At 37.7% G+C, this 72,089-nt stretch overlaps 1 pseudogene across 1 annotated transcript; it reads left to right on the top strand.

Annotated features, from left to right (window-relative positions):
- The first annotated feature begins 25,653 nt into the window (after positions 1-25,653).
- Positions 25,654-46,068, top strand: LOC114288941 (GDSL esterase/lipase At4g10955-like; annotated as a pseudogene). Its single transcript, XR_014338775.1, has 3 exons — positions 25,654-25,799; positions 44,426-44,538; positions 45,151-46,068. The product of XR_014338775.1 is annotated as a GDSL esterase/lipase At4g10955-like (transcript).
- Positions 46,069-72,089: the final 26,021 nt, after the last annotated feature.

Raw genomic sequence — 72,089 nt, forward strand, 5'->3', positions numbered from 1 at the left:
CATGTCTTTCATCTCGAATGTAGAGAACAACCACATTTTAGTGGTGACAATCATCTCCTTGTCATTTCTAGCCAATAATATGTCATCTACATATAATGACAATATCAAAAAAATATCCTTGGACCATTTAACGTACACACAGTGATCTTCATCAATCATCGTAAACCCATTAGAAACAATGGCTCGATGAAATCTCAGATTCCACTGTCTGGATGATTGCTTTAAGCCATAAATAGATCGTTGAAGCTTGCAAACTTTGCGCTCCTGACCTACTGCCACAAAGCCTTCTGGTTGATTCATATAGATCTTTTCATCCAATTCTCCATTGAGAAATGCAATCTTAACGTCCATCTGATATAGCTCTAAGTCCAACTGAGCTATTATGGCCAAGATTAGGCGAATAGAGGCAAACCTTACAACTGGTGAAAAAGTTTCCTCATAGTCTACACCCTCTCGTTGGGTGTAACCTTTCGCCACTAGGCGAGCCTTATACCTTTCTATGGAACCATCCGCTTTGCGCTTGGTTTTGAGAACCCATTTGTTCCCAATAGTCTTGTGCCTTGGCGGCAAATCAACTAAGTCCCAAACATGATTTTTCTTCATAGACTCTATTTCTTCATCCATTGCAGTACTCCATTCTTTACAAGCAGGGGATGAGAGAGCCTCTTTGAGATTCTTAGGCTCCATCTCATCACTCGAAGCAGTCATGAATGCCTCTCCTTCAATCTCAAAATGACGACGGGGTATAGCTCCACGTTTGCTTCTACACAGTTGAAAATCCTGAGAATCCTCATCCATTGGATCTAATCCATGGGTAGGTAGATCTCTCCCACTGTCCCTAAAAGCTTGAGGAATTATCTCCTCATTGTCTACTAGGCTACTAGGTGCGCCTTCAAGTAGATCCTCCATCTCATAGAGTTTTACTTCTCTAGTTACCTCACCTCTGCTAGGGAAATCCTCCTCTAGGAAATCCACATCTCGTGACTCAATTTCAGTCACACTTCCATCCGGATGCTCCCCAACAAACACATAGCCCTTAGAATGCTCACTATAGTGAATGAAGATACACTTCTTTCCTCTAAGGCCCAACTTCCCAAACTTATGAGAAGCGTTGTGTATGTAACCTGCCAAACCCCAAGGCCGCAAATTGCCCAAATCAGTCTTTTTGCCAGTCCACATCTCATATGGGGTGGAAGGAACTGATTTGGAGGGCACATGGTTAAGGACGTAGGCAGCAGTCAACAAAGCATCTCCCCAATAAGAAATGGGAAGATTAGCTTGCGCCATCATTGATCTAACCATGTCAAGCAATGTGCAATTCCTTCTCTCCGCTACATCATTTTGCTGCGGAGTCCTAGGAATTGTCAATTGCTTGATGACTCCTTTTTTCTCACAGAGCACTTTAAATTGCTCAGATAGATACTCACGTCCTCGGTCAGTCCTTAGAGCCTTAATGCTCTTGTCTAATTGATTCTCAACCGTATTAACATACCGTCTAAAGCAATCCAATGCTTCTGACTTGTGAGAAATCAAATAGACATGACCAAAACGTGTGCAATCATCTATAAATGTGATGAAATAAGGGGCTCCATGCCTTACCCTCACATTCATTGGTCCACATATATCAGAATGAATAAGTTGTAATAGGATAGATGCCCTTATGGCTTTCCCAAATGGTTTCCTTGTTGCCTTTCCAGCAAGACAGTGCTCACAAGTAGGCAAAGTGACTCTAGCGAGTGGGCCTAAAAGACCTTCTCTAGCCAATCTAGTCATCCTGTCTTGCCCTATGTGGCCTAATCTAGTATGCCATCTCATCGAATCATTATCACAAAAAAGATGCAATATTAGAAACAGAGCCATTGGTATTTTTATTAAGACTAGAATCATCCACATCCAAAACTAAAAAACCATCTGAAAGATAACGAAAACCATAAAAAATTGTTCCCAAATAAATACTAACACCATTATTCTCAACACAAAAGCTAAAACCAAGGCTCATCATGCTAATAACTGAAACTAAGTTTCGCCGAATATCCGGAGCATAAAGAACATCATGAAGATACAAGGTGCGCCCTCGTCACATTTCCAGCTTGTATGTGCCAATGACAAGAACCTCCACACTGGACTCGTTCCATATGTAAACTTTTCTTCTCCCAGCAGGTACTCGGCGATACTCAACGAACCCTACTCTGTCCCTCGCGATGTGGTCTGTTGCTCCGGAGTCTATAATCCAAAAATGAGGAGGATGAGCAATTAATGCTTGACTAGACACAAAGCATTGAATGCGAGAAATTAAGTAAGAGAGTACATTCTTCTGCTTAGGGCAATCCCGAGCGAAGTGTCCTTCTTTGTTACAGTTAAAGCATGTCAATTTAGCCTTTACCTTCTTATCACCTCTCTTGCCCCTACGCTTGAAATTTCTAGTGCCATTGGGCTTTAGCGCAGCTGTTGCTTGCTTCTTAGGGGCACATTTTGCTTTTTCACGTTTGAACTGAGAAGTTCTACGTGAGCTCGACTCAACCACCATAGCAGAACCATCAGACTTAGCCGCCTCAAGGCGCTCAGCCTCTAATTCCAAATGACGCGATATGTCTTCGACTGTTTTCTCACTCTCATTATGCATCATGTTCTGCTTCATCTGCTCACAAGAATTTGGCAGAGAGCGAATCACAGCTTGTACTTGCTGCTCTTCAGTCAAATTGTGCCCAGCAGCCGCAAGCTCACGTATCATGGCTGACATGACCCTCAAATGCTGTTTCATCGAGTAATGCGCCCTTTTCTGATATGAGTCAAACTTTATAGTCAGCCCACGTAGCTTTGCCAAAGAGGTAATACTAAATTTTTGCTTGAGAGCTTCCCATATCTCAAATGCAGTCGGGCAATGCTCAAACTCACTAATCAAGTCATTGTGTATGCTGCTCAACATAGTAAAGCGCGCACACCGATCTTTGTTACGCCAAGTCTGAAAGGCTTCAAGATCACGACGATGTTGAGCTGTATTGCCCTGCTCTGGCTCAACCATCACTTGTTCAAATGTGGTCAACACTTCTTGCTCATTGAGGAGGTATTGGATCTTACGGCACCATATATCATAATTGTCGCCATCCAATTTCTCTCCCTTAGTTAAGTCTGCCGCCACTGTCTTAGCAGCCATTTCTGCATACAAAGTAAACAAATGCGCAGGGGATATTAATGATAGCAACACAAAAAATCATTTTGCAGCAAAAAAAAAAAAAAACTAAATTAAATAATGATAATATTACACATGTCTCAAGATCAAAAATTTGCTATGCTCGTAATCATCTCTTGCGCCTCTAGTGATAATTATCAAAATTTAATTTAATTCCATGCGCAAAAAAAAAAAAAAAAAATCAATCTCCCACTACTTATGGCATATACAAAGCATGATAAATTCCGTACAATAGCATCTTAATGTAAATTTACAAATAACTCATGCTATATTCATTTAATAATAGAATTCAAATAAATAAATAAATAACTAATCATGCTTCTTTAATTGCAACATATTACAAACCCTAAAAAAAATATATTGTATTCAATATTCCGATTATGCCATAATAAAAGTACATCATTCTGAAATTTTCTGAAATTTTCTGGAATTCTAAATAACTAATAAACGCACATAAAATTAGAAATAGAAAATTTCAGAATCTAATAAACTGAAAAATTATAACAGTAAATAGTAAAACATTTCAGAAGTCTACAATAAAAATTTCAACCCCAGAAAATTATTTATGCAATACCAGAAGCATTTTAAAGCGTAAATAATGAATTATTATCACAGAAAAAATACTTTTTATTTTCATAAAATTTTCAAAATTTTACAGAATATGAAAAATTTAATTATGAGTCTAACGGTACCAACCACGCATAAAAAAAATCTATAACGAAATAATTATGACCATTTAATGCGATTCATAATTAAAAACAAAACAAACAGTGTCTTATCCATTAGCAGCCAAGCCCGCCAAGCCGGCAGAGGAAAACGGCGCGGCTCAGTGTGCGGCTCAGAATGCGGCTTAGTGTGCGGCTCAGCACGTGGCTCAGCACGCGGCTCAGCACACGGCGCGGACGGCGCGCGCATGGACAACGCCGCTGATGCGCACGTGATGGCACGTCGGAAGCGCGTCTGGCTCGTGGCAGCCCGTGGAAGCCGCTCACGGTGTCAGGTGGCGCGTGAGGCTCACGCGCCGCCTTCCAGGGTGTTTTTTGGTCCAATTTCGATACTGCCAGACTCCATTTTTCAAAATAAAAACATTTATGGTATTAAAAATCACATTAATGAACATAAAAATAGGTATTTTATGCTCTTAATCTAATGAGAGTAGGCATCTTCCTTCTTTATTAATATTCATGTATATAATGTGTATATGCTTATATAAAAATTACACACGTGAATAAAGAAAACACGAAAATACCCATATATCAATGTAAATCAAAGCATAACGCAGCGGATGAAAAGTTTTCATAGTCATACTTTTTCAGAAAGTCTGAATTGAAGAATCTCGTGGGTAAATCACGTGTTTCCAGAATGTGAACAACCAACCCAGCAGTGGAGTGATACTACAAAATGAGTATCACCCACACAAGTCACAGTGCAAAATGGCTTGATCGTTATTTTTTGGGAGAGAGTCAGTATATGGGAAAAATATAAAATATACGTTGTTTTTTCTGATTACCCATATCACATATCATATTAGATATATAGGATAATATATCATCTATTCATATCAGTTGATATGATAAATATAGATATCCTGAATGATTATCCAAATAAGTTTTAAATTCAAATTCAAACTTAAATGAATAAAATTCAAAATATTCAAAAAATAATATTACATGTGCGCTCAATTTCTAACAGACTCCATGCCCTTTAAAGATATTTTGATAACCATTGTTTTAAGGACTCGTTTGGGGGATTCAAACCCTCTATGGAGAAATTCTCTCCAGATCATGTGAAACTTTCCACCAAAACACGCCACTTCACTGGAAAGGAATTGAATGGATCAAACCACCACAACCAAGGATTTAAAACAATAAATCTAATGTTGTCTTTTCCGAAGTCAACTCAGTTTTTATCGTAACGACGACATTATTTTTATATATAACGGCAACTTTGTTTCTTGTCCCTCTGTTTTTTGGTCTTACTGTAAAGAAGAATGAGTGTTGTTAGGGATTTTAAATAATTTATTAAATCTTTGATATGGGCATAGGAGTTATAGACATGTGAATTTGTATGGGTTGTACACTTATATGAAAGATTTGATAAAATATTTGATAAATTATTTAGAATTCATACGAAAAGTGGTCTCCAAATTAATCGTTGGGCTCGCCTGGCGCACATGAATCCTCCGACGTTAAAAGTCTCTAGAGTTTCGTGCATAATTTGAAACGGCACTGTTTTTACTTAAACAACATTGCGTTGCCGAAAATATAAATATAAATATATATAATAATTACAAAGATGGTTCCTTCTATCACTGACTCTTACCATTTTTAACCGCACTTCGGTGGATTGCCATATCTCCTAGCTACTGTCGACTACTCTCTTCAAACCCTAAGATCACCTCCCGATGCTAGAAACGCTTTTTCTACCCTCCATAGTCGCTGATACCTCTATTCCACAGCTTAATCAGTAGGTGGCCACCCCTTCTAATTGTTACCTCCGACCACTCTCTTCAAACTCTAAGATCACCTCCCGTCATCACAAACCCTTTTTCCACCCTCCATAGCCACTGACACCTCTATTCCACACCCTAATCAGTAGGCGGTCACCCCCACTAGTTACTGCCACCACCATCTTCAAACCTTAAGACTACCTCTTACTACTCTAAACCCTTTCCGTAACCTCCATAGTCGCCAGTGTCTTTGTCCCTTACACCCATCCGCAATCTCTGCAAACCCATCGTCGAACTCACCGACACGCCATCTCATCTGATCACTACAGGCATGAGAGAGAGAGAGAGAGAGAGAGAGAGAGACAGAACTAATTAGATCTCGTAGCCCAAATCATCCTAGATCGTCGCCACTAACGCCATCTGTCACCACGCTTATCTCTCTTTTTCCCTTTGCAAAATGAGATCAGGTTTTGTAGTGGCTCAGGTAAAAACCCAACCCTTTTTTCCTCTCTAGTTGCAGCACGTGGCTGTTTTGGTTGGTTTGGACCTTACCTTGTTGAGTTTGTCTTTGGAACACCTTGGCCTAGCCTTCATACGTCGAATCTGGAATCTGTTCTAGGTGGGGTCGCGCCCGTGACTATTGTGGTTGTGTTCACGATGGTGGAGGGTCGGGCCGACGACAGGCTGCGACTAGGCCACAACCAAAAACCACCTTCAGGTATTTTGCCTTGGAGGAGTTGTGTTGCCCGTGATGGCCCGCAATGGATGGTTGCGACCAACATGGTCGCGCTCACAAAGGTCTAGACTTTGGTCACGATTGTGTCATTTGCGCCCTCGAGCGGAAAGACTGTGCCCATGATGGTGAGATTATATAAGACTGTTATGCATATGAAAAGTCACTTTTTCAGCTTTTCTTCTCTCTCTTTCTACCATGGCCAAACCCCTAAAGCTTTAAGCCTTAGGTTTCATCTAATTTTGGTCACTTTTGATTCCTAGTTTCATATACCGAAACGTAGAGCGAGACAAGAGTTTTCTTTTAATCTGAAGGGATCGTATTTTTGTTATTGTTGGATTTTCATCTTTTCTCCTTTGCTTTGAGTTGTAGGGGATTTCTTTGTTCTTTTTTAATACCTCATTATAGATAGACATGTAATTTTTATCGCATTAAAAGCATGATTTTGATATGTGATTTTCTAAAGCATGAAATGGGGTTAGGGTTTTGAGTTTTGAGTTTTGAGAGTTTAAATCTCATGTTATTGATAATTTGGGGGAAATATGAGTTAGTTAACCATGTGTAGGAGGGTTGTGATGAAAAGCCCTAATTTATGATTGGTGTTTGGATAAAATAGAAAGAGTTAATGTTGAGTAATTGTTGAGCTAAGTGTTTACCTTGATGAATTAGAGTTATGATTGTTAAAAATGAGATTGGTTTTGGGATTAAAACGGTGTTGTAACCCTTTTGTAAAATGTGAAATGGAAAATGGCAAGTGAGAAGAGATTATAGTTTTCAAATTAGTGTGTAATTTTACTCAGTGTTAATTGATAATGTTGATGGTTTGAAATCACAGAATCAGTTATGGGATTAAACTATGAGAATCCTAGTATATCTTTACGGGGGTTGTGTTTTTTATCATTTAGAAGTTTTGTCATTAGCCATTGGTAGAGGATGGCATTAATTGTTGTTGAATAGCATACACGTGTTATGTTTATAGATTATGGCGTGATCTAGACTGATGTATTATGTGTTGAGGGTCCGTTTCCTTCCAGTTGAGATTCGGTAAGGCATGGCGCCTGGACATAGGTTTCGTTCCTTTTTGACTTGCACCTGGTAAAGTGTGTTGAGGTTCCGTTTCCTTCCGGCTTGAGGTCTCGTAAAGCATGGCATTTTGAGATAGGTTCCACTCCCTTCAGGCTCACGCTTGATAAAGCTTGTTGTGGTAGTTAGGGCTTGATGAAGCCAAGTTATAGTATGTGATAGCATTGATTAATTATTTTTGCATGTGCGTTGTAATAGGAGAGGTGCACCATTTGCCTTCCATGCCTTAGGTCGGTAAAACATGGGAGTATGTATTGTTTTTAGTTATTCTCGTTCAGATTTATATATATATATATAGATTGTGGTGGGTGTTCCATTTGCCCTTGTGCTTTAGGCCATAAAACATGGTAGATATCTTTGGGGAATATAATTGAGGTTGTGTTGAGGTGTGAATTAGGTTGGAACCTCTTTGACTTGAAAATGGTGGTTTGCAAAAGTAAGAAACAAAGGAGTTTTTTGAGTTGATAAATAAGGATTTTCGGGAAAAGATATACAATTGTATGAATACTTTGAATATGAAAAGTCACATTATTTATATTCTATTCATAAGCATAGCTATATGTATATTATTATTGTTTAGGATCATTTGAGATCTCTGCTAGACCTTTGTGTCTTTCTCACGTTGTTGATAACTTTTTTAGCTATGAAGACGAAGAATAATATAATATCAAAGGATCTCCTTTATTTGTTGGCCAAGGGGTCTATTCGTTGTAGGTGGAATGCCTTGATGTACTAAGGGTTAAACCCTTTTCTTTATGTATTATTGTAAGCCCAAGGGCATTTTATATACTTGTCATTCATTTTGCATCAAGGTATGAATGAGAGGGAAACATTATTTATCTAATGTTACTAATTATTATTTCTTCCACATGTTTATGTATGGAATTGGTTAAAAATAACGGATACGGTCATGTTATTTGGGTAATAAAAGTCGAGGCGATACAGGTTTGTCCAAATCTCCCCAATCTGCATATGGTAAGAATAAGAAGAGGATGGTCATGAGAAAAGAATAGGTGGCAGATAGGAGATGGTGGGAGAGGAGTGGTCGACAGCAACTAGGAAGGGTGGGGTAGAGGCAGTCGGAGATGGCTCGAGAGAGTGAGGCCAATTGTCTATTTCTTCTCTCTTTTTTTATTTTTTTTATTATTTGTCTTAACATTAATCAACGACATTGTTTTAATTTACTCCAAAAAAATCTAGAGAGATTCACTCTAGGGGAGCTGCATCAAATGTAATAAATAAAATAAAAAATGAAACAATGATTTTTTAAAAGGGGAAAAATTCATTTTAACCATTTATGATTTAAGGCTAGAATAGTTTATCCTCTTATGGTTTAAATATAATTAGAAAGTTCTCATGTGCTTTTGGACCAAAATAAAACCGTTAACACCGCTAATTATATATGTGAAATAGCTTTTGCTTGGTTCCCATTTTTAAAAACAGTTTTCAGAAAATTTTACACTCTTATTTTCCGTGTTTTTTTATTTTTACTGAATTTTTAAAATATTTTATGCAAATTTTTTACTTTTTAGACACACCTAACATAAATACACCTACAAAGTAAAAAAAATATAAAAAAAATCTTTTAAAAATTCACTAAATACCAAAAATACAAAAAAAATACAAGAATTTAGTACATTTTTTGTATTTTTATATATTTCTTAATTTTTTAAAATATTTTTTCACAATTTTTTTACTTTTTAGACACATCTAAATAAGGTGCATCTAAAAAAGTAAAAAAAATATTTAAAATTTTAAAAATTTTCATTAAAAACAAAAAAACACGAAAATCAAAAACTCAATTTTCAAAAAACTTAATCCAGAAAACTCAAACCAAACACAGTGTATAATACCCTCAAACCTTATATGTTTTTTGTTATTTTTCTTTTTCTCTCATCTCTCATACACATAATTTATAATATCTGGCATTTATTGAATTAAATCACAATTAATTATTAATTATAAATTATAAATTTTTTACTTTAATTCTTAAGTTTGTATTCTAATTTTAATTTAGTTATATTTTAGATTGTAATTAATCCCAAATATTTAATTATTTATCATAATTCTTAACTTTTTAATCTAATTTTAATTATTTAGCAACAAAAGCTAAAGCCTCGATCAGTGGGAAAATCAAAGGTAAATCCATGGATAGAGTTAGCTTTTTATGCACCAAATGGTTTTGTGGTTGTACATCATTTTACGCGGGAGGACGTGGTATTTATGAGATAAAGAAATGAAAATTAAAAACAAAAAAATCATTTATTATTTTTTTAAAAAACTCAGCAAATCGATGACCCACGTAGACCAGTCGTGTTAATATGATATCAAAGTCCAAACACGTGAAATGGTGGAGTGCCTTGCATTCTAGAACACCAACTTTGACAACTTAGACAAGTTACTGATATACAAACCTAAAAATTAGAAAAAATTACACATCAATAGTGATTTAAAAAAAAAAAAACACATTTATAAAAAAGCTTATCATTTTATATTTAATGTTTTTAATGTTTATTATTAATATGTAATTATTTTTAAAAATTTACATTAAATTGATATTTTTTAAAAAAATTATAAGAATTTTGATTCTCTCATGTTCACCATTCAACTTGCACGGAATTAATATTTTTCCTAAAAAATCATTTGTGTTTTTTTTCAAAAATTTAGAACACTGACACTAAAGCGTGTAGACCAATCAGGTTAATATGATGTCAAAGTCCGAACATGTGAAATGGTGCAGTGCCTTGTATTTTCGAGCACCGACATAGACAAGTTAGTGTTTTGCAAATATAAAAATTATAAAGGTTTCTTACATTTTATATTATTAAATTATTTATTTAATTTTTAAATTATTGATTGTATCTATTTGATCCATAAAATATATAAATCAAAATCTATTTAATTTTTAAATTATCGATTAAATCCATTAAGTCCCTAAAATAATTTATTCAAAATTTTTTAGTCCCCGAAAAGATTACAAAAATAAAATATATGTCCATAAATATTATAAATTTGTAAAAAAACCCATAAATTACTAAAAGACTCTATCTAATTAAAATTTTATTTCAAAAAAAAAATGTTAAATTTTTATTATGTCTTTGAAAAATGGGTGTCATTCATATATTGATATTTTTTTTTTATAAAGATAAGACTAATTATCTATTGTATTTTATTACTTATCTTCTACAATAAATACGTGTTTGCTTTTATTTAATATTATATGTCAGATTTTGTTTATAATTTTTAATTGATTGTTTTTAAATTTTTCTCTAAGTTCTTTTTATTACTCAATTAATGTATTATTTTGTTTTATTACTGTTTGTAGAAAACACAACAAAACAAAATACCTTTTAATGACAAAATAAAAATTTAAAAGATTTTTCTATAATAAAATCTTAATTGGGGAGGGTCTTTTACTAATTTATAATAGGAAAATTTTTTTAAGGTCCCTAATAATAATAATTTAGAGGATAAAGGACACAAAAAAAAAATAGTGATGCATCAGGTCCCTGAACAACATGGCGCGCGTTTTTAATTATTTTGTGGACCAAAATCCCAAAATCAACACAGAAACAAAACTCATTCCGACATCAGAGTTTCATTCCAAGCATCCAGTATCTTCACGAACAAGAGAACATCGTAATTAGGGTTTCAATATCATCTTCACCATTGACATTAGAGCTTCGTTATTTTCTGCAAAAATATTCTCATTCCTTCCTCACAAATTTCTCTGACCCCGTTTTCACTGTTCATCGTCATCTCTGTTCATCTTCGTCACGTCGCATCTTCATTTCAAACCATATCAGCTCGTCATTCAAGTTTCATCCTAACTCTGGTAAGTTTTTCTATAATACAACTAGATTTTCTCTGGAAAGACAGTTAATTGCATTTTATATTAACCTTTCATAAATTAGGGTTTCAATTTCGTAATAAAAAGCTTCCTGAATTTGAAAAAAGTTATTTCTATGTGTTTTGAACTTATTCTTGAACATGTTTGTGTGATTTTATCTGTAAATTTCTCTGGCATTTGAATTTCTCTGGTTTTTGCTTGATGTATGTTTCTTCTTTCAATTTTTTCTGGCATGTTTATTTTGAAAAAAACAATTTTCTTTGTTTTCATCTTATTCTTGAACATGTTTATGTGATTTTGTCTATAAATTTTCCTGCTCTGTAAATTTCTCTGTAATATGTATTTTTAATTGGAATGTCTATCTTTCTCTGAAATGTCTATTACCCTCTTGTCTCTGTCTAAGTTTCTCTGGTATTTATAATTTTCTCTAACCACATCAAATCACTTTCCTCCCTTATGTGTCTCTATCATGTTTAATTTTCTCTAACATTTTAATATTATGGACTGGAATGAATATTTCTTCTTTGAATTTTCTCTGGCATGTGTATTTTGAAAAAAAGTTATTTCTCTGTGTTTTGATCTTATTCTTGAACATATTTCTGTGATTTGTCTATGAATTTCTCTGCTTTGTAAATTTCTTTGGAATATGTATTTTTCTCTCGAATGTCTATTACTCTCTTGCCTCTGTGTAAGTTTCTCTGGTATTTATAATTTTCTCTGACCACATCACATCACTTTTCTCCCTTGTGTGTCTCTATAATGGTTAATTTTCTCTGGTTGTGTATGTAAATTTCTCTGGCATTTTAATATTATGAATTGAAATTTTCTCTAGAATAGAAATTTCCTCAAGAATGTGTAATTTTCTCCGGAATGTGTATTTTTCTTTGGTATGTTTATTTTGTTCAATTCTTGGATTCAATGTGGTGTAATTTTCAGTGGCATGTTTACATTACTTTGTTTATTTTATCTTGCTAATTGTGGAATGAAATTTTTCTTTGACTTGCCATGTTTACTTTTCTCTGTCATTAATTTTCTCAAGTATGTTTACTTCTATATGTAATTTTAATAATTATTAAAAATTTCTCTCCCATGTTTATGATGCTTTGTTGATTTTCTCTGACATTTAATTTTTAATGTCTAATTTTCTCTGGCATGTCCAATTTTCTGTAATTTTCTCTAACATCTCCAATTTTCTGTAATTTTCTCTAACATCTCCAATTTTCTCTTATCTATAATTTTCTCCCTTATCTGTAATTTTCTTTGACATGCCCAATTTTCTCTGGCATGTTCAATTTTCTCTGGGATTTAATGTTGACATCTTTATGTTTTAATCATTGTCTAGAAATGGTAAAACGTAAAAGCAACAAAACACCGGAAACACCAAGCAAGAAACAGAAACTCTCTTAGTCTTTTATGAGCTAAGATAAAAAAAAAACCAACAGCAAAACACTGGAAACACCAAGCAAGAAAGAACAACTCTCTCAGTCTTTTTATGATCTAAGATCAAAAACCAGCAGCAAAACACCACAAACTCCTCGCCAAAACATACAAGTCCAAAGTGATGAAGCAACTAGCATCCATATGAGTACCCCAACTTCAAAAGACTCAAGCTCAAGGGGGAAAAAACCTGTTAAACTCCAAAAAAAGAGAGCTCACTACAGCATTCAATACCGATCCAACCTCTCATCTGTTGTCTCCTTTTTTCAAACACTTAAATTCAATTCAAACTAACTTGTAGAGCTTCAAAAGACCCTATTCTGGTATTTGATCCAAGCTCTAACCACTAGAAGGATGAATCTAAGGAAATTTAGGAAATCTGATGATAATGTAGTTGCAATAATCCAATGTTACAATGAAAAAACAAAAGCATTTATAGTTGGTAAAAAGAACTTGACCTTTACAACAAATGACATGACCTTGATGTTTGGTTTGCAAGGAGGTAAAGGAGCCATGTCATTAAGATACTCTAAAAAGCCAAAATTTGCATTCCCAAGGAGAAGATTCCAAAAGGACACAAGGCTTACTGGTCCTGTTCTTAAAAATGCCTTGGTCAAAGTAATGAAAGGCAAGCAACCAATTGACTTCAAAGATGTAGCAATCATTGTTACATTGTACTTGTGTCTCACCCTATTTTTTGCAACAAGTGGGAATTCAATAGGGTGGGTTTTTATAAAGTATGTGAAACCTCTTGAGTCAATGAAACAGTATGATTGGCCAGAAGCAATTACATCAACATTGATTGATTCTATCATAGCATTGCACAAAACTCTAGAAAAAGTTACAGGGTGTGTCAATTCATTGTTGGTAAGTATAGTATCCATTCAAATTTGCAGTTATCATACTTACAAATTTGTGTGTTTAGAAAAATTTAATTACTTTAATTTTCATCACGGTATTGGCTATGTGAACATGCAAATATCATTGACTCGAAAGGCAGTAATACAATTGACTTCCCAAGATGTGCCAAGTGGAACCTATAAACCTTGACGAAATAGTTGCAGAAGACACCAGTCCACTCTCTTGCACCTCGACAAGTTAGATTTCTATCACTACTGAAATCTCAGTGAAATTTCAAAATTTCTCTGACCACTGCTTTGTTTCCCTCTTTGTGCATTGATTGATTAAGATCAATTTTCTCTGAACTATTAATTTATGTTTTCTTCTTTGGTTACCACTAGTTTATTTCTGCCATTGTAATCAATTTTCTCTGCAATCCAAATTTCTCTGACCACAATTATAACACATTAACTTATACGCCTTGATTGATTTTTTCTAATATCTGAATTATGTTGGTTGTTTCATAATTTTCTCTGGCCCATAAAATTGTTTCTCCTTGTGTGTAATTTTCTCTGGCCCATAACTTATGTGCCTTGCATCTTTGATAAACACTGTTTATTTCTACCCTTCTAATAAATTTTCTCTGGAATCCAAATTTCTCTGACACAATTATAGTCAAACATTAACTTATATGCCTTGATTGATTTTCTCTGATATCTAAATTATGTTGCTTGTTTCATAATTTTCCCTGCCTCATAAAATTAACTCCTTGTCTATAATTTTCTCTAGCCCATACAATTTTCTCTGAAGTTTGTTTCCTATTAGTATCATTTAGATGAATTTTATTTTTCTTATTTCAATTTTTTCTCTCAGTGAATTTTGTAACATTTCTCTAATAAAAGAACCTCCTGTTATAGATAGATAACAAGGAACTAGTCAAAAACCCATCAAAGGAGTTCTGTCTTGGTAAAAAGACGAAGAAAGAATCAAAAAAGGCAATTGTCAAATTTAAGGAGACATTACAAGATTCATCCGAAGAAGGAGGGAATGAAGAAGCAGAAGGCAACATAAAAGAATATGAAGCCAGCAATGGACAAGAAGATCAAGCAAGTAGTGGCGAAGCAGAAGCCAGAGAAGAAAGTGAAGAAATAGAAGCAGAAGACAAAGAACAAATGAACAGAAAGAAGAAGACAGTGAAGAAGAAGATGAAGAAGAAGATGAACAGCAAGAAGAAAACAAGGAGGAAAGTGATGAAGAAGAACGTAATGAGTCGATGGACCAAAAACGTGATAACATTTGTAGCTCAACAATGCATCAGCCTCAATAATCTGAGAAATCAAAGGATGCCTAAATTGCTGATCTACGTCAAAAACTAAAGGCGCTTTCTCAATCTAAAAAAGAATAAGAGAGAAATTGGATTGAATTACTTGCTGAAAAGGATATTGCAATAAGAACCTTCATATCACTTAACTCAGAACTTCAAGAAAGAGACAACACAATCCAAATAAAACTAAAGATGTTGGAGGTTCAAAAAGAAGACAATACAAAAACAATTCAACAATTGAGGTATTCAATTTCGGAGCTTGAAACTGAAAATGCTAAATTGCATGAACAAGTTCAAGAACTATCCGTCCAACTAGCAACACAACCATACCGAACACCAACACAACTTCAACCACAAGGTCAATGAAAATCTTGAGCCACAAAAAGTTATGTCCTTGTGTCAACATAACTCAGAGAAATTTCTATTTATTATAATTTTCTATGTCATTGGTAATTTTCTCTGGAATTTATATTTCTCTGAACACATTAGTTTCTGCCGCTTATTTCTATTGATTTCTACTGCTTATTTGATTTTCTCTGTCTATTTTCTTATTCGATTTTTGGGTCTTGTTTGATTTTCACTGTGTATAGTTGAAATGCAAGTGGAACAACAACCAACAACCCAACAAGAACAAATGGCACACAAAGAACAACCGAAACAAAAGACAAAAGTCTATGATAACTGAAAATTATTGAATCAAATAAATTTACATATTGAAATATCATCTGTTATTTCAAAGAAATTTCACTTTTACTGATATTTTCACTGTCTTCAGTCAAAAAAGATCCGACATCAATGATAGAAAATTTAAAGGCAAAAGAAAGGAAGGAAAAGCAGTACGATCCAGAATTTCAATATCCCAAAGTTGCGAAAGTGACTAGAGGTTCAAAACAAGTTGCAAAGCAAACTAAGCAAACCACGAAGGACAAAGAAGTACTTGATGCTGATGCGTACGTCTTGCCTCAACCTACAAGCATCAGAAAATCTTGGGTCTTTCCACAAACTCTACCGATTTCAAGATTGATAAAAGATCATGTAAAAGACATCTTGCAGCACATATCAAATGTGTCTGGACTTGAGTAAGTACAACAAACAAAATAGAAGATAACAAACTACAAATTACAAACTTATATTGCATTAACAATAATTAAATCCCTTCTTTGTCATCTTGTAGGGTTTTAATTTGGACAAGTGAGTTGAAATGACCTTCGAAGATATTGGAAACCTAATAAAGCAAAAAGAAATTTCCAACAATATAAGTCTTTCATCAAAATTTCTCTGCAATGTTCCATTAGCCTTTATAACCCAATATTACAATTATAAATCATATTTTTCAGGTCATTGATGCCTATGGAGAGATCCTTTTTGCTGACCAAATGAGAGAAAGACAACAACCAACTTCATTTTTTTTACATCCATGAGTTTAGTATGTTACTACTATTTTATTTGATTTTCTCTGGAATTTACTTACTACTTTCTCTTCTTAAGATTCTTCTTGAAGCCAACTGTGTCACTAGTCTAATTTTCTCTAGCTAGTTGTGTGCATCTAAAATTTCTGTGTGTATATTTCTTAAATTCCTGTCATTTCAACTTTCTCATAACATAACCATTTTTTCATTTTTCCTGACCATAGAATTTCATCAAGATGACGGAAAATCGAACTTTCCGAGTCTCATTATTTGACAAGCATATTGAAACAACATTGAGGAACTACAGGTTCCTCCATTTTCCAATAAATATTGGGGGTAATGAGAAGTCAACAGATGGAAATCACTGGATCTTGATTGTCCTAGACAAAAAAGACAATTTGTGGAGCTTCTACAACTCTCTAAGGCCAAGGAGGGATGATATAGAAGACAAATATGTCAAAGATGTAAAACAATTGGTAACGAGTGCAAATTTCTCTGATCCATCATAATGTTTATGTAATGATAATTTTCATAGAATCCCATTGATTTGTCTGTAAATTTCTCTGTTATTTAAAAAATATTTTTTTTGCAGCAAGATTATGTGGAGAATTTTTTGAAAGCTTGCATTGAAAGAGAGGCTTAATCACAACCATCTTTCAAATTGATAAACTCACAAAACACAAGTTACGACTTTGAGTATGTCAACAATGCTCCACAACAAGGTAGTGATTCGTAAGTTTCATACAACATCTATAAATAAGATAATCTAATTTGCATGTTTCTTAAAACTAACCATACCTATAATTTGTATGCAGTCTGGATTGTGGCCTCTTTGTCTGCTATATAATGAAACAAAATAGCAAGCATGAACCTATCAGCTCCAAATTGTCCACACAAGAAATAAGATTGATGAGGGAAGAACTCATAGAGAGATTTGTGATTGAAGTTGGCCGGTCATGGACTGAACCAATTGAAATACCTCCAGAAGAAGAACCAAAAATGTAATAGTGAAACTAGTGAAAGGAAGACAATGTACATATCCACACAGAGAAAATTGTCTCACATATATATATATATATATATATCTACACAGTATTAACCATTCAATTTTTTGTTTATACATTGAAGGAATAATGATGCTTGACATATATGTATATATCCTTTTTTGACTAATGTAAATTTCATTTTTTTTTATATTTTGACTAATATAAATTTCATACCTATCAATTGTTAAATATATATATATATATATTGTGATTGTCAACACAATCCACACAGTGAAAATTGTCTGCAGAAATTTCTCTAGTATGATATTACAAGAAATTCACAGACAAATTTAACTCGTATCGTCCCAAAGGGATGCCTATATGATCATGTAATCTGTAATGCTTTGTGTTGGTATAAAACAATTATCAAACTCAACAAAACACAAAGCGCACAGTAATTTCCTCTGCTACTGGAAAAGTTCACTGGATGAATTTGAAGTCTCAAAACACTATGCCCAGATAATTTTCTCTCTAGTGGAAAATTTCTCTAGATGAAATTGACGGATTCGAATGGTGATAGAAAATGGAATTTTCTGAGTTGTGAATTTCTCTGGGTTGAGTGATTTGGAGAGGGGGAATTTCTCTCGGTTGGTGAGGAACATTTCTCTGGCTTTGAGAAAATTTTTTGAGTTGAAGTGATTCTAGATAAATTCTTCCCTGGTCCAGAGAAATTCTCAACTTAGAGAAATTTCAAAAGAGCTTAGTTTTGTTTCTTGGTTGTACTTAGTGCAATAATTTTGTGTATGCTCTGTCTGGTGTGCACATTTCTTGAAGTGAGTTCAGAAAAATTCTTCCATGATAAGAATTTCTCTATGAAGTCCAGAGAAATTCTTTGGATTTCTCTAGTTTAAACTTAGAGAAATTTCAGCAAACACAATGCCCACTGTAATTTTCAATGCTATTGGCAAATTTCTCTAGATGAATTGGACCTCACAAAACGCAATGCACATTTCAACAAACACAATGCCCATAGTAAATTTCTCTTTTACTGGCAAACTTCTATGGATAAATTTGACTGATATGAGGTTACCAGAAATTCATAGAGAAATTTAACTCGTATCGTGCCAAAGAAGGTGCCTATATGATCATGCAATTTGTAATGCACTGTGTTAGTACAAAACAATTATCAAATTCAAAAAACACAATCCACACAGTACTTTTCTCTGCCATTGTCAAATTTATGTGGATGAATTTGAAGCTTCAAAACACAATACACAGAATTTTCTCCGCCATAGGAAAATTTCTCTGGATGAATTTGACAGGTATTACAAACCCACAGCCTATAGTATATTTCAACAAACACAATGCACACTTTAACTGATATTGAAAAATTTCTTTGGATGAATTTGATTGATATTATTATATACACTGTCTAAAAAATACATTTCACAAAACAAAATACATAAAGTAATCATCAAATGTATTATTCAATCGATAAAATGTATTATCCTCAACTATTTAACAAAGGTTCCTTGCATGTCCTCTTATTATGGCGACCAATACTCTCACAACGACTACACTTAATCACCCTTTTAAACTCTCCAGTAGAAGCAATTCTATTCTTCTTCGGCCTCCCAGCTGGTCTCTTGCTCAATGGAGGTAAAATCATAGCATTTTCAATGCTACACACAGGTTTTTCAACAGTTGAAACAGGGCCAATCGAAAACGAGTATGCTTGATGATACATATCAGCATGAAAAAATGGTTTAACAAATGAATTCAAATTCTTTCCACTCCTAAAAATTACAGCAACAACATGTTGACATGGATACCCATCTATTTCTCATTTTCGACATGAACAAGTTCTCAACCCAAGATCAATTATAACCGAAGGAAAACAATGCACTTCAAAGATAATATCAGATGATAAACTCACATTCCATGTCCTCCCATCCAAAAAAGACTTCTCCAATACACTATCCATACGAGGACACAGAACTTTATTCCATTTACTAGAGAGCAGCCTCCTATCAGACCTCATATTCATGATTTGCAACCGTATCATGTCCACCAAATTTGTTATTGGCAAGTGCCGAGCTTCTCGTATCCATGAATTGAATGACTCAGCAACATTTGAACACATCTCACCACAACGTTTCCCTGCAAAATATGCATCACACCAATTTTCATATGGTAAACTTCTCAAGAAAACACTTACAATGTCTCCTCCCTCACTTTTTAATTTATTTAACTTGAAATGAAATGATGCCTTTTTTGGCACATATGCACATTCTGAAAACTTGGACACAATCGTCTCCCTAACCAAATTTGTGTTTCCACATGACAACTTATCCCTCAAATTTCTCTTTAGATGTTCAAAATAAAATTCATGAAAGCAGTTAGGGAAAAACTTAACAATTCCTTCCACAATACCACAATGTCGATCTGAAATGAAACTTATCACCCTTTCTGATCGTAATACTCCACATAAATGTTCAAGGAACCAACACCAATTGTCTTTATTCTCAGCATCAACAACAGCAAAAGCTATAGGAAAAAAACTTACAAAGCAAATAGGAACAAGCATATTAGATATACACATGCAGAGAAAATTAGAACAATAAACAACCAGATAAATTTGACACTGCCAACATCCAGAGAAAATTCACACATTGGCAACATCCATAGAAAATTGACTTAGTGACCAACTACAGAGAAAATTCACACAATCAGAATATCAAGAGAAAATTCACTTAGTGACCAACTACAGATAAAATTCAAACATTGGCAACATCCAGACAAAATGCACTTAGTGACCAACTACAGATACAATTCACATAATGACAACATCCAGAGAAAATTCACACACTGACCAAAATCCAGTGAAAATTCTCACAGTGGCCATAACCATAGAAAATCCACATAGTGGCCAAAACCAGAGAAAATTCAAAGTGTCAGAGAAAAATCACATTCACTCAATTCCTACATGTATAGAAAATTCACATACTTAGATAAAATTAAATATATTGACAATTACCTTCATTCCCATCTTTCCCCGTTGCAGCAAGCATAACTCCTTTGTATCGTTCTTTCAAAAATGTTCCATCAAGAAAAAGCAATGACCGACAATATTTGAAACCAGCAATGCATGCATGAAAAGCCACAAACACTCTTTGGAAACGCTTGTTATCTTCAAAATCTAACTCAAAACAACTACCTGGATTGTTCTTTAATGCCTCATCAAAATACCACCATAATTGATCGAATGACAAACAAGAATCCCCATATGTACTACGTTTTGCTTTTCCAACCCCCAACCAACCACAGTTATAACTGATTGAGACCCCATACTTGTCTTTCATTTCTTTGACAACATCCACTGGATGAGTTAAAGGTTTTTCACTTACCTCTTTAAGTATCAGTCCAGAAACTAAGTTGGATGTCATCCTACCATGTTTACTAGTACGAACCGCCACACCACACGTATGTTCATTGTTTAAAGTTCTTATGTAAAAGAACCCATTTGTTTTTTCAACTGAAGCCTGTACACGCCACATACATCCACTTGATTCCTTATATGCACGTTCTACCGTAACCTTCAGCTTGTCATTTTTAACATACGTAAACTGAAAGCCAACCTCAATAGCATACTTGCATAAAACAGTAAGGAACTCAACCACACCACCCTCAAACTTTTGTCCAACACTCGTAATATTATTGCGCCAACCAGCTGACAATAACACCTTTTCTTGGTGAGAACAAAACTTAGAGAGTGAATTCCTTTCAATATCCACCAGTCTATCACATTCACCATCCACAATATCTACCCAATTGGACCACACTTCGTCCTCTTGATCAGAAGTACTACATCAAGTAACTGAAACATCAACTATATCAACACCACGTGCACAAACAACCCTCAGCATATTCAGAAAATCAATATCATTTCGAACCATACAATTCAGATGGCTCACAATAGAATATGAAATACACATCGTCTCAGGTTGCAAATTCTCTCATGTTTTACACAAAATGCCAACCAATTCCTCAAAATTCAATTCGCATGAAACATTAATGACAATAGTATCATTCCCATATTTGCACAGCAACAACACTGCACTGTCCATCAAAACTGAAACAAAAAAACAAGAGAGATAATTTGTTCAACATAAAAACACTTCATAAGAACAACATAAAAGTCCATAGAAATTTCTAATAATTATAATTTTCTCTGGATTATAGTAAGAAGCTTATAATTTTCTCTAGATTCAAATAAAAGTGCAGAGACATTTACAAACTTATATTCACCTTCAAGATAACAAAAACAAAATCACAGAAAAATTAATGAATCTAGATAGAATCACAGAGAAATTTACTGCTAACTATTAAACACAATCATAGACAAAAAACACACAGAAAATATGTTATAAAATTATAAGCTTCTCTGTGATTTTCACTGAAGTACAAGCTTACAATTTTCTTTGCGTCATTCTGCAATGTTACACTCATATCAAAATCCAGAGAAATTTACAAACTCATATACACCTTCAATATTCCCTAAAAACAGTGCACTGCCCATCTAAACTGAAAGAAAAAACACAAAAAATAACTTTTGCTCAGAGAAACAAAAACTTATATTCATTTTCTACAAACTTATAATTTTCTCTGAACTACAAATTGAAAGTGAATAACGAACTTATAATTTTCTCTCAACTACAAATAAAAGTCCAGAAAAATTTAAGAACTTACATTCACTTTCTCAGATTCTATCTGCACTAGAAACTAATAATATGTTCATATGAACTTATAATTTTCTCTGTCATTTTTGTTGGAATATAATAACAAACTTACAATTTTCTCTGGACTATACCAACAAAAGTGCAGAGAATGAAATTTCTCTGGTTTAAACAAATTTCTCTGGTTTGAAAAAATAGAGAACAAAACTTATCATTGATTAGCATGTTGATGAAAAACAGAGCACGAAAAATGAACTCTGATCAGCATGTTGATGAAAAGCAGAGCATGAAAAATGAATTCTAAACATCAAAATCAACCACACTGTTAACACTCTTTGAAATTGATCAAAAAATAGAGAATGAAAAATTAATTCCAAAAATAAAAATCAACTCTATCAAGCTGGCCTCTGTCTAAAATTGATCAGTAACAACAAATGAAAAATCAACTCCAAAAATCATAAACAACTTCACTGAGCTAGCCTCTCTTTTTAATTGATCAAAACTGAAAACAAAAACCTAATGCAAAAATACACTCGAAAAACTAATATGAAATCGGAATCCTTACATAAAATTCAAAACAAAAATAAAAAATTCATGTGGAATCTCTATCGAAACCATACCTGATTCAACTCCACTGAAAAACCTGCGCGATCAAGACACTATAACACCTACACGATCGTCGTAATCTCTATCGTGAAGTCCACTGCAACAGTTGCGAAATCCTTCCAAAATTTCCGACAAAATCTCTACCGTGAAATCAGTGTCCAAAATCTCACCATGAAGTCAGCAGTTTGCCAAAATCCAAACGATCTTATGTTATAACGAGGGTAAATTAGGTATTTTATAACATAAAATAAAGTTCAGGGACCTTAGCCATCATAACATATTATTGTGTACCTCTCCTCCTATTAAAAGTTGGGGAGGGACCTTAGGCCAATTTTCCCTTTATAATAATATGAGCATATATTTTATTTTTGTAATCCTTTTCGGGACTAAATAAACTTTGATTTATATACTTTAGGGACTTAGTAGACGCAAATGATAGTTCAAGGACTAAATAGACTTTAATTTATATAGTTTAGGCACTAATAAATAGATTCAATCGATAGTTCAGAAACTAAATAGACAATTTGATGATAGTTTAGAAGTAGAAAGTGTAATAAAATCAAATTATAAATAATTATTATACAAAATGATGTAAATTACTGTTGTTTCTTTGTTTAGAAAACTAATATACAGTACCATGCACTAGCCTTAAGCCCTTTATTTTTTATTTTTTATTTTTTATTTATTTTATTTTATTATTGTCAATCGATATGAGAATAATTACAAATATGATAAATATTATATCAAACAGAACACTAATCCAACAATGCGTAGAAACTCAACAAAGCTTAACAACTACCAATTATCAAGCCCAAGCTCAACAATCACCAAATCAATTGTTACTAAAATAAGTTAATTTATTTTAGATATTCTTAATTTCTTTTGTTTTCATAGTAATAATTTTAGGTGATTGAAATTAAATTAACTTGTGGAGAGGAAATAGACATGCCAAATGTTTTAATTTTTTTCTAGCAAAATGAGCTTTTAAGTCAGCATTTAACCCAACCAAACGAAGAACTCGTTAATTACATGTTTTAAATTTTTTCTAGCAAAATGAGCTTATAAGTCAGCATTTAACCCAACCAAATGACGAATTGGTTAATTATTTGGTACTCAATACATGGTTTTTTAAATTGGGAAATATTATGGTGCACACTTTTAAAGAGTTGAATGGTGTGCACTATATACATTTTATAACTAAAAAGAAAAATGGTATAATTTTAATTTTCCGAGTCATAAGTAAAATATATATATATATATATATATATGTATCATAACTAAACACAACATAAAGTATAACTAAAGAACTCATGAGTCATAAATGAAATAATGTCATAATTAAAGAAAAAAATTGATCATAACTACATAAAAAAATGACCAATATAAGGTATAACTAAAAGAATCGACCAAGCATTTCCATGTCAAAAGTCAACATCAAAACATTATATGTGGTACATTCAATCGAATACGAAAGGCCTAAAGGCATAATTAAAGGGACCAAGAAGGTCAACAAAGGGATCACTCGGGTCAACATCAGAGATCTTTGGACTCATACAACAAAGGGTCTTGATATTTTTTCTCTCAGGCAAGGGCCTTATTAACGAAGGGCCACGGTATTGTTTCCTCTAGGCGAGGGCTTTATTAACAAAGGGTCACGACATTATTTCTCTTAGGCGACGACCTTATTAATTAAGCTAATTTGATTATGAGGATTAGGAATTGCGATTATTCTGAATTAAATTTACTTATGAGGTATTGAATTTGCATATGTAATTTATTGATGGAGATTTTGAGTTCGATCTGAAATTGAGGCTTTAATGATTTGAAAAATCAAAATTGATGATGTAAATAAATTTAATTTGATATTTGGAGTCTTTTGGGAGTTTCATTAAAAATTTGATTCAGAATAATAAAATTAAGGGATTGTTTCGGATGTCCTAAATAAATGCACTTTTTGAATTTTTGGACTAAAAAGTTGAGGAAAAAAAGATAGTTGTTTGGGATAACTTTTTGACTTTTTTACGAAAAAATGTGTATTAAAAAATTGTATAAATTAGTGTATAGGAGAAGATTGATATAGAATAGGCAGTACGGTGGGATGTCCTAAGGGACAGCGTGCGCAGAGTATAGGCTAGGAGATGGTTCCCTCCTTTTCGGGCATTGAATTGGATGGTGCTGTTCGGCCGGTGGGGGCCCACCAAGGATCTTGTTTTGCTAATCGGAACCGTTCAATGTGTAGAACTCGTCGAGTACTATATGCTTGTAAAAAATCACGTTGATCGGATATCGATAGATATCTGATCGAATTAGTTTTTTTTTTCAACTGTTAACTATAACACCATCCATTTTTTTATACAAAACTGATTTGATCATGTAGTTAACGATATCCGATCAACGTGATTTTTTATAGGTATATAGTACTCGACAAGTTCTACACATTGAACGGTTCAGATTATCAAAACGGGACCTGTGATGGGCCCCAACGGGCCAAACAACACCGTGTTGTTTGTGCACCCCACCTGTGCAATTTTTCCAAAAAAGTTAGTTCTGTATCTATGGGGACGTCAGAGTTATTTGTAATAATTTTGTGTAAAATTAATTTTTATATATATATATATTTTTTTAGTGAATAGTGATAACTTTTTAATTTTTTTAATAATTTTTTAGCTTTTTGGATTTTTTAGGTACGCCAAACCAGTCCTAAGAATGGTTAAATTATGCCTTAATTGGGACTAATTAGATTAATTAAGTTACACACTAATCATATTTAATTGAGACTAAGACCTATATAAATTTAGAATGATTTAATCAAGATTTAATTGAAATTAATGAGATTAATTAAATTGAGAACTAAACATAATTGATTAAGATTAAAAAGAGATTAATTAAGTAAATATGTAATTAGTAAACTAATCTAATCATATTCAAATTAATTAAAATGAAATGTATATTGGTGTAAATTCTAGAACGTTTGAAGTCTATATTTTGTTTTGTTTTGAGGAGTTCAACCATTCATTTATTTGAAACCATCCTGGACGTTGTGTGAGAGAGAGAGAGTGTTTGTGCTGGAACTCAATCCAAGAGTCAAGGAAAGAAGAAGAAGGGAGGTAAAAAGAGAAAAGAAAGCTTATGGATTTCAACAAATTAAAACTCCAGGTAAGAAATCTGATCTAAAATCTTGTAGGAAACTCATCTAAAAGTCGAATTCATGTAAAAGTCGAATTCAAAAAGTAATTGGTTTCAGTTTCATATAATTTGGAAAAAATTAGAAAATAAAGATGAAGAAATTAAGTTAGGTTCATAAATATAGAAATTAATTATTTTGGGTTTGACTTTGTAGTTGTAGGAGAGGGTTCAAGAAAGGAGTTGGAAAATTCGAAGATCGAATTCTCTAGAATATGATGAGAGGCTTAGATTCTTCAATAATCTCAACTTAGGAACACAACAACAAAGGAGATGATGGAGATAAGAGATTGGGTGAAGAAGAAGGCAAAATGGCTAGAGAATAGAATAATGGCAAGGCTCTCCCATGGATCTCCCACTTTCACTCTCAAGGTTGATAATGGAGAAGGGAAATTAGTTCTTTCCCAAGAGTTGAAAAAAAATCTCCAAAATTCATCCCTTGTAAAGCTATGGGTGGGTGCTATTTATAGGCACCTCATGATGTAGGATGGAGCCCATGTGCAAGGCACATGGGGGATATTCTCTCTAACCACCTTGTCCGAGGAGGTGACCTCTCCGAGGAGGTGACTTCTCCGAGGATGAGAAAACCCCGAAGAGGAGATCAATCCCTCGGCGAACCCTTCTTCTTAGCCACACCTAACCAATGATCCCCAATCATCCCAAAGGGTCAGGGGTAGTCCCAGAAGACGTTCTGCCGCAAAATATTGCCGAGTCTCATGGACCCCCCGGGGTCGTGCCACCTCGACCCGGGTATAGGCTAGTTTAACCGAAGAGTGAATTTATCTCCACTCACCGTCCTCGGGATCGGGTCCTTTGTTCGAACTCCATTACGCCCATGGTTCTGGTGTGTAGATCCCGGAAAGCTCCGAGCCCGCAAGTGTTCTGGGACTCATTAACGGAGCGACTTCTAGATTGCGTTTGAATCCGTTCGAAGCCAGGTGTTTCGGGTCTCTAGATTCGTGGATCCGAATCCTTTCGAGTCCGAGTGCCTCGGATCTCTAGGCTTGCCTAATACCCTTTCGAGTCCGGGCCTGAGTAAGTCTCTAGGTTCGTGGATCCGAACCCTTTCGAGGCTTAGAGCGATTCAATCCGTTTGATGGCGATAAATCTGGGCCCACCGATTCTTGGACTTGCAATAAATTCGGGCCCACTAATCTTGGGCTATTGGGCCTAAATAATTTAGTGGGCTCAAATTAGCCACTCTTACATTTGCCCCTTGCGTGTATGAGAAATTTTAAATTTCTCAGACATGCATACTGTCATTTCTTCGACCTTGTTTCGCATCACGTTCCCCAAAAAAAAAAAAAAAAAAAAAAACATTTTGTCACGACTGAGCCTATGGATAAAGTTGATGACGCACTTCAATTTACAAAAAAAATTGACAAGCAAATTTTTTTTTTTTTTTTTTTTTTACCTCACACGTCTTTTGCACAATTATACCTCTTTCTTTCTATTTAAGGAAATAGCAAACCCTAATTAGCTCACCAACTTTTGCACAGCCGCCAAACCCATTTTCTCAGCCTATTCTCTCTCTCTAGATCGAGAGGCTAGCCTTCTTCTTCAACAAACCAGCGTTGCTTCTTGCTTTGAAGACCACTGTTGTTTGCATACCGACTGCTATCACAGCTTCGAGCAACACCACCGACTTGTCCCAACGTCGCGACTGCTGCAATTTTGCCGCCGGCCTCGGCTGTCCAGTTATACCCACTCACGTCGCTGCTGGTAGCCTTGACTGCCAAGCACCGACCACACACGCCGCCCTCTCAACGCGGCATGCGTGGTCTCGCCAAACACCATTCAACTCAACGTCTTCTTGGTCCGGCGATATCTTCCAGAGCTCAGATCTCGTAGCTCTCGGTTTTGTGTTATACCTGCTGGTTCTATCCGTAATTAATCAATGCGGAACGCGTCGCCGATTCAACGTGACGTCGGTTTGCCAACTTTCGATCTCAGCTGTTGCTCGTGCCACCATTCTTATTGACCACAGTCTGTAAAACCTCCCTGATTTCAGCTTATATTTTCACCATTCTTGAACCTCTTCCGCTTGTATATATATATATATATATTTATTTTGTGGCAGCTTTTATGAAAAGTCTTATTTCAACATCTATGATTCTAATGACACATTTTTTTTTTTAAAAAAAACAGATCAGAGGCTAAATCTGTGTGTACATTGATTGCTATTGCAGAGCCAAACAACATAACTTCCTCAGAGACCCAGACTCTCTGGAGCTCGGTTTTTCTGAATAGTACTAACGCCAGCGTCTTCGTAACGCCACTGCTGCTTCTGGCTTTCGAGAGCCACTGACGGTGTCGTCTCCGCGACATCACCCGCGACGCCTACCTCGACTGCCCAACACCGCTCACTGTTGGCTTCACTCCGCTTCTACTCCACCATCGGCTTTAACCATTCCAACGCAGACCACACACGTTGCCCACTCAACGTGACGTGTGTGGTTGCCGACTCCTCTGTGGCACCACTCTTGCTTCCGTCTTCGAATTATCCAGAGCTGACCACACACGTGCGCCCACTCAACGCGACATGTGTGGTCTTGCCTAGCACCGCTCAACTCGGCGTTAGCCTTAGGAGTATCTTTCTCGCGTTTGTGGTCTCGCCACTACTTCCAGCCGTGCTCTTCTTCCATTGGCGTGAATCTGTGAGTAAGTTCCTTCAATTGTTTTATATATATATATATATATTTGTGTGGTGGCAGCTCTTGTAATAAATAAACGAATAAATTCACTTTCCTTCTTATTGATGGGTCTTTGTGCTCAAGAAATAGATATATAAACCCATGCACTGCTATATTAAATAAAATGAATCCATGCTTGAACTTCCATGTTCTGATACATTAAATAAAAATAATATCGGTGATTTGAAATCCCAATGTGAATCTTGAATTTGTTTGGGCTTTGCAATTTTTGAAATAAGTTGTGGGATTTATTTAAACGATTTTTCTAACTTAAAATTTGCTAAAGAAATTCTGGACTATTGCATAACCTGACCCATTGCTGCTGAATTTTGCCCTCGTAATAGAATATTTGCCACTTGAACTGAGCAAATAATATTGACTTGGGAGGAACACTCCTGTAATTCACATGACAATCCATTGAATCTTGCTACTGATGAGAAATGTAAAATACTTCGGATCTTGGGCCTGAAATTTGCTATTGAACTTTACTTTGTCCAAATTTTGAGCCTCGTATAAATTGGACCTTTAATATGGAACGTAGTTTTTTTTTTTTTTTTTGGAGAAATTGACCCGATTGACATTGCACCTCTTATTGATGATAGAAACCGAAAATCTGTATGTTGATGATGCACCCATTGGTATTAAAATTTGTTGAGCTTGAAGAATACCCGAGAAAAAGAATTGTTGATGACTTCCGGGGTTGAACCTGTTATTTCAGCCATATGTCTTCTCGAAAGAAACCTGTTGCTTTAATTCCAATATTCTGAATTTTAATATGGTCAACTCCTTGCTATTTATACCATACCTGTTATTTCAGTTATATGTCTTCTCGAAAGAAACCCGTTGTCTCGGGGTCATCGGAACCGGCTCTCATGAAAGAAAGGGATGTACCTCCGGCATCTGAGTGGAGGAAATCTCCTTATTTTGGTCGGAAGGATCCCTTCTGGCGGGTGGCTACCTCCACCACTTCTCTTCTATCTCCGAAGGCGGCTCCATTATGTCTCACTGAGGACACTGACTCTGGACATGAGGCCCTCATTTCTCCTTCCTCGGTGCTACGCTTTCGGATTGAGCGGGGGGACTTTCCATACTGTTATCCTCAGTTCAAGGCCTTCTCAAACCCTCCGTTTGGTTGGCGGGAGTGGGTCGATGATGTCCTCTCGGACAAGAGCTTCTGTCAGCGGCTTCAAGAGGCCCGACTATTGATCTCAGTGAAAATATCTCGATCCCTATCCATCCGTCGCAACAATGCTAGCCTGGAAGCCATGGATCTTCGGTGGAGCACCGAGACACACACCTTTATACTTGGCCAGCACGAGATGGGGCCCACCCTTGAGGATGTGTTCATGTTGCTGCGTCTGGAAGTGACCGGCCCTGATGCCTTCAACCCTGAGCAGACACCCCTCGAAGATGATTCTTTGATCCAATCTCTGAAGCTAAATCTTCAAACTTGTGGTCGGTGGAGTTCCGTTTTTGATGGTTCAGCGAGGAGGACTAGTCGAGTAAGGACGGACCGTGCCTCCTATACTGCATGGATCCGCCACTTCTTCAAAGATCTTCAGCCCTTGGCCAGAGATGCTGACCCTTGACTCTCGGGAGTATGAGGCCGGTCCGATGTATGGCTCCAGGCTCTATTTCTTGGGATTTCTGGCTTGCTTCCTTTCATTCTTCATTCTTCCGAGCACACCTCCGGATTCCCTCAATCCTTTCGTCTTCCCCTTGGCAGTCAGGCTCTTCAGAGGAGATCGGATCCCTTTGGCTCCACTATTTCTTGGGAATCTCTACTATCGGCTGGATCTACTACATTGAGATATGGTTCGCTCTGTGGGTCGATATGAGCCTGTCTCCTTTATTCACAGCCAGTTCCTGCTATGTTTCTTCTTCGAGAGGTTCCCAAAATTTGCCCCTGCTCCGACTGTATTTGAGGCGGAAGTTCTTCGGGAGATAGTGGATAAAGATGGCATCCCCGTGCTCGATACTGATGGGTCTCGGACATTTGAGAAAGCGAAGTCTTGCCAGCCGTTGATTACACGGTGGTCACGTACCATTTCCACCTTATCCTTGAATACTCTAGTGGATGATCCCCGACGCTTTGTGGCACAACCGTATGTATGCCCACCTGTGGGTGTGGCCACACCGCTTATCTATCATGGTTCCTCCCGCTCGGTGTCCTTTCCTTTGCCGAAGAACATCCCTGCACCCTTTGTTGATATGCTGATTATGATCCGTCCGAGTTCATTACCGGTGTGGCATGAGGAAGGCGTTGATAGTGCCGTTTATAGGCCTGACCGCGTAGCATGTCAATTCGGGTTTGATCAATGTGCCCCGGGGCCAGCACCTCCTTTATTATCATTTTCAGCGAGCTACGGGCGCTTCAGTCGCTGGCTTGTACACACCGTACTTCCCATATCCGGCTCTTTGACGATGCCAGGCTTGAGCCGAGTAGGGGGTTTCACCCCCTCTTTCAGGCGGTATTGGCAGAAGAATATCGATGCGTTTATTACATTTGTCCAGAGCAGACCGACCGTATGTTTGCCTCCGCCGATTTATAAGAAGGATTCTTCTCTTCGGCTACCCGAGAGCCGAAAATCTGACCACATGTACGAGAGTTTCTTCACCTCATCTGCTCCAACTGACCCTTCTGCTCGGGCATCTGCTTCTAGCTTGGCAATTACTTCTCCGGAGCCAGTCCCTTTGAATAAGGCCTATGGTCCTCGGACGACCCGCCTTAAGAAGATGGCTCACAAGAGGACTTTTGATGCCAGTCCTTCCGCTCCTCGCCTTTCCAAAAGGCTTCATGAGGTACCCGAAATTTTTGATTTGAAGCTACTTTCCTTTTTGCGACTATACCTTCTAAAAATGAAAACTTTTATTTGCCCATGTTGTGCAGGATCCTGCGGTTGTTGACGTTCTCAGTACCGTGGCTCCTGGCCATGCTGCCTCACCCAGGCCGGACTCAGACTTGGACGACACCCTCCCTTTGTCTGCAAGACTTGTGAAGATGCGCACCTCTCGTATAGCAGTTATAGATGATGATAATGATGAGAGGCTGAGTCCTCCGACCATTTTTGTGACCTTATTCCACGTATGCGTCGTCACCGCCCTACCGTAGCTGAGGAGGAGCGCTATCTTGGTGACGAGGTTATTGGGGCTCACCGTTCTGATGTTGAGATTACTGGAGGGACTGATGCCTCAGAAATTGATGCCGTAGGCCATGCTTCTAGAAGCAATGTAGAGACGAGGTGCGCCTTTGGGAATGGTGTGGAGGTGGATGTGCTAGAGATCTCTGAGACTCGCTCTGGCACTTATGGTGATTCTCATCCTCCGGCCCTCCTTCCTTCTTCAGGGATGACTGCTACTGTTCAGGCTTCATCAGACATTGAGATCGATCCGGTGGTCTCTACACGACCAAGTGACTTTGTTGATGCTAGGAGTCCTTCAGTTGCCCCGGCTTTGCATATTGATTCTCCCTCTGGTAATCTTTCTTTCTGAAGTTTGTCATTTACTTATATCTGTGAGAAATCTTTACTTAAATGACTTTCCTGTTCCCTACCTCTAATAAGGCCTTCTTATCTTTTCTTCAGTGTTAGCTGCTACCGGGGTCCTGCCTTCACCTGCCTCAGACTCTGCTCCAGTGTTAGCTGCTACCGTGGTCCCATCTTCACCTGCCCCGGACTCTACTCCGACTCTCTTTGTAACTCCTCACGGTTCTCCTTCTCAAGGGGGGACACCTGCCTTTGAGACGACTGCCAGAGGTTCTTCATCGCCAGTGCCTTCGAATATTTTGGATTTGAATCTCAGTGATTTTCACATTGATAGTGATGCTTTTGGTCTCTCCCCTTATCGTTCGGCATTCTCAGGCTCGGGACCTCTACCGGGAGTTACCCCTCCGGGTGGTTCATCTAACCCGATAGACATTGGGGAGATTCCTGAGACTAGCAGCTTTCCGGTCCCAATTCCTCCTTCAGCTTCTGGCAAAGTATCATTTCTCCATTATTGGGTAGCTCCTGAGTTTGCTTCAGTTCTACAGCTTGTGCATTCAAGTTACCCGGAGACCTTTGCTTCATTTGCTTGCCAGTGTCCACTCATTCAGACTGCTCTTCTCGAGTCTTTTGCCACTATCTTATATAGCTTGGACAGGCAACGGTTGTGTGACCTTAATGGGAAAGTAGTCGAGACGGCGTATCAGGGGATCTCTGACATGGAGCGTCACCAAGTGGACTTATCATGGCTTCGGAAGCGCCTGGATATAGCTTCGAACGCCAGTCATCGACTGGAGGGACTGATGCTGAGATTACTGGAGGGACTGATGCCTCAGAAATTGATGCCGTAGGCCATGCTTCTAGAAGCAATGTAGAGACGAGGTGCGCCTTTGGGAATGGTGTGGAGGTGGATGTGCTAGAGATCTCTAAGACTCGCTCTGGCACTTATGGTGATTCTCATCCTCCGGTCCTCCTTCCTTCTTCAGGGATGACTGCTACTGTTCAGGCTTCATCAGGCATTGAGATCGATCCGGTGGTCTCTACACGACCAAGTGACTTTGTTGATGCTAGGAGTCCTTCAGTTGCCCCGGCTTTGCATATTGATTCTCCCTCTGGTAATCTTTCTTTCTGAAGTTTGTCATTTACTTATATCTGTGAGAAATCTTTACTTAAATGACTTTCCTGTTCCCTACCTCTAATAAGGCCTTCTTATCTTTTCTTCAGTGTTAGCTGCTACCGGGGTCCTGCCTTCACCTGCCTCAGACTCTGCTCCAGTGTTAGCTGCTACCGTGGTCCCATCTTCACCTGCCCCGGACTCTACTCCGACTCTCTTTGTAACTCCTCACGGTTCTCCTTCTCAAGGGGGGACACCTGCCTTTGAGACGACTGCCAGAGGTTCTTCATCGCCAGTGCCTTCGAATATTTTGGATTTGAATCTTAGTGATTTTCACATTGATACTGATGCTTTTGGTCTCTCCCCTTATCGTTCGGCATTCTCAGGCTCGGGACCTCTGCCGGGAGTTACCCCTCCGGGTGGTTCATCTAACCCGATAGACATTGGGGAGATTCCTGAGACTAGCAGCTTTCCGGCCCCAATTCCTCCTTCAGCTTTTGGCAAAGTATCATTTCTCCATTATTGGGTAGCTCCTGAGTTTGCTTCAGTTCTACAGCTTGTGCATTCAAGTTACCCGGAGACCTTTGCTTCATTTGCTTGCCAGTGTCCACTCATTCAGACTGCTCTTCTCGAGTCTTTTGCCACTATCTTATATAGCTTGGACAGGCAACGGTTGTGTGACCTTAATGGGAAAGTAGTCGAGACGGCGTATCAGGGGATCTCTGACATGGAGCGTCACCAAGTGGACTTATCATGGCTTCGGAAGTGCCTGGATATAGCTTCGAACGCCAGTCATCGGCTGGAACTTATGTTTGTGCTTGCCTCTTATCGCACCTCTATAGATGAGGCAAAGGCAACTCTTCGTGAACTTGAGTCGGGTTATGCTCGGGCCTTGGAGACTTTAGAGGCACACTCTACTGTTTGTCCTCCAGATGTAGATGTGACGGGCAGCTTCTTCGAGGGTGTCTTTAGGAAAGATTGAGTTTTTTTTATCATTACTTTCTTGCCCCTTTCGATAAAAATGTTTTATCTAGGACAATGCAATGAAATGACAAAATTTTTGTCGTTTGGATATTTTCGCATTGTTTTCTCATTCTACTTGATAAAATATTTATTTCGAATGATACAATGGAAAGAACAATCATATGCACATGTTTATAAAAGCTGAAATATTCTCATTAGTTCTTCAACTTTCTTGACAAAAGTATAATAGATTCACTGTAAGTGATGGGATAAAACATGCACCATAGAGAAAACCAGCTTCTTCATAACGTAAGGGAAATACAACTTTTAGACAAAGTAAGAAAGTGAAAATGAATTTCATCATAGATGAGTCCAACTATGGGTAGTAATGCTTGATAAACTTTGCATTGAGCGGGCCAGTTCGGAAGCCGTCTTCAACCCTTACAAGTTTGTAGTACCCGCTTGAGCTCGCCTGAACCACCTTGTAGGGCCCTTCCCATTTTGGAGAAAACTTGGGCAAAGGCTGTCCTCGCATGATTGGGTCTACAATCTTCCATACTAGATCACCTTCTTCAAACTTCCTTGGTATCACAGTCTGGTTATAGGCTCGGGCGATGGACTCATGATACCTTTCCATGACTTTTGCAGCTCTGTCATGCTTTTCCTCTAATGCTTCCAATCTGGTGGTTCGAGGCTCCAATACCATCCCCGAGGCGAGAGCCATTCGAGCAGATGGCGTTTCCAACTCTATAGGTAACACTGCCTCGGACCCATACACAAGGGAGTAAGGAGTTGCTTGAGTTGGCTTTCTCTTCGAAATGCGATACGCCCATAGGGCTACTATCAACTGTTCGGACCAAGTCCCCCCAAACTCATCCATCATCTTGCTCAGAATCCTTATCAGTGTCTTGTTTGTGGCTTCCGCCTGCCCGTTCCCTTTTGGATAGTAGGGTGTGGATTTGTGATGCTTCACTTGGTAAGTCTCTAGGAGGCTCTTCACATATTTGTTTATGAAGGGAGTGCCGTTATCCGAGAGGATGGTGTTTGGTACCCCAAATCGGCAAATGATATTCTCCTTGATGAAGTTCGCGACTGCAGGCCCCGTAGCGTTCTTCAGAGGAATTGCTTCGACCCACTTTGTACTCAATTCTGTGGCTGCGAGAATCCACTTGTACCCCTTAGAAGATGTGGAGATGGGCCCTATCAGATCAAAATCCCAGGTATGGAACGGCCATGGCGTTCGGATACTATGCAGGTCTACAGCTGGAGCATGGATCAAATTTCCGTGTTTCTGACAAGTCTGGCACCTCTTCACGTGATGGGATGCATCTGACTCCATGGTCGGCCAGTAATACCCAAGGTGTATAAGTTGCTCGAACAGCCGAGCCCCTCCTTGATGTTCAATCTCGTGGGCTCTTCCGAGGACTAGATCTGACTCCTCCTTGGAGAGACACCTCAGGGGAGTGTCCTCAATACTTCTTCTGTAAAGCTTGTCCTGATCAAGAAAGTACCGCCTCGCTCTCCTCTTGAGGTGTGCAATGTCCCTCGGACTCTCAGGTAGTGTTCCCTCTTTGAGATAGTCAATGTAGACTTGCCTCCAGTCAAGGGTATCAATTTCAAAGCAACTCTCATCCTCCCGGATGTATGACTGACACTTGGGGCATTCCTTCTGTAATTGATTCGAGTCCTTCTCCATCTCGGGCCAATAATAACCTTGTCTTTGGATTCTTCTGTACAGACTGATATCCCCATCCCCGCAAGACTTTTCGTGGATCTGTTGTAGTCGGAAGCTCGCTTCTTGTTGGCCAACACACCGGGCTAGGAATCCGGTACCCCCTCGGAAGTAAAGTTCACTTCGAATAATTGTGAATTGGGCAAGCTTGGCCATAGTCAGTTTTCCAACTTTGCTTCTGAGTTGTTCGAAGACTTCACCTCTCCAGTCCTCCGGAAGGTCTTTGTCTTCGGGAATTATTAAAGGTTCTGTTCTCTTTTTGATAACAATTGTTGCCTCTTCCTCTGGAATGTCAACTCTTGCCCCTAATGTTGCAAGGGCATCTGAAAACTTGTTGTCGGAGCGAGGCACATGCTCTATTTCGACCTTCTGAAATTTGTCAAGAAGCCTTTGGACTGTTGTTCGATATGTGGCCAAGGCAGGCTCCTTTAAGACGAACTGTCCTGAAACTTGCTTCACTATCAGCTTTGAGTCCCCCCGGATCCGAATCTTCTTGATACTGTGTTTCTCAGCTGCTATCAAGCCTAAAATAAGAGCCTCATACTCGGCTTCGTTATTCGAACAATGGAAATCCAGTTTATAAGACAAATATAACTTTTCCCCACTTTTGCTTGTAAGGACTATCCCGGTTCCTCCCTTCCCTCCGGCTGCTGCTCCGTCAAAGCTCAATGTCCAGAAGCTTTCCTCGGAAGCCATAGCTGTGTGCACCTCTCCTCTTAATTCTTCATTCACTGGTTCATAGTCACCACTTGGAAATTGGGCAAGGAGATCAGCTAAGGCTTGGCTTTTGATCGCCTTGGGGGCTACACATGTGATCTCGAATTCACCCAGTGCTAACAACCATCTTGCCACCTTCCCGGTTAGAGCAGGCTTGCTGAGGAGGTATCGGATTGGATCACTTCTAGTAACAATCTGAATCTGATGTGCTAGGAAGTAATGTCTGAGCTTTTGGGCAGTGAATACCAAAGCTAAACAATGTCTCTCTACTGGAGTATATCGGACTTCTGCTCCTCGAATCTTCCGACTGATGTAATACACCGGGCGTTCTACTCCATCTACATCTTGGACCAATAATGCCCCTATGGACTTGGGGGTTGAAGTTAGGTACACATTAGAGGCACCCCGGGCTGCGGGGCTATCATGGTCTGAGGCGAGGTCAAGGCCGCCTTGATTCTCTCAAAGGCCTTTTGGTGCTCTTGGTTCCACTCGAACTTGGCATCTCCTTTTAACAAAGAGCCGAAAGGCGCAGAGATCTCTGCCAGTGCTGGGATAAACCTCCGAATATAAGACACCTTTCCGAGGAACTTCTTTAACTCCTTCTGAGAATGCGGGGGAGGCATTGCTCTGATAGATTTGACCTTGTCTTCATCTGCCTCGATACCATGCCTATGTACAAGAAACCCGAGGAACTTCCCGGCCGTCACCCCGAAAGCACACTTGAGAGGATTCATCCTCATTTTGAATTTCTGGCACCTCTTGAATACCTTCTCAAGGTCTCGGAGATGGTCTTCTTCTTTCTTGGATTTCACCACTAGATCATCAACATAATCTTCCACCTCATGATGGATCATGTCATGAAAGATTGCAGTCATAGCCCTTTGGTAAGTTGCACCGGCATTCTTGAGTCCGAAAGGCATGACTGTATAGAAGAAGTTTCCGAGAGGTGTTCTAAAAGCAGTCTTTTCTGCGTCCTCTTCAGCCATCTTAATTTGATTGTATCCACTGAATCCATCCATGAATGAGAACATCTGGTGTCCCGAGGTAGTATCCACGAGGGTGTCGATGTGAGGAAGAGGGAATTCATCCTTCGGGCAAGATTTGTTCAAATCTCGAAAGTCTACACATACTCTGATTTGGCCATTCTTCTTCTTTACTGGCACGATGTTTGCTAACCACGTGGGGTACTGTATTGGCCGGATGAAACCAGCCTGTTGAAGTTTTTCAATCTCCTCCTTAATCTTCTCTTCGAGATCTGGATGATATTTTCGAGCAGCTTGCTTAATTGGCTTGGAGTTTGGGAACACATCAAGATAGTGAGAGACTAGGTCAGGATCTAGTCCGGGCATTTCCTTATATGACCAAGCAAACACATCTGAGTATCGGCTTATCAACTTTAACAACTGTTCCCGCTTCTCTGGGCTAAGGCTTGAACTTACGAATACCAGCCTCGGTGCATCTTGTCCATCACTCAGATCTATTTCAATAAGTTGTTCGGGCTGAGGCTTCGGCCCATCTTGCATACATTCTGGAGCCACTTCAGGCTTTATTACTATATCATTGTCAGGAGGCTCTTCTTTTGACTCGGAGTCGGTGACTGAAGAAACCGACTCCCCGCACCTTCATAAATAGTACACCATCTTGCCTCCTTCTCAAACTTTCATCACCTTCTGAGGAATAGGCGGACTTTCTGTTCTAGACATTGCCCGCTTACTTGACTCTGCCATCGGCTCCTTGTCGTCTTTGATATCCTCCCAACGAGGAATTTTGACCCATCGAGGCTTAGAGGTGGTGGGAACTTCTTCGACAGCCAGTTCGGTGAAGTAGATGGCATCAGAATAATGAGCTTCATGGATCTCGAAAGGCCTTTCTGTAGCCTGAATTGTCACCGTCTTCTTTCCCCATTTAGCCTTAACACACTGATGATAACTCGATGGTACAGCCCCATATCTATGCATCCAGGTCCTCCCTAGAATGATGTGATAATTTGCCTCAGAATCGATAATATGGAACTTGGTGGCCGAGTGAATCTCTCCAACGGCTAAATCAACTGTTACGCATCCGATAGTAACTCTCCTTTCTCCACCAAAGCCAGTGATGACTATCGGCTGCTTCACAATGCGTTCTTCAGAGATTCCGGCCTTTTCTAGAGTAGTGCGAGTCATAATGTTGATAGAGGCTCCACTATCTAGAAAGGCCCTTTTGAACTCAACCCCGTTAATAAAAGCAGTCACATAAAGCGGGCGATTGTGAGAAAAAGGATACTTCCGATCAACCTCGGAGAAAGTAATGGCACTAGATTGCTCTTTTGCCTTCCTCGGGATAGATCCCTCAGTCGACATGCATTCCTCATGGTGTGCCTCAGCTATATTAATGATAGACTTGGTGATTTCTGTTCTTGCCACCTTGGAAAGTCCAAGCTGGTCAAAGAACTGCTTGAACTTTACACAGTCTTGCAAGGTTTTGGCATAGTGATCCGGATCTTTTTCCACTCTTGGAGGCTCGTAGTTAACCATCTCCTCGGTCTCCTCAAAATAAGATGCCACATAAACATGGTGTCCTCCTCTTCCATAGTATTCTTCTCCTCCTTCTGGATCAAAGGGATCTTCGCCATGAGTCATAAATGTTCTGCCCTCTGGATCGAGAGCACTTCCATAGTAAACTTGCTCACCCTCTGGCTCGAGGATGTCGTCCAGATAACAGTCATCGTCATCGAGATTAGCGATAGCCTCGATCATTGGGCCTTCATAAGCTATCATAGCAACATTCTTGCCCTTGTCTCGGTGTTGAGGATATGGTTGTTCTCGGATGTCTTGAGTCCCTCGCTTTTTGAACCTCAATTCGTCTGCTTCGACTTTATCTCTGAAGATTTTCCTGAGAGTCCAACACTTCTCTGTCGGATGTTTCAATGTACGATGGTAGACACAAAATTCAGGGCTCTCACGGTCTTTTTTTGATGGCATTTCTTCAACATAAGGCAATTTTAGCTCTCCGTCAGCCACCCATTCCTTAACTAGAGCTTTCACTTCCTCGATTCCACATGGATAAGAAACATTCCCCTTTTCACCATTATATTGCTTTCTTTTCTGGCCTCTATGACCTCCTCCTTGTGAATTTCGGGTATCCGGGGCAGAGGCAGCAGCAACGATAGGTCCACAAGATGACTTGAAACTAGTCTTGTAACTGGCTTTAAATCCGGACTCCTGAGCCTGAGGAATGCTAATGTTCCGAGCTGCTTCTATTAATGCCGAGAAGGTGGGTAGCTTGTGGTTAACTAGAAACATTTTGTACCTGCTCAATGCCCCTTCTAGACAAATTTGAACCAGATAACTCTCCTCAACTGCTTCATGACAATCCACGGCCTTGTCCTGAAACCTTTTGACGTAGTCAAGGATGTCTTCACTTTCTTGTTGCTTCTCTTTACACAATGTAAGTGTGGTCACCTTCTCCGCCACTTGAAAGAACTTGGAGTGGAATTTGTTAACCATTTCCTCCCAACTTCGGACAGAGTTTGGGGCCAAATTAACATACCAACTATATGCTCGGTCGGTGAGGGACTTAGAGAATTCTCTCAGTCGGAGGACGTGGTTTGAACCATGAATACCTAGAGTCTCGATGAATCGCACAACATGTTCTCGGGCATTTCCTTGTTTGCCGTCGAACTTGATGAACTTCGGCACTGTATACCCCTCAGGGTATGGATAGCTCAGCATCTCAATGGGGTAAGGCGGCTTGACGTCTGGATCAGGCAAAGAGGGTAAGGTCCTCTTGCCCCGTTCGAGATCGAACATGGCCTGCACATCGGCGAGAGTGAGAAACTGTTGAGGGAGAGAGTTTGATGGTGGTATTCCCGGGACTTGGCTTATGTACCCGAAGACTGAGCTAGGGGCGTCTTGGCCATTCTGGTGCTGCGAATTCATCATTGGTGAGGACATTTGACGATACTGGCCATCAGCGCCTATAGACAAGCCAGTTGGTGATGGGATATTGAATTGAGGCCCATAGAGTCCACCGCACAGCGCCGCTATACCGGGTTGTGCTTGCAGATTTGTTGTCGGCACCAAAGGAGGCCCGCTTGGTGCTTGGGTAACATTCACTGGTGGCGTAACAAGATTAGGTACGGGCATAGCTCCCTTTTGCGCCATCATGCTCCTTATGTTTTCCTGGACACCAGCAGTCGTTGGAGCGCCATTCATTACACCAGAAACTCCCCTAGTCACCATTGGATCTTGGCTCGGCACGCCATGGAGCCCGGGCATGGGCAAACTGCTGCCGCCTACTGTGGTTTGAGCATGTGTTACTGTGGCCGTGTTGCCATGAGCCATAGGCTGATTGGGGCCTACTTCTCCTTGGATTTAATTTTGCGCTCCGGCGGGAATAACTCCACCACCAGTTTGATTTCCGTTTGGCGCCGGTGCAAAGTTAGAACTCATCACCAACATGGTGTGAGTGAGATTCTGAAGAGTGGTAAGAATCTCTTGCTGAGTATTTTGAAGTCCTTGAATGGCTTCAAGCAAAAGTGGCTGATCTGGAGCCATGGTTCTGTCATCACCACCATTAGAGGATCCTTGTTGGTGAACTTCATCTTCTCCCGCCATCCTTGTTGGAGTTGTGTGGATTCCAGATCTCGTTGAGACCATTAAACAATCCGCCTACCCAGCGGAGTCGCCAAAATGTAGGAGAGGGTTCAAGAAAGGAGTTGGAAAATTCGAAGATCGAATTCTCTAGAATATGATGAGAGGCTTAGATTCTTCAATAATCTCAACTTAGGAACACAACAACAAAGGAGATGATGGAGATAAGAGATTGGGTGAAGAAGAAGGCAAAATGGCTAGAGAATAGAATAATGGCAAGGCTCTCCCATGGATCTCCCACTTTCACTGTCAAGGTTGATAATGGAGAAGGGAAATTAGTTCTTTCCCAAGAGTTGAAAAAAAATCTCCAAAATTCATCCCTTGTAAAGCTATGGGTGGGTGCTATTTATAGGCACCTCATGATGTAGGATGGAGCCCATGTGCAAGGCACATGGGGGATATTCTCTCTAACCACCTTGTCCGAGGAGGTGACCTCTCCGAGGAGGTGACTTCTCCGAGGATGAGAAAACCCCGAAGAGGAGATCAATCCCTCGGCGAACCCTTCTTCTTAGCCACACCTAACCAATGATCCCCAATCATCCCAAAGGGTCAGGGGTAGTCCCAGAAGACGTCTTGCCGCAAAATATTGCCAAGTCTCATGGACCCCCCGGGGTCGTGCCACCTCGACCCGGGTATAGGCTAGTTTAACCGAAGAGTGAATTTATCTCCACTCACCGTCCTCGGGATCGGGTCCTTTGTTCGAACTCCATTACGCCCATGGTTCTGGTGCGTAGATCCCGGAAAGCTCCGAGTCCGCAAGTGTTCTGGGACTCATTAACGGAGCGACTTCTAGATTGCGTTTGAATCCGTTCGAAGCCAGGTGTTTCGGATCTCTAGATTCGTGGATCCGAATCCTTTCGAGTCCGAGTGCCTCGGATCTCTAGGCTTGCCTAATACCCTTTCGAGTCCGGGCCTGAGTAAGTCTCTAGGTTCGTGGATCCGAACCCTTTCGAGGCTTAGAGCGATTCAATCCGTTTGTAAAGCTATGGGTGGGTGCTATTTATAGGCACCTCATGATGTAGGATGGAGCCCATGTGCAAGGCACATGGGGGATATTCTCTCTAACCACCTTGTCCGAGGAGGTGACCTCTCCGAGGAGGTGACTTCTCCGAGGATGAGAAAACCCCGAAGAGGAGATCAATCCCTCGGCGAACCCTTCTTCTTAGCCACACCTAACCAATGATCCCCAATCATCCCAAAGGGTCAGGGGTAGTCCCAGAAGACGTCCTGCCGCAAAATATTGCCGAGTCTCATGGACCCCCCGGGGTCGTGCCACCTCGACCCGGGTATAGGCTAGTTTAACCGAAGAGTGAATTTATCTCCACTCACCGTCCTCGGGATCGGGTCCTTTGTTCGAACTCCATTACGCCCATGGTTCTGGTGCGTAGATCCCGGAAAGCTCCGAGCCCGCAAGTGTTCTGGGACTCATTAACGGAGCGACTTCTAGATTGCGTTTGAATCCGTTCGAAGCCAGGTGTTTCGGATCTCTAGATTCGTGGATCCGAATCCTTTCGAGTCCGAGTGCCTCGGATCTCTAGGCTTGCCTAATACCCTTTCGAGTCCGGGCCTGAGTAAGTCTTTAGGTTCGTGGATCCGAACCCTTTCGAGGCTTAGAGCGATTCAATCCGTTTGATGGCGATAAATCTGGGCCCACCGATTCTTGGACTTGCGATAAATTCGAGCCCACTAATCTTGGGCTATTGGGCCTAAATAATTTAGTGGGCTCAAATTAGCCCCTCTTACAGTAGTATTGCATGAATTAAGTCTCATTGTTACATGCATGAGTAAATTCTACAAGTTTAGAATTTCAATTGCACATGGATCATGGATTGTCAAAAAATTTGAAGAATTGACTCATGTTTTGAAAGAAAAATTGAAAAATCATGAGTTTATGAACATTTTGAGCTTAATCTTGAAATTAAAGGAGTTTTGATGTAAATAGTTTAAAATTACTCATATTATCTTGATTATTAAAGAATTTTTATGTTTTTAGATAAGCCAAGTATGTACCCAAGTCTTGGAATCATATTTTGAAAGTTTAGTTCATGTTTAAAAATTTATGAGTTTGAAATTGAGTTTGATATGAAGAAAATGAATTAAGCCTAGATTTGGACAAATTAATAAATAAATTATAATTTGAGTTTGACAATCAATAATTAGTTTGATTTTGATTTGAATTTTGTACATGCAAATGTTTTCTAAGGATTATACAATTTCAATTACGAGTTTTGACATGCAATATTTTTCTAAAAGCTTATAACTTTAATTTCATATTTTGTAAGACAAGAAAGAAAAGCTTCGGAGTCATTATGTTCACGAAGTTTGGTATTAATCTTGACAAATCAAAGAGGTTTTTGTATTAGGATTTGAAAAATTAGTCATGGGCTCATGTTTATTAATGAAATTACATGTTTAAATTGAGTCATCCATGAATTTAAGTTTTGAAAATATGTTTATTTCTTTGTTCTCTGCCTGCCAAGAATGAATAAAAGAAAAAAGAGAGAAGAATAGATATGCATCTTTTATAAAATATTAACACAAGCAAACACATATGGTGATGCTCTTGTATCCAGATTTCAATATTGTAGTCATTTTTAGCCCAACACTGATATATGCATTCATTGCTCAAAGGAAACAAAAATTAATTTCAAATTTAAGTTCTTTTCATTGTACCAATGGCCAAGTGCAAAACTTCTCATTGAATTCTTCTTTAGCACCTTCCATATCTTATCTAAATCATCTCATGGTAAAAGTCATTTACCTTTGTCTGAATCTCTATATTGAATTAAAAAGGTTCATTACATGTTAAATAAACTTGTTTTAAGAATACGTTCATACACAAAATAAAAGGTTCAAAACATGCCAAGTTAGCTTAATTTGTTTATAGGATTTGTGAGTTATATTTAAACTGGTTTTGTCCGTGCACGTGCTAGGACTCTGAGCCTTCAATTTCTCATGAAGTATAAAATGATAAATTTATAGTTGGTTCATATTTGTCATCACTTAGCCCTTGCACACTGCATGCCCAATCATATTAATCTTTAGGAATGGCAACTTTTCCCTTCGTTCACTTTCAAGTAAATTTCTTGTTGAACTGAAAAAAGAGAGAACATTTGGGGAAGAAATTAGAGTGAATAAAGAGTTCTTTATAATGTTATGCTCATTGAATTTTTGAATGGTTAATAAGAAAATCATGTGACCATTCACATTGTTTTACTGAGAATATGCTTATTCATTTGTTGGATTTTCTTCTACACTCGGCAGTTTTCTATTTAAGGATAGCAAGAAGAGAATAAAAGGGGGGCATCTGGGCTAATGGCCTCCGAGAGGGAAATTTTTAGCCTCTCGGGACCAGTATACCTGACTGTTCATGATTGGTAAAACCATCTCACAGATACTTTGGTAGTGTAACTCGTCCACAGACCTAATGGTTCAATATTATAATTGGGCAATACAAATCCCATGGGAAAGTCCTGCTAGTGGTATTCTAAAAGTTTTATCATTCAAGTTCTTAAAATTACCTCCATTCATCATTTGGTTTTAAGAGGCAATTCAATGTCAAATTTAGGAGTGTAAAAATGGCCTGTGGGTGGCTTGAAGCCCGCTTGCAGCCCAGGGTGAGCCAGGCCCGTTTGGGGCCAGGTCCGAGCCCCTGAGCCTCTGTCTGGGCCATCATTTTGAAGCTCGGCCCGTGGGCCGGCCCATCGGCCCACTTAAAGCCTACTCAAGGTCCGACTTGCCCGAGGCCCAGTGTCTTTTTTAGTGGAAAATAATAAAATTTTGGTAAAAAAAAATTAAGAAAAAGAAAAAAATTGTTCAAGCCCACCCAAGTTCAACCCGAGCCCGACCCAGGCCCACTAGCCCACCCAAGGCCTGAATATCCCATGGGCCCCATTTTCTGGCTCATGGCCTGGCCCAAATTTTGCCGGAAGCTCGTGAGGCCTGACGTGGGCCGGGCCAAATTTACGCTCTTGGTCAAATACTTGCAGGAGAAACCCACACCACCGAAGATCTGTTGCCGCCAGTTTGGTTCAAGGAGTGTACATTCTAGAATGCGACCGCCAACAGAATCGCCAAGGACACCAAGCTCTTGCTCCTCCCTGGTGGAGCTTCTTCCATTTTCAGTTAATTCGTGAGTTGGTTGATGATGTTGATCACTCCATCTTCGGTGCCATTTACAAGTTCAAATTTCCTCCTTACTGTAACTATTTTGTCCAAAATCCTCCAAGATATGTTGTTGCCTTTCGTGGTACAATTATGAAACCAGACACCTGGTTGCAAGATCTCAAGTTGGATCGCAAGGTCATTCAGAATAGTCTTCAACAGAGCACTCGCTTTCAGGTTGCAATGCAGGCTGTGCAAGACATGGTTGCTATAGCCGGAGCTGCGAACATCTGGTTAGCTGGACATTCTTTGGGTTCAGCTATAGCACTGCTAGCTGGAAAGAATATGGTCAAGATTGGATGTTTTGTAGAAACTTATCTCTTTAATCCGCCATTCCCATCTGCCTTAATAGAGGAAATAAAAAACGAAAAACTGAAGCATCGGATACGATTCACAAACAATGTTGTTACAGCTGGAATTGCTGTAGCTGTAAATTGTCACCATCAAATCAAAAAGATGACTTGTTTTCGGTATTATCAGGCTGGATCCCCTACCTGTTTGTGAATCCATCGGATCCTATTTGCTACGAGTATATTTGGTATTTTGAACACAGGTTGAAGATGATGAAGTTTTGTGAGGGATCACTTGGAAGGCTTGCAACATAGAATTCAGTAGGAAGTCTATTATCAGGTTCAGAACCGGCACATCTCATTCCTTCAGCGTATCTAACTATTAATTTGAGCCCCTCGGAGGGTTTTAAGAAAGCTCAAGAAATCCACCAATGGTGGAAACCAAATATGCAATGCGAGTTCAAGCTACACCAGTTCAAGTAACTGATGGTGTGATATTTTTCTTCTGGGCAAATGTTTCCTTGAGGAACATATACACATAACCTCATACTTTCTTCAATGATGAGTTCTAAATTCTTTTCTCCCTACTTTTTACTGTACTATGAATTGGAACATATTTTTGAGAATCTGGACTAATCATTACACACCATAATGATAGTAAACTTGTGAATCTATTCATTAAGCTATTGCATTGGATGGATTGTTTTTCTTTTTCTCCTCATGTTATTTCCTGAGTTACAACATATTGGAGTAATTGTAACCCAAGAAATTTTGATATGGTCAAGGGCCCTTATTTCTACAATAGGACTTGCAACCTAATGAATTGGGGCTTGCTTCAGAAATTTACTTTTTCCAAGTGCCAAAGAGTAGGATTCATTTTCCTTTTTGAAAAAAAAAAAAACAGACACACACACACAATTTTTTGTTCCCCTTGTTGCTTAAAAACTACTAATTAGTGATTAACATTAATGTTGTGTTTGGTTGGGGGATTTGAGGAGGGATTTGGAAAGGGAAAGGAAAAAGGTGTGTGAAACTAGGTGAAATGTGGGTATATTTTATTCACATTTCACCTAACTTTTCCCTTTCCCTTTCCAAATCTCTCATCAAATCTTCCAACCAAACACAGCGTAAAGAATAGCTACTAATGGGTTACACAATTTATAACCAGCCTAGTCTGTTTGTGTAGTTCAGGTTTTGTTATGAGCTATTTACCAACTGATGACGAAGTGATATGGTGGAGGAAATGCCAACATATTGCCTTCAGAACTCAAATGTTTCAGATGATTCTAGCCATCCATTTCATAGTCCCCTTTGCATTAGCATTATACACGTGATGGGTTTCACGGGCCAAACATGACTATGTGCTTCAATGTTCACACGGCCCACTTTTAGATTTGAAACTGGCAGACAAACTATTGTAAAATTGGGAAAGCTTATGGTTGGGATATATAGAGCTGAGCAAAAAAATTGAAAAATTACAAATCAGTCCAATCCAGACCAAACCGCTCGGTTTGGTTTGGTTTCTCACCACAATGTTTGGTCTTGGTTCTTAAAATAGACGAACCATGCTTCATGGTTTGGTCTATGGTTTTGTAGTTACAAATCTATTTGGAACTGAGCTGAACTGTTTATATATATAAATATATAATTTGTTAAGTACCATAAACACTTGATTATCTTATTAATATAAAATATATATACATACGTTATATCTCTCTACTTTTACAAGTATGTTATTGCATAGTGGTATAATTAATTCTAAGCATTCAAATAAACAATTATTAGGTTATGAACAATATTTTGTGATCATATATATATATATATAGGGTACACGGGCCAAAAGTCCAAAAATGAATTTTCTAAGTCTAAAGGTCTAGGCACTTATTTTTTTTTTGTTTAAAAGGACAAGCTCATACAAAAAGTTCAAACTACCCATGTATGTATTACACGGTAGGCAAAGCAAAACAACAAACCCTCTCTCTCTCTCTCTCTCTCTCTCTCTCTCTCTCTCCTCGCCTCACCTTCTCACCTCCGTTACTGCCTTGCTACCAACTAACCACCAGTCGTCGATTGAAGCACCACCGATCTCAGATATAGACTCCGCTTCTCTCCTCCGACAGCCTCTTTCGACGGTTCAACTCCTCTTCTCTTCTCCCTTTAGATCTATGGTGGATCTGGATGTTTCTCACACCGTCTCGATCTCTGCCTCCTAATCGAGATCTCAACTCCATCGCGTCGTCACAATGATACTTCGATTGGCGACGGTAGGAGTCGAAAATGGGGTGACGATTAATTTTATTCTTTATTTTTAATTTTAGGGTTCAATCATAACTTGATTTCTAATTTCATAATTTTTTTTTACTCTTATTGATTTTGATTTTGATTTTTGTTGTCAAGGTTGGTAAGACATTTGTAACATCGCTTGGGGGGTACTTGCACGCGTTAACTATTCGGACCCTCGATTTCTTCGATCTAGTCTCACAAGTACAATGTGAAACATAGATGAGAGTCTAGATTTGGAAACTTCTATAGAAAATCCATTTTATTACAAATTCTTTGCCAGAAATGGACTACATCACCAGATCTTAGAGTCGCCACCTAATATTTTGGTAAAATTAGGAAACCTGAGACTAGTGCGAAGGCCATTATTCATTGTAACCAAGGATGCTTCGGTCGAAACCTTAGGTATGAAAGGGGAAGGTCATTAATTGAGCACCTCGGCTCACCCGATCAAACGATCAGCCTCTGCTAAGCCATGGTATGATTTTTATTAACTTTATATGTTCATATTCCAATTATTTAATAAATGCTAAAATTTCTATGCGAAGAAAACAAATGTAGATTGTGTCATTTGTTTTAGAACAATTTAATTTCATATATTTCGAAAATGTTTTGAATAGTGCAATCATGAAAATCAATTTTATTCCAAATTAAACAACACAACATTCACCGACTAGGATGCATAGAGTTATATCAAATAAACAAATAGTCGCATGGTAGGATGCTAAACATACTAAGAAAAACACACATAAGCGGGATGTTAAAGCGCAAAAACTTACATATCTATTGACGTCCCGCAAATAGATAGAAAAACAAAGTTAGTGAACAAATGCATGATCTTATATACAAGATCCTAATGCAATTCACTCACAAAATGCAACTGAAGATTCGGCTTCCAATAGATGACATATGAATCATCTCAAGACATGAGTTAGCGTACAAAATCACATAATAATCAATTAAATTCATAGATGCAAATTTAGCCAAATCTTAAGGCATGAAATATGGATGCAAAGTATGGATATGAAGACAAGACAATATATAATGCATATTTAGAAATATGGAAAGCAAGTAAAAGGATGGGATAGAAAGAAGCGGGGCGAAAAAATATTACATTGCTTGAATATTACATATCCGAATAAGAGAAGAGAGGAATTAAAAAAAAAACAAATATTACAACAAAATATATCCTCACAAATCTCTCAAAATACAACAAAAAGAATAAACATGTACGCCTTGGGGATCGGTGGAAACCATTCTGCTTGACGCTGCAGAACATGCTCTGTTCTGCCCCAGAAGAAGTTGGCTGGGCCGGCTAACTATTTCTGACAAAAAAAACTTTGCTTTTTTCCTTTTCAACACCAAAGAAAGAACAAACAAGGGATATATGGATGGCTCAACCAACCACTTCCAGTTAGATTACAACAACTTACAATACGAAATCAAAGCAGGAAAATTAATATAAGAAAGAAAGTTCAAGAAAATAAAAGTGTGCGAAGTTCACCTTCCAAGAAAATGATGAACTTCTTGATTTTTAAATTTCCTTTTGATCACTCTCAAGTTTAGGAAGTGTGTTCTCAGTCCTCAGTTTGAAAATCCGAAATTATTGTTAGAATGGTGTTTTTGGGTTGTTTAACAGTCTGTATAGGGGGAGTTGTTCCAACTCTCTGTTTTTTCTTTCTTTGAAGAACACTCACTCTCTTTTGATCAAGGCTCAAGAATATGGTTATCACAGAATTTTTGAGATGGTTTTGATGTATAGAAAGATGAAATATCAGTGTATGAAAGTTTTGGTTCAAAGTTTTTTCTCTTTTTCTCTCTATTTTCTCTTAAGTCATTGCTCTTTTTTTTTTCTTTTTTTTTCTTTTCTTCTCTCTCTCTCTCTCTCTCTCTCTCTCTCTCTCTTTCTGATACATTCTGATCCTCAATATAGACAATGATGGATGGCAAAGTCAAGTAAGAGGGAGACAAGGTGGGAGACTGTAGCGACCTTAATTTTTTTTCTTAAGTCATTATTTATTATTATTATTACTTTATTTTTTTATTGCTTTATTAATTGCGCAGATACATGAGAATTTAATGTGATATTTAATTATATAAAATTAATCCGAATATAAATATATATATATAAGATGTTATATATATATTGATCTTATATAGCATATTATATATGTTGTATTTATATAATAAAATATAATATAATCATTAATTAGGTTATCATAAGAGTGCTACCACTTACAAAAAAAAGAAAAAGAAAAGGCCTTTGTGTATGGTTGAGAAAGTCGAGCGAGAGCGAGAGAGAGAGAGAGAGAGAGAGAGAGAGAGAGGGATTAGGGTTTTATTTTGGTGGTTTCGTTAATTCTCCAGGTATTTTTTTTAATCTTCGAAAAAAATAATTATGAGTGTAAAACCTACTTTCCTTGATTTATGTTTATTTTGTTGTTATTATTTCTTTATTCGATATTGGTTTGATATTGTACTTACATGTAGATGATGGATTGATTTCAATTATTTTGGTTAGTTGTGTATAAAAGGTTTAGGATTTTTATATATATTTATTTTATGGATGTAATCACACTCATGGATATATGAAATTAAAATAAACTAGGAACCCATAGATAAATTCTGTATATTACACCATGGCTCCATGAATTGTTGTTTTATTTGTGAGAAAAAGTGTAAAAGAAAAAAGAGTAAGGATTATGAGATTTATTTGAATGCCATAGGCTCGACATTGTTATGTTTATTCTCAAGAGTAGATGAGGGGTTGTGTGTATATATATATTGTTTCCTCGTTCTTAAGAGTAGACGAGTGCTTTGATTTATGCGCGTACGTATATGTTAACCGTCCGGGGAGTGTGGGTCAAACTCAGGACGAGATCCCTGTGCAAGTTTGGCTTTAGAACGATGTTAAGTATACGAGAGGCACGTGGGATATATGTGTAGGTCCAAAATGAAGGGCCGAAGTGGTGGGATTAAGTTACAAAAAATTAAATATGAACTTATTGGTATAGTTTGAATTGTATTGATTTGTACATCTCGAAAAATAGTAAACGACCTCGATAAATTACAAAATTTTGGGCAGAGGCATGTATACATAATTCTAAACAACTTTTGTATTTTAACTTTTTACTAAAAAGATCAATTAGAACTTGTAATCGGATGATCTTGGTTACAATAGTTTTTATTTATTTTAGCAATGCAGATTTTCGATATTATTTTAACCCATGAAACGAGTTCATTTTCATTGATTTCGTGTAAACTGAAGTAAAACTTTATTCCGAACACTTTTCATGTTTTGAACTTTTCCCAAAAAAAACAAAAACAAAAATCATATTACGGCAGTTTCTTTTCATTTTCAGATTTAGGGTTTTCGATCGAATTCCATCTAGGTTCTTCTATCAAGTTTTTCTCTCAACCTATTCAGTTTGTACTAAATTCTTCTGCATTTCCTTTTAGGAAATTTGATTTTGTACAACGTTTGTTCTTTGAGTTTTGACCAATTCGAGTGATTTAAGCCGAAAGCAGTGCATTTTTATACTAACTTTATTTATTTATTTATTTTCAGAATGGTGAGTCTTACTAACTTTTTATGCAGGGCTGACCCATTATATATATTTTTTATTTTTTTATTTTTTTATATACTCAATCTATATTTAGTTGTGTACGGGTAAGAAACTAAATGCCACTGTATCTCGAGAAACTACCTCTTTGTCTTGGTGCAGGCGGAACTATTTGTTTTATCCCGTAACCAAAATTAAATGTACTTTTGTTTGTGTTTGGTGGACACATGGGTGTTAAATCTTGTAGTCATACCAGTATACTTGTATACTGAGCCATTTTGTCTCTTGGCATCTCGGGTGCATTCTATTTGAGCGCAGCCGAGCTTCCTTTGCAGGATTAGTTGGGGCTACGGTGGTGACGAGAAATAACTATGGTTGTAGAACAAGTTTATTGGCCTTCTTTTGTTTTCTTAAGTTTATGGTCGATGTTAGTTTATTTATTTATTTTTATTACCTTAGTATTTTAATAATTTGATATTGTGGGTTATTTTCTAACTTTACATTATTTACATTGTTTTCACTATTTGTTGCTACTTTAATGTTGGAGATATTGGATAGTTATGAATTTATGATGGATGGTTTAGTTGGCGTTTTGTTAATTTGTTTTTATCCCTTGTAATTTTCTTTTGAGTATTGAAATTTACTTAAACCAAATTGAGAAGAAAACATTTAGATTTTTGTTTTACCCTTAGGATTTGGATGATGGAATATTGATTGGGATTTAGTCCTAATTTAATATTTAATTGTCCAAATTTTGGGGCGTGACAGTTTGGTATCAGAGCTCTAGGTTACCCTAGACTTGTGAGAGTTTAGGTAATTCTTAGATTGTGGAAACATGGGTTAGCTGGTTTAGTTACGTGGTTGAATTTATTCAAAGTATTTATGATCGAATTTATTTATTTATTTTTGTGTGTGTGTGTGTGTGTGTTTAACTTGAAAGTGATGGCCAGAAGGTATAATTTGAGAAATGTTGGGCCCAGTGGCACAGGGAGAGAAACAACTGCTAATGCGATGACGACAATTGCTACCGGGGTAACCAATACTATGTAGGTTAATGTGGGAGAGATGATGGCTCAGTTACTTCAGGTTTTGTAGAACAATAATCAAGGCCAGCAGGGAGATCCCTTTACAAAGAGAAACAAAGACTTTGGTTCTTTGGGAGGTCAAGAATTCTCTTGAGATGGAGGACACATTGTAGTTGATGCTTGGGTCTAGAAATGTAAGATGGTGTTTGGTCGTATGCAGCCCACCGAGGTCCAAAAACATGAGTTGGCTATACATCAGCTTGATGGAACAACCTTATTTTGGTGGAACTCGTGTAAGGAGGATCTAGATTTGATGACTTCGACTTGGACAGATTTCAAGACCCATTTTGACTGGAAGTTTGTTCCTTTTGCTATTCGGTCTCAGCTGAGTAATGAATTTTCAAAGCTAACTCAAGAGGGTAGAACAGTGATCGAGTATGTCACCAAGTTTAATGAGTTGTCTCGTTATGCCCCTCACTTGGTTGACACGCAAGAGAAGAAGAATGAGAAGTTTATTAAGGGATTAAATCATTACTTGTCTAAGTCCCTCATTCCCTTTGATGTTGAACCGTTTGACGGAGTTCTTGACTTGGCACTGAAGTATGTGAAAAAGGACAAACAATTTAAGTTGGGGAAGGCCAATGTCATGACCCGAACCTGCCCCTGTAGGTTAAGGTCATAACCAACCAGTAATCATGAGATTACCTAAGGCCTCAAACAATATCAAACATATTTTGCAATAATAATGGGGCCAAAATGGAAGTAGACTTAAAAATTTTGTCTGAAGAGCTGTGCTTACATGGCATATCAAAACATCTCACACATATTCATTAATAACTCACACCGAAAAACAAACTTAGAATCTTGTACATACAGGATCATTCAAACTTATAGTCAGGCAAATCAAAAGTTTATATGCATAAGTGATCCAACAGAACCACCAAGGTAGTAAGGTGCAAAACGAAAGGACAAGTACAAGAAACAAAGTCTTGTGCGTGAAACGTTCAGGCTGACTCCACAAAACTTGACTTCCTCTCACACCCTTCACTGAGGCTAGGTTTGGACATCTCTTTGCTCACCTACATACGTATAAATGAGAGTGAGCGAAAGCCCAATGAATGATATCAAAGTAAAGAAGTTACATGAATGAAATTATTAACAAACGTATCAAATGGCCTTAGGCCCATTCATATTTCTATCCAATACATCAAACGGCCTCAGGCCCAAACATATCAACCGGCCTCTAGCCCATCATATCAAACAGTTTCGGACCCATTTCATTCTTATCAAATAGACTCCGGCTCATTTCATTCATGTCAAATGGCCTCGGGCCCAATTTGTTCATGTCAGACGGCCTTGGGCCCAATTCATTCATGTCGAATGGCCTTGGGCCCAATTCATTCATGTCAAATGGCCTTGGGCCCAGTTCATTCATGTTAGACTGCCTTGGACCTAATTCATTCATGTCAAATGGCCTCGGGCCCAATTCATTCATGTTTATGCTCATTTCATACTTGAGATCATAATCATAGTCGTATTTTGAAGGCCTTATTCAATCATTGGCATAACGAACACTCGTTCACAATTCAAATTAACAAATCCATGAAACTTATACAGAAGTAAGAATTTGGAAAGTAGCATACTTGAAAATATCTTTACTACGATATTATTCATAGTGTTTTGCCTATGGATTTGCCCTTGCGCTTGACCTTACACATTTCATAACATATTGGGTCATAAGTGATTCAATCCATTCTTAATTTGTTTATTGCTCTTAGGCCTCTTTCTTATCCCTTTAGTTCATTTACAATGTTCAATGCGTGCCTAAGAGTGCTTAAAATTAAAGAGAACGGAAAACGAAACATAAAACAACTTTTTAAAATTTTTGAAACAGGGCTCTCCACTCGAGCGGCTTGTAAAACTCTATAAAAGTACTGATTGCATGAATTTTACGCTCAAGTGAGATTTCTGGCACTCGAGCGAAGAGTCTTGCAAAACAGGGTTCACATGAGCGCAAGGTTTGTCGGTCGAGCTACCGTGCAATTCTCTATAAAACTTTTGGGAGCTTAACTTTCACGCTCGAGCGGACAGGTTGAATTCTAGGTTTTCCAACAAGCTATTTGAGCTTCAAAACATAACCCCAAAGGCTCCAAAGTTTGCAAATTTATGCCAAAACATAGAAAAACATTGAGTAACATAAAAACTTAGGTAATTTGAAATCAATTATGCAAAATCACGGTCCATTTCCAAAATCATTCCAAATTCTTCTTTGCTAATGTCAAAACTTATGCATTCATGTTTCATACCTTCATGAATCACGCATGCATGTTAATTATTGACTCCAATTCCACTTCAAATGGAACAAATGATGCTCAAAATCATGAAGCTCAACAAAATTATGCATGCATGTAAACTTTGGTGCACAAGTCTTCGTGTTTAGCATGCCTTATACTAGATTATGTAAATTCATGGCAATTTCATGGAAATTCTATACATGCACGAACTTGTGGACCTCAAATTCTTCATATTGTCTTTGAATTCATTCAATAATGAATTTAACTCTTCAATTTGAGTTCAACTACTCACCTAGGAGCTCCAATCTTCCATATTCTAGCTAGTTCTTGTGCTAATCCACCTAACTCTTGAATTTCCTTTCAAAACCTTCAAGGATGAGCCCTCTCTCTCTCTCTCTCTCTCTCTCTCTCTCTCTCTCTCTCTCTCTCTTTATCTCTCTCTAAAGTGTGTATTTCAAATCTTGAGCTCAAAAGAATGAGCTTAAGTATAAATAGGCCCATATATATAGGCTTACCTAATTAAATTTGATTAAGGCTAAGTAATTGTGCTTAATTTAATCAACTCAATCTAATTATTTTGATCTGAATCAATTTTTAATTAAATTTCACCATAGGCTCTAAAAATCACGCTAATCACAAAATGGTACAGACAATTTCACTTTCTAACGCCTCTACATCCTTCAATTTAAATTTTATAATAGGAAAACGAACAGATTTTCCTACGGTGAACAAATACAAATTGAGAAACACATATAATCATATAATTAGCACTCAAAATCAAATCAAGCATATAATTATAAGGACAATTAAGATTAATTAGCATAACACAGAGTAGGGTTGTCATAGCCAAGGTCGAGGAGACTTCCAGATAGAGTCATTTCCAGCAGCTTGATGGGAACAGCTACTGACCCTACAATCAAAGACATAGGGATCAACAGTTTCAATGGCCACAACAATAAGGTAGTCAGGGAAATTTTAGACCTCAAGGTAACTTCAGGTCTCATGGCAATTCCCAGCCCCAGGGGCATTATTATCAGAGACAGCGTGGTCTACACCAATCGGGTTATCAAGGACAATAGTAGCAGGTGCCACAAATGGGTTATTGTCCCCTCATACCTCAGTTGAAGGGACCCCCACCTATCGGAGCAGTAGCACCTCAACCGATCAATAGAAAGTGTTTTGGGTGTCAGCAGTTTGGACATATAGTCAAGGATTGCCCTAAAAAACAGTAGGCGTGACATAGTCAGGCAGCTCCAGCTAGGGCATTTGTAATGATGCCAGGAAATGACAAAGTGCAAGGTACCTTTAATCTTTTTCAAGAACCTATTAGAGTCTTTTTTGATACTGGTGCCTTTCATTCTTTCATATCTAGACAGTTTGTAGAAAGAGAACACCTTGTAACACCTCATTATCTAGACCTATTTGTGTTGAGACCCATTTAGGAGGGGCAGTTACTCTTTATGAGATGTGTAAAGATTTTGAGATTGACTTTGCAAGTAGAGTCTTATATGCGGACCTAATTATGTTAGGGTTTGAGGGGTTTATAATTATTTTGGGTATGGATTGGTTGCAAAAACACTTTATGACTCTAGATTGTACTAGGAGGACTGTGAATATAGATCTTACCGGTATGCCACGGCTTACCCACACTTATAGCGATGGAGGAGAGTCAGTGATGATGAGTTTTCTATGCTCAGTAGAAATCCTTAAGAAGGATGTTAGTGAGGTAGATGTGGTACGTGAGTTTGAGGATGCATTTTAGGAGATACCTAGACTTCTACCTCGACGGGTAGTAAAATTTTGCATGGAGTTAGTGCTAGGAACTACACTAATTTCTAAGGCGGCATATAGAATGACACCTAAAGAGCTTGTGAAGATGAAGAAGCAGCTGGAAGAGATGCTTCGAAAAGGGTTCATATATCCAAGTAACTCCCTGTGGGGAGCACCTGCGATCTTTGTCTCCAAGAAAGATGGCACTCTCCGCATGTGCATAGATTATAGAGAGCTGAACAAGGTGACTATCAAGAACAAGTATCCGTTACCTAGAATTGATTACTTGTTTGATTAGTTGAAGGGGGCAACCATGTTCTCTCAGTTTGATCTCAGAACGGGCTATCATCAGATGGATGTCTCAGAGGAAAGTATACCGCTTACTGCTTTTCGGACTCGGTATAGATTGTAAAAATTTCTTGTAATGCCTTTTGGTTTGACAAATGCTCCTGCATATTTTATGGACTTGATGAACATAATTTTTCAACCGTATCTAGATAAGTTTGTGCTTGTCTTTATAGATGATATCCTGGTGTATCTAAGAGTGAGGAAGAGCACAGAGAAAACTTGAAAGTCGTGTTGCAGGCTTTGAAGGAGCAGCAGTTATACACTATGTTCAATAACTGTCACTTTTGGAAGAAAGAAGTTCGGTTTTGGGACATGTTGTGTCCAATCAGGGGATAGGGGTAGATCCTGAGAAAGTTGTTGCGGTCAAAGAATGGAAGCAGCCTATAAACCCTTCAGAGGTGAGGAGTTTTTTAGGACTAGCCGGTTATTGTAGGAGATTTATAGAGACATTTTTCACTATTGTAGCACCCATAACCAAGTTGACCTGCAAGAATGTGAAGTTCGTATGGACAGATGATTGTGAGAAAGCTTTCCAGGAGTTAAACCAACGTTTGACTACAGCTTCGGTGTTAACTATACTAGTACAAGAGGAAAAGTTAGTAGTGTTTACTGATGCGAGTGGAACTGGTTTGGGATGTGTGTTGATGCAGTATTAGAAGGTTGTACCTTATACCTCATGACAGTTAAAACCTCATGAGAGACGATACGCTACTCATGACTTAGAGCCGACAATAGTTGTTTTTGCATTGAAAGTGTGGCGACATTACTTGTTTGGAGAGCGCTTTGAGTTATACATAGATCACAATAGCCTCAAATATATTTTTTCTTAAAAAGAGTTGAATGTGAGGCAATAGAGATGGGTTGAATTCATCAGCAATTATGATTTTAAGATCCTTTACCACCTGGGGAAAGAAAATATGGCTGGAGATGCACTTAGTTGACAAACAACATAGGATTATAGCTTCTTTGATGATTCAAGAATGGGAGTCCTCAGAGTTAGTTTCAATGCATGATATTCAACCAATAGAGAGTGTTGAGAGGGCATACATTGGTAGTTTGACCGTATAACTGCCGTTATTGGGTAAAGTTCGTCAGATGCAGTATTTAGATGGGTTCCTCGTCAACAAACTCAATGACCTTGTAGTAGATTTGATCAATGATTGTCCTATTGATTGGTCTATGGGCTCAAAGGGGTGATTGCGATTTAGGGACATGTTGTGTGTACCTAGCATTGTTTAATTGAGGAAAGAGATTATGGATTTTGCCCATAGGTCTTGATACACCATTCACCATAGTGGCACTAAGATGTATTATGACCTAAAGAGGAAGTTTTGGTGGGAAGGAATGAAGAAGGACGTAAGAGAGTATGTTTCTCGATGTTATGTGTGTCAACAGGTTAAGACAGAATACCAACGACTGTTTGGACTTTTGTAGCCTCTCAAGATTCCTACTTGGAAATGGGAGTACATCTCTATGGACTTCGTAGATGGATTGCTGCGGTCTAAGTGACACAATGAATCTATTTGGGTGATAGTGGATTGACTCACCATGTCCGCTCATTTTATTCCTATTAGTGTTCACCGAACTGCGGATAAACGACCTAGGCTATATATTTGGGAGGTGGTACGACTTCATGGCGTGCCAGTTTCTATAGTTTCAAATCGTGATCCGTTGTTTCTGGCAGAGTTTCGGGAGAGTTTTCAACATGCTTTGGTGCTAGGTTAGACCCGAGCACGACTTATCATCCTCAGACGGATGGGCAAACTGAGCAAGTAAATCAGATCTTGGAGGATATGTTGAGAGCCTGTGTCCTCGATCTTGGTGGTAGTTGGGAAGAACACTTTCCATTGGCGGAGTTTGCTTATAATAATAGCTATCACTCAAGTATCGGGATGGCACCTTTTGAGTGTAATGCCCTCAAAATAATAACCATAATTCATCCCACGATATTAATTAAACAACAACATAATTTTGAATATAATATCCTTTCATTCATATGATCTCATTGTATAAAAGGTACACATGCAGTTATACATTCATAAGTCCTAACCCTGAATCTGTAGCATGTGTCACACGTTAATGGTATGAAATAAAAGTTAAACAGATATAAAATGCCCTAATCGCTACAATTTTCGAAGACAATGCTTGGTTACACCAAAAGTGAGTTTTAACTCAATACAGCTTAAGCCCTAGGCTTGTACAAAATAATTACACAATAACAGAAAGAAGCTCTTGGTTCCAAGTCCTTCCAAGCTACGGCCTTGGCGGAGGCATATCATCAGTACTTGAAAATGGTTTTCTACATAGGGTGAGCCAAAGCCTAGTAGAGATACTCTAACACAATATATGAATCTTAATAAGCCTATAAGAGCATCCACACTAAACTATTTAATTTTTTAGTTAAATTAAAGCTATTTCATTATTTTAGCTACTCACCTTTTAGCACCTACTACATCAAACTCTTTATTCTAACTTATTCTTATTAAATATTATTTTCTTATTATGTTTGTTAGTCTTTCTTTTTTTATTAAATTGATAAGTTACCACCCAAACAATTCTTAAAAAAAGAAAAATAAAATAAAATAAAAAAAATTTGCCATTGACCGGCCGGACGTCTGGCCGGATTTCCAGTAACACACAAGTAGCGATGAACAGTGCCTTGTTTGTTGTAACGAGTTATTGTAGCCATCGTAAATTTTGATGAGCTGTAAGCAAGTTTGATGGAGTTGATTTTTTTGAAATTTTTAGCTAACAAATGATTTTGAAGGGCTTGATACAGATGCTCTAAGGTGAATGAATATGCAATGCTCTTGTCAAAACGTTTTACATCCCTTTTTAAAAACCATGCAATGTCAGATTATATCACGATTCATAAAATCATTTCCTTTACAATAGAGACTAGGGCAATGGATACAACATTAGGAATCTCTAGGTATGTGTCTGCAAGTAGGCTATACAAGCACTACCAATTGCCATTTTTACTGGTACTAACCAGAAGGTTCGACACCTAACCACGTAGGTTTCTGGACTTTCACCAAGAACACATAGGCCAACAATTATACCACAACCACACCCCCTACCCAGATTCACCAAGGTATTCACCCATTTTTCTCAAAACTGTATACATTTTCAATGTGTTGAGTATGCAACAATGCCCAATGCAAATTGATGAGAAATTAGTTTCAATTCTCACAATCCTTATGCAATTTCTACAACAATCATACATATCCTCCACCGATAGCCCAAAACAGATATCTCTAAACAGATATATATATATATATATATATATATAATTTCAATAAAGATAAACTCTCTAAAATTTCAAGATGGGAGTGATAACGCATATCTAACGCCACCACCACCACCACCACCATCATTATCATTCCAATTCCATAAAATCCAACATCATTTCCATTTCTCTTTACAAAACCGAGTATTCACATTTTAGGGCAAAATTCCATTTTGTTTATAAATCAATTCCAAGGATAAAAATCCACCATTTTATCACAACACAACCATATTTACAAAACCACAATCATTTCCAAGAACCATTTTGAAAATTCCTCTTTTGATTCCAAAACCAAAACCCTAGGTTTTGCTCAAAAATCCCCAAATCACACTATTGTTTAGAAAATCAAATAACTAAGTAAAAAATCATACAAAACTGTGGAGAAATCCCTACCTCAAACCTAGAAGACAAGGGAGAAAGTGGAGAAACCTCAACGAAGCCGAAAACCAACTTTGCTTTGATTAGATTGAAGCTCTAGGTGAGCTCTACCATTTTATCAAAGGGACTAGGGTGTAGAGATTAATGGATAATAGTGTATTTGTGGGTTAAAGATAAGTTTTATAGAGAGAGTGTCTAGATTTAGGATTTTGAAATCTTTAGAGAGTGAGAGAGAGATGAAAAAGTGATCCAAAAAGTGACTACTAGGGATTGAAATACGCGCAGATTGCTCGAGCATTGGAATGGTTGCTCGAGCGACCAGACACAAATGAAGACACTGCTCGAGCGCAAGAATGGTTGCTCGATTGCACAATGCACCCCTCCCAATAGTTCAAACTTGTAAAAGTTCGCTCGAGCACAGATATCAAACTCTCAGTAGTTTACAGACTGTAAAAGACCGCTTAAGCACAAGAAGCTTTGCTCAAGTGAATAACTAAAATTTTGGGCAAGGACTTATTTGAAAAACGAACTCCCAACCTGTTTCGAACGCAACCAGAATACTCTTACAACCCAATTCAACAAGGAATAAGGTGAATAAGGACATGAACAATCATCGAGACAAGGAAATCCTGGATCCAAAATAATAAATGGGTCGGGTTTAAACCAGAATCGCTATAACCTCCCCCCTTAAGGAATTTCGTCCTTGAAATTTTAAATTAAACAACAACATCGTGTTAAATCAATTACAACAATAATAACAAGTCGAACTCATAACCATGATCCATCCACCGGTCGTTCATTCTCAAAATAATGATAAACAAGTTTTCAATACTGAATATACAATTCACTTTTTCCAACGCATATACAATGCTTATGTCTAATCAACATAACAAGATTTTCATTACAAGTTTTTAAACTTTAACAAAAAGGTCCAGATATTTCTCACGGAGTTTCACCTCACGTTCCTAAGTCGCCTCTTCAACCCCGTGGTGTCGCCACAACACCTTAACCAATGCAATATTCTTGCCTCGCAAAACTTGGTCTCATGAGTCTAAAACTCGTACTGGTCTCTCCTCATACGAGGCATCCTCATCTACCTCTAACTTGGTCCAATCCAACACATGTGATGGATCCGGCTCATACTTTTGGAGCATACAGATATGAAACATGTCATGAACCATGGAAAGCTATGACGGCAAGGCCAAACGATAAGCTACCTCCCCAATGCGCTCTAGGATCTCAAAAGGCCCAATAAATCTAAGAGACAACTTCCCGCTCTTGCCAAGCCTCATTAAGTCCTGTCTCAGTGATATCTTCAAGAAGACATGATCTCATACATCAAATGATAACGGTCTCCTCCTGTGGTCAACATAGCTCTTCTAACGACTCTGAGCCGAAACCAACCTCTTACGGATAAGTACAACCTTCTCTGTCGTTTCCTGAACTAACTTAGGACCTAACATAGGTGCATCACCCACCTTGGCCCAACATACTAGAGATCTACACGGTTGGCCATACAAGGCCTCAAAAGGTGCCATGCCAATACACGCCTGAAAGCTATTGTCATAGGCAAACTCCACTAAAGGTAAATGCCTCTCCCACAATCCCTTAAAGTGATAAACACAACCCTAAAGCATATCCTCAAGAATCTGAATGGTATGCTTTGACTGCTTGTTCGTCTAAGGATGATAGGTGGTGCTAAAAGTCAACCTAGTGCCCATGGCGTTCTATAAACTCTGCCACAATCGAACTATGAAACATGGATCTTTATCCGAAATAATAGTCACAGGGACCCTATGAAGTCAAACTATGTTCCTAATAGAAAGGTCGGCAAGGTAATCTATCACGTCACTCATGTGCATAGGTACAAAGTGTGCTGACTTGGTTAACTGATCAACTATCACCCTCACGGCATCATTACCTCATTGAGTCCTCGGAAGACCCACAATAAAATCCATCGTGACATGCTCCCAGTTCCACTTTGATATAGGCAAGGATTGTAACAAACCCGCTGGCCTTTGATGCTCGGTCTTCACTGGTTGACAAGTAAGACACCTCGATACAAACAAGGCCACATCTTTCTTCATTCCCCTCCACCAAAACTGGTGACTAAGATCGTGATATATCTTTGTGCCTCCCAGATGTACTACAAGGCATGAATGGTGGAACTCTCGGAGTACTTCCTCTCTGCAAGACTCCGACACAAAAAGACAGTCAAGATATCTAATACTCAAGTCAAAATACAGGTTCAAGCCCTTTTCTACCTTCCCACTAGATATCTTTCCTCGGATAGACTCTACATCGTAATCACTCCGTTGTGCTTCTATAACTCAGCTCACAAGCGTAGGTTGTGCAAACATAGTAAACAAGGCTACCGACTTAACGAACTCACCAAGATGCAAGTCAAACTCGCCAATAGCTCCCAACATCTCCCATTCACGGATGGCAATAGTAGCTACACTGCTAATGAACTTCCTACTCAAGGCATCAACCACTACATTGGCCATCCTCGGATGATAGTGCAAATCAAAGTCGTAATCCTCCATAAATTCCATCTAATTTCTTTACTTCAGATTCAAATCTTTTAGTGAAAATAGATACTTCAGACTCTTGTAATCGGAAAAGACCTCAAATCTCTCACCACAAAGATAATGTCTCCAAATTTTCAAAGCAAAAATCACTGCTACTAGTTTTAAGTCGTGGGTAGGATCGTTTCTCTCGTGTGTTTTCAACTGACCAAAGGCATATGCTACTACCTTCCCTTCTTGCATCAAGACATAACCTAAACCTTCTCAAGACGCATCACAATACATTGAGTAGCCCAAACCCCTCTCCAGAATAATCAACACTGGAGCAGTGGTAAGTCTAACCTTAAGCTCTTGAAATGATTTCTCACAAGTTTCACTCCTCACAAACTTGATTCCCTTCCTCGTTACTCTAGTCAAAGGTGAGGTCAACCCAAAGAAATCTTTCACAAAATGTCGGTAATACCCAACTAACCCCAAGAAACTCTGGATCTCAAAGGCATTCTTAGGTTGTTCCCAATCTTGCACTACCTCTATCTTAGAAGAGTCCATAGTCACACCTTCTCTGGATACCACATGGCCTAAGAATTTCACCTCTTTCAACTAGAACTCACACTTTCCAAACTTAGCATACAATATGTGAGCTCTAAGCAACTCAAGCACAATTCGCAAGTGTTCCTTATGTTCCTCCTCAGAGGGTGAGTAAATCAAGATGTTGTCAATGAAGACAACCACAAAGCGGTCTAAGAACTCATGGAAGATTCGATTCATCAAATCCATAAACAAAGCTGGTGCATTGGTTTTCCCAAAAGGCATCATTAGGAACTTACAATAGCCATACTATGTACAGAATGTCGTCTTCCAGATATCCTCCTCCTTCACTCTCAATTGGTGATAACCTGATCTCAAGTCTATCTTAGAAAAGCAACAAGATCCCTTCAACTGGTCAAACAAATCATCCATACTAGGTAATGGGTACTTGTTCTTAACCATTACCCAATTCAACTTCTGGTAATCAATACAGGTTGCAGTGTGCCATCTTCTTCTTGGCAAAGAGAGTCGGTGCTCTCCAAGGAAAAGTACTAGGGTGGATAAAGCCCTTATCAAATAATTCTTGGAGTTGAACCTTCAACTCACTCAACTCGGTGGTGCAAATCTATATGGTGCCATAGAAATCGATGTTGTACTAGACATTAAATCAATAGAGAACTCAATCTCATGCTGAGGTGGTAACCTAGTGAGATACTCGGGAAAGACGTCTCGGTAATCACAAATTACCCTCGACAACTCTACTCGAACCACATCACTCTCAACACCCAAGAAAGTAGCAAGAAGAAGACTAAGTGTAACAACCCCACTCCGTGATTCACTACTAATATGTAATTAAGAATGCCTAATAAGTATTGAAGATGAAATTGTGAGTTAATGGTGCAACTTATGTGTTATTTGTGTTTCTATTTGTCTGTTGTAGGAATATCTGTCTAAAATTTTGTTTCGATATGCAAATTGAAGGCCTTATCAGCATCCGAACACGAAATTGACTATGTCAAAGTGTTATTTTGGATTTTTAGAAATGTCTGGTAAGTTTAATTAAATTCTTATTCGGATCCAAATAATTAGAATAAATTAATTATTAAATCGAACTAGCTTAGCTTTAATCACACTTAATTAGTTTAAACTAATTCAACCTATAAATACATGATATAAACTTAGCAAATGAAGGTTCTACTCATTTCTTGAGACAAAACGTAGAGAGAAAAGGAGAGAATTGGAGATCAACACTAGAAAAAGAAGATTTGAAGGGAATTGGCTTGGATTCTTGTAATGACCTGAAAATATTTTTTTTAAATAGTTAATGTATAAATTAATTGAGTAATATTTGGATTGGAGTGTTGTGTAAAGTTATGTGCAAAAATGGTTCAATTTTGTAATAATTTTTTTTAAACGAAATATAATTTTCGATCTCAGAAATTATAATTTTTTTTTTATTATGGTGTTCTTATGAGAGTCTAGTATGTTGAATAAAAATTTCGGAATTTAATAGTGAGTATTTATTTTATGAGAATTTGTAGACTGATTGGTGTTCAGTTTAATTTATAGCAGAATTTGAAATTAAGTTTTGTGTGTTTGGACCATGACTTGAGATTAGTTGTTGGGTCTACTTTGATATGTAATTGGGTGATGTTTGGCTTATGGGTGGGACCCATGACTTATATTTAATTTTAATTGAGTTTGTTTAATTATTCATATTTAACTATTTGGTCCTTTTTTATTATGTGATTGGTAGTAACTATCTTGAGAGTTGTTATTATTTATTATATAGGATTATAATAAATATTTGATAGTTGATTTTATTGTATGTACCATCCAGTGAAAAAAAATTATATATTTTATAAGGAATGAAATTGGGTATATTTTTGGTAGTGAGCAAAATATTATATTTTGTGGTGTACAAAAGTGCTGGCTTTTGTGGTGAGAAAAATTATATCATTTTATAATTTATATTATAAGATTTTGAAATATTATTAAAAAAGTTATATATATATATATATATATATATATTTGGAAAACCCAAGCTTTGGAAAGCAAACACGTGGATTGCTCCCCCTTTTTATCCTTACCATCATCTCTACTTCCTTCTCATTTCATTTCTTTTCTTGGAATTGGGTTGGCAGACCCCTCTCTACCTCTCTATCCCCCTGTCCGTCTCTCTCCCTTTCTCTTTTCTCTATTTTTGCTCAAACTTCAAGCTTGAAATGGGAGTCTTTAGAGTGAGATTTTGTAAAAGTGTTGTAAATAAAAGTTGGAGAACTCGTTATGCTCTTCGCAATGGTAGTCTCGAATTCATGACCGGACGATGTTCACCTTTTCAGATTTGCTTTTCTTCATATTTGAGGTAGGGACTTTCTTCGTATTATTACTTTAAAGATATGTTAAGGTTATTTTTAGAAAATATGTCATTATAAGAGGTATTGCATATATATATATATATATAAGATTTTTTTTAGATTTTTGGTTGGTAATTTTTGGAAGAAAAATTTTGTTGAATGCTAATAATAGTCGTATTTTGAGATTGATTTGGGAAAATGATCTTGTGTTGATAAATTTTGCTAAAAATCTGAAATTTAATTTTCATAGTTGTATGGATTGTATAGAAAATTTATTTTTAGAAATACAAAGTTGAAACTATTTTTTTTTCACCTTTGATTTTTGGAATTTATTTTTGAGAAAAAAATAATAATAAATTGATATGGATGATTATTGTGTAAATTGTTAAGTTGGAATTATAGAGTTTTTTTGGGATTAAAAAAAATCTAAAAGTGTTATATTCCTAATATTTTAATGATTGGTGATATATATATTGATGATTAGGTTTTGTTCATTTTTGTGAAAATGAAAAGATGAGATGTGGACTTTCGAACTCCTAACTTCAAAAAGTTTACTCTTGGACTATTTCAAAATTTTTGATGTGAATATCATGTGATTAATTAATTTTAGAAAAGTTGTGAAAAATTGTTATTTGAAGAGAATTTGGGAAATATTGGCTATTTGAGTAGGTTGGCATGAAATGTGATTGCGTTTGAAAGATGAGTTGGGTTAAGTTATGTTTGGTATTATTTCTTTTGAAAAAATGTGAAGATAATAAAACTACTAATTTAGTGGATTGAATTAGTTTGGTTAAAAGTGTGTTACTGAGATTATATCATAACTTTTAATATAGTAGGATGGAAATGTTAATATTTCATAAGTATGAGATTTTGGAGAAAATAAGTGAGATGAAGTTGTTTGGTGTGAAACAAAGTTGAACTAAGATTATTAGTTAAGTTGAGGTGATTTAGTATTAAGTTCCTAGTTTTACTAGTTGAGTAATGTTATAATAATAATAATTTTGTACTTCAGAATTCTTATGAGATATTTGATTGGTTTTGGCGGTCTTTGACAAGAAAAGAAAATAATGTGTTTTTAGCTTGTTTGGAGCATATGGATGAATTGGGTTAAAACAAAAATGAGATATCAAAACTTCTAATTATTTATTATTTTCCTTGGTTTAATTTGATGGGGTTGATGTCGGTAATTGGAAAGTGAACACCTGTGTTATATTTGATAATTATAGTCAAGAAAAGATTTTGATATAATTGATTAAATGTTGGAATACTCACTTATGCTTATCAAGAATTATGATTTAACTTGAAGGTCCTGAGATTTTACTTGCATGAGAAAAATGAGAATTTGATTCTATTTAATGTTTGGGAAGGGGATGAGTTTTTGGAAAGAGTGTAATTACATTTCATTGATAAAATATGTGAGATAGAAATTGATGAACCAATTGTTTAGAAGTTTTGGCTTTGGTAACGGGTAGAGAATTACCATGTTGGTATTTAAATGAGGAGATCCTTCAAAACGTGAGAAAATGTTTGATTTTTGAAGTTTGATGTACATAAAGAATATTGTTGAATTGTCTTAAAAAGACTAAGTTGGAAGTTGTTGATTTACATGTGGTAAATACATGAATATTGATGTTATTATATTATCTCTTGGAATTATATCATGATATTGCATTGATAGAGATATGGAATTTGATCACAATGGAGCATTGTGTGGTGGAATTGAAATTGGAACTATCTTAATGCATTGTTACATATTGCATTGCCATTCCATTTCATTGTTATCATGGATTTTGAATTGCAATTGAAAACTATTGTTTTGAGAAAGGAATTGTCTTTTTTTTTTGGAGGGAAACAAGATCATTTGGATTTGGATTTGGTTTCGGTAAATACGTTGGTAAGTCCGGATAGGGGGTGTAGTTTGATATTGGTTAGGTTGGTCTGAGTGTCCATGGTGAAAGACCGAAAACACGCACGGAGTAGGTACCACGTGTCTTCCGGTGAGAGACCGGTAAAGTGGGGATTTGGTAGTGCTTGATATGTCTACTTGCAGACACCAGCCTAGGGATTACCTGAGTTGTATTTACCACCTTGAAGATGTATTAAAATTGTTGGATTAAAGTGTTTCAAATTGGCATTGTGGATGAGATTTTCAAAAGATAAGAAAAATATTTTGAGCAAAACATGGCATATGCATTCATCTCATAAGACTGCATAAAATGTCTTTGAAGCTTTGTTAGATGTCATTATGAATTGTAAAGAATGTCCTGTTGTTATTGAAGCATGTTTATTTATTTAAGTTAACTAGTTGTGGTTAATTAAATAAATTGGATCTAAGAGATTATGTAATAGAATCATATGGTTTTGACTTGATATGATTTCAATTATATGTATGTGTATCTTTGTACCCACATATTTTCTAAGGTTATAATATGATAATGTTTGGTGAGCTGGTGGTTGTTTACCCCCTACTTGTACATATGTACAAGGGATATTTTCAGATTTGAGCATCAACACTTGGCATGGTTATAAAGTGGTGATGAGCTGTAGTGCTTTTTAATTGTTTCTTTGGTTGAGCTCTATGATTTGTAATGGACAACACTCTCTTATTTATTGTAAGCCTTAGGGCATATCTTTTGTTTCTTTGTAAAAATGTCATTTTTGTATCACGAGAGGGAAAATGTATATTTAATTATTCATCATTTCATCAAAGGGTGAATTGACATGTAAATGGACTTAATTAATGAATATTGGTAATGTCATCTGAGTAATAAAATATGGGGCATGAAAACTTGGTATCAGAGCGAACCAAGTTTGAATACCTTGGGTCGTGGGAAGTGGTTTGGACCATAATTGGGTTTACCTCGTGATTGTGAGCGACATTTGCATTGTATGTGATGATATGGTTATGTGCTAAGATGTTATATGTTTATGTGGGCATGGGGTTGAGTCTCGGGGATGCTGTGTTAGGTCCAGAAATTTTCTTAGAAATCTCATTGGAAATACGATTGATCAACGTAATTTCTAATAGGTAGTTTTAAATGATTTATAGAACGACTAACAATCTTCGTAGTTGCAACCCATTATTTGTTATGTGGTTATGTGATTTTATGCTACTTAATGTGCATATGTTGAGTTTCGTGTTGGAACATGAGGGTGTATGTCAGTGACAGGTGTTGATGCTAAATGTTATAAATGAAATATATGTGGCCTTGCATGATTGTGAAATTGTTCTACTCAATTGATTATGTGTGGAGTTAGTTTTGAATCTTGGCTTGTATACCCTTGTGTGTATTTGAGAGGAGGCGTGGCCTCGGCATGGTAAAGATTGTGAATGGTGGTAAGGGGTGTATTTCCCAAGAGAGATTGATTGTTTTAAGATTCAGTTGTAAAATCTATAACGTGCAAACAATGTAAGGTTTAACGATGAGATTTAAAACGGACAATATTCGTAATTGTTATCCTTATTTATTGACTTGTTTTGTCCCTGGGTGTTAGGAGGGAGTGTCCAACACTCGTTGGTAAAATAACTATCTTAAAGGGAATGATTCTACGAGTGTGATAGTTTGGTGGTGTAATCTAGATTTTAAATTGTTTTGGCCGCTGGACAGTTTGGAATGGTAGTTGGCTTCATCTTTGTGCAATTTAGGTAGCCTTGAGAACGAGGCTCTCTTTTCCTTGCAATTGGGTGAGTTGGAATGAATTATGAGTTTGTTTTCTAAACCTTTGAGGGTGTTTCCTTCTGCTTAGTGCGTGATAAGTCCTAGAAGAGAAGTAGGATCTTTTGTTGGTTGGCCAGGGGAAAGGCAGTGTTGTTTTAAGTATCCCATGGGTTGTGTTAGTAGAATCATGGTTGCATTCAGGGTGGACCTTGTGAGTCACCGTAATACTAGTGTAGAGTTGTGTTGTAACTCAGAGTAAATGTCTTAGTAGTGGAGTTAAATTAATTTTTAGCTTGAGGGCCATGTACAATATGGGTGCTTACCTAGTTATGTTGAGTCTTGCTTAGACTTAAGGTATGTTGTTGAAACCATTTTGTAAACCCCACATCAGGGTGGAACCGTTAATGTTGATTTGTAGTCTTTGTTGATGGAAATCCTAGCTCATTGTCCAAACTGATTTTATTTCGTTTGGGTTATGGGGTGTGGCATCACCCTAGCGTTGGTTAAGTGTTGTTTATCTTGTGATGGTTAGCGGTCAATTTTTGTGTTGGTAGTTAGTGCATTTGAAGATGTATTGTTTCGTTTTGTTAGGGTTTCGGAGTAGTAATAGTTATTTTGGCCTTGGGGTGCATTGTGCATTAGGCGATGGAGATAGTTCGTTGAATTTGGGTTATCACCAATAAGGTATGGTGTCTTGGTATTTTGAGGAGTTGTTTTGCTAAAATTTTGTGACTTGTTGAGGCTCGTGTAGTAGTTAGAGAAATTTTGTTAATGCATTGATAAGTACCTTAGTGAGTTTATAGGAGAAAGTAGGATGCATTACATTACTTGAGTTTAAATTTCAAGGAAAAAATTTCTCTAAGGAGGATAGGTTGTAATGACTCGAAAATATTTTTCTTAAATAGCCAATGTATAAATTAATTGAGTAATATTTGGATTGGAGTGTTGTGTAAAGTTATGTGCAAAAATGGTTCAATTTTGTAATATTTTTTTTTAAAAATATAATTCTCCATCTCAGAAATTATAATTTTTGTTATTATGTTGTTCTTATGAGAGTCTAGTATGTTGAATAAAAATTTCAGAATTTAATGGTGAGTATTTATTTTATGAGAATTTGCAGATTGATTGGTGTTCAGTTTAATTTATAGTAGAATTTGAAATTGAATTTTGTGTGTTTAGACCATGACTTGAGATTAGTTGTTGGGTCTATTTTGATATGTAATTGGGTAATGTTTGGCTTATGGGTGGGACTCATGACTTAGATTCAATTTAAATTGAGTTTGTTAATTATTCATATTTAACTGTTTGGTCCTTTTTGATTATGTGATTGGTGGTAACCATCTTGGGAGTTATTATTATTTATTATGTAGGATTATAATAATTATTTGATAGTTGATTTTGTGGTGTGTACCTGTAGACACCCCATTTTTGACCGACCTTAAGACTTAGACGTCACCAGTTGAGCGCTCGGTGATGTTGCATATTGTGCTCGACCTGAGGTTTCAGAGTCTCGGTTGAGAGCTTTGCCTCTGGATTTTGAGGCTCTTTTGTGCTTTGCCTCGGTTTGCGAACCAGGTTCTGTTTTCTCTATTTTCTCTTCCTGAAGGGAGGGAGAGGTCTCGTAGACCATCTCTCAGTGGCCGTAGGCTACGTTTCGTGGTCGTAGGTCATTTTTTTCCGTTTGGAGCCTAGTTTTCGGTTTTTGGAGCCGTCAGCCGTGTGCCTCGGTTCGGGACCGCTTAACTACCTCCGTTTGCTCCAGTTTTTCGTACACATCTTATTTCCTCCCTTTAGAGGAACACTGTGGCCCTAGAGACCACCTTCGTGGTCATACGCCACTTCCGGTGCCTAACAGCCTGTTTTCGGAGCCTCGAACCGCGCGTTTTGGCCCCCGAAATTTCGTTTTGCATCCGTTTTGGTCCATTTTTGGTGGGAACCCTATTTTCACTATTAGGGAGGTGGTAAGATGGTGGTCGGCCATCTATTCCCCTAAAAATCTAGTTTTCTCATTTTCTCTCTCCAAAAGTCGGTTTTTCTGACAAAAAGCTGGTTTTTCCCACTTTTGAGCCACATTTTCTGGCTTTTCATACCACCACGGTGATCTACTCATCTGGGAGGCCACCAATATGGGTAGGTCGACCAGTAATTCACTTTGACCCTTTTGAACCTTGCTTTAAAGCTAGCTTTTCTCTCTCATGGGTCACATTTTCTGGTTTTTCTCCACAGGGCTGTGTTCAACTCATCTGGGAGGCCACCTTTCTGAGTAGGCCGACCAGTAATTGTTCTTGAACCTTTTGACCCCTGGTTAGCCGACCAGGGGGAGTGGCCAGCCGGCCACTTGAACTGGCCGGCCTGCTTATTGCTTTTCCTCTCATTGAGTGTAATCCAACTGTGCTAGCTGGAGACCATTTGGTGCATCCTCCATACACGTGTATGGAGGATCTTTGAAGCTTCC

The sequence above is a fragment of the Camellia sinensis genome, chromosome 1 (genome assembly GCF_055761805.1).
Source record: "Camellia sinensis isolate YWXY chromosome 1, ASM5576180v1, whole genome shotgun sequence".
In the NCBI taxonomy this organism is placed as follows: domain Eukaryota; kingdom Viridiplantae; phylum Streptophyta; class Magnoliopsida; order Ericales; family Theaceae; genus Camellia; species Camellia sinensis.